Genomic DNA, 72,089 nt, shown 5'->3' with positions numbered 1-72,089 from the left:
CCTTTGCCGTACAAGGTAGCTCATTCACAGGTTCTGGGGATTAGGACATGGGTGTCTTTGGGGGCTATTATTCTGCCTGTCATATCCTTCATATCTCACAGGGCTGTTGAAAGGATGGATGGGAGAGGGTGTGTGTGTGGGCACATAGTGGGAGCATCATAATATGAGTTTTTTCCCTACTTGAAGGTATGATCCTGAGGAAGAGCTTGATTCCTGGTGGAGGTCCCCTTAGAAAACACAGTCAGGTGGACCAGAAGTGGCCCTGATCCTATTCCAGCCATCCTGTGGCAGGCACTATCAGTACTCCCTCACTCTGCCACATCCTTCAGCTGCTTCTTCCCAGAGGTTCCCTGCAGTTTCTGTGGGTAGTTCCTGGTTACGCTGTTGGTTTCATACTGCTGGCACAGGCGTCTGTCTGCCTGAGGTCTTTCTCTGACTGCAGCGGTGGCCTCAGCTTTCAGTGGCACAGACGGGAATGTTGTAGGGCTGATGACTCCAGGAGTAATTCTTTTTTTTTTTTTGAAACCGAGTCTCACTCTTTCATCAGGCTGGAGTGTAGTGGTGTGATCTCAGCTCACTGCAACCTCCGCCTCCTGGGTTCATGTGATTCTCCTGCCTCAGCCTCCCAAGTAACTGGGATTACAGGCATGTGCCACCACGCCTAGCTAATTTTTGTATTTTTAGTAGAGACGGGGTTTCACCGTGTTGGCCAGGATGGGCTTGATCTCTTGACCTCGTGATCCATGCGCCTTGGCCTCCCAGAGTGCTGGGATCACAGGTGTGAGCCTCACCGCGCCCGGCCAATCCCAGGAGTAATTCTTAACCAGGAAGGTTTGGGTATTGATGGGTGTTATCAGTGGCCTGTGGCTGCTGCAACAAATTATCACAAACTGTGTGGCTTAAAAATTTATTTTCTCAGTTCTCAAGGCCAAAAGTCTGAAATTAAGGTGTTGGTAGGGTCATGTGATTCCAGGAAGGCTCTAAGGAGAATCCTTCCATGCCTCTTCCAGCTCCTGGTGGCTCCTGGCATTCCTTGTCTTGTGGTTGCATCACTGTACTCTTTACCTCTAACTTGACATGGCCTTTTCCTTTTCCTTTTTTATGTCTCTCTCTACCCCCTCTTTTTTTTTTTGAGACAAATTCTCACTCTGTTGCCCAGGCAGGAGTGGAGTGCAGTGGCATGATCTTGGCTCACTGCAGCCTCTGCCTCCTAGGTTCAAAAGATTCTCCTGCCTCAGCCACCTGAGTAGCTGGGATTACAGGTATGTGCCACCATGCCAGCTAATTTCTGTATTTTTAGTAGAGACAGACACAGGGATTTCACCATGTTGGCCAGGCTGGTCTCAAACTCCTGACCTCAAGTAATCTACCACCCTTGGATTGGCCTCCCAAAGTGTTGGGATGACAGGTGTGAGCCACTGCGCCTGGCCCTGTATGTATCTCTTATAAGAACACTTGTCATTGGATTTAGGGCCCAGCTGGGTAATCCAGGTTGATCTCATCTCAAGATCTTTTGAGTTTGTTGACAAAGACCCTTTTTCCTAATAAGGGCCCATCCACAAGTTCTAGGGGTTAGGACATAGACATGTCTCTTTGGGAGCCACCATTCAACCCTGTATGGTGAATAAACACTTGGATTTTTTGCCCCTTGGGAGCACTTCTCAGGTGTGCTCCACATAGTTTCCCATAGAGTTCCAAGTAAGATTGAGCCCCACCCGCCCACAGCAACAGACCCTCTCATAACTGCAGGCTTTGTCGACTTTCTTCACTCCCCATCACTTCTCCTTCACTGCTTCCTGGGATCATTTTCCAAACAGACTAATGCCCCCAGTCCTTGTCTCCAGATCTGCTTTTGGGGGAACCCAAATTAAAAAATACTCCCTTGCTTCTAAGGCCCTTGAAAATGGCAGAAAGTCACATGTCAGCTGGTTCCCAGATGTGACTTTGCTTGGGGCCACTTGCATTGTTGCATTACTGGCTGATCTTTCTCTCAGGTACTCTGGCCAGTCTCCTGGTCTCCCTGGCCTGTCTCTTTCCCCATCACATTGCTCTTGTGATTCTACAGCTTCATCTCTATCTCCTGGAGACCCCAGGCGACATGCAGGCTCAGCAGAGGGGAAGTAATTGCAAAGGCAGCTGTTGCCTTAGATAGTGGAGAAAGTATCACAGTCAGCATGTGGCTTAATTGAATTAAAGGAAAAAAGTCCTGCTTCTATCTCCTCAGTAACTCATTGCCCTTGACGGGATGCAGATAGAGCTCATCCCAGATGCATGAGTCAAGGACAAGGGGATTGCTGGGCTGCAGGCCTGGCTTTAGGAAGCTCCTGCCCTAGAGAGGGTAGGAGCAGAGTGTGTGGACCACTGTCCAGAGCTCGAAGACCTGTGTGGGCCATGGGCCAAGGAGTGAAGAAAGGAGGGTGATTAGGGTCAAGGAGACAAGGGCTTTAGCTTTGGGATGGAGAGCATGACCCAACAACTTGGGGAAGGTCAAACAGAAAATCCTGTGCTCAGGGCTAGCAGGCAGAGAGAGCTGAGAAAGAGGGTCAGAGGTGATGGGGAGGTGCTCTCACTTCCTTCAGGTGCTCCAATCCCTCTGACCATCTGATTGTTCAAAGACCAGGACAGTGATTGGATCACAGGGACCTGTGGGCAGGGCCACTGTGGGCTGTGCAGTTGCATACGCACGTGTAGACTCTCCTTCCTGGGGAGGTGCTCTCAGGCCGGCATCCCCTTCCTGCTGCTGCATTGCTACTGGAGCTTTAAGGGAGGTAGAGCCCATAACAGTGGTGAGTTGAAGCTCTGTGCTCCCACCTTGGGTCTTTTGAGTTCTGTACTGTGTGGACCAGGCATGGGCCCAGCTCATCACAGAAGAATGTGGTGTTTCCTGCTTGGTGACGCCTCTATGATGAAGACTGCCTAAGGAATCCTGCAGAGAGCTAGGAATCGAGCATTGTGGGGTGTCCAAATGTAATAGCATCAAGATTTTACTTCTGTTCTTAACATAAGGGTGACCCTGATGCTCCTTCCCTATCAGAAGCCTGGGAGGAGCTAGGGGAACTGTAGAGATTGGTCCAGAGTGGGTGAGGGGAAATAGGTGTGTTGGGGACAGAAGGGGCTTCAGGACTAGTGAGGTCCCAGGAGACTGTCAAGCACCAGGCGTGTCTTTTACTTGGGAAATAAACTCACCAAAGACTGATCTTGTGGTTACTTGAGGTTACTTATGGTCCCTGTGTCACAGAATAAGGAAAAATAACTGGATTTTTGGTCCAACAGGAGAGAACTTTTCCCCTCCTATTTGTGCTTCAAGTATATAGACTCTCAATCATGTGAGTGCTTTGCACCTGTACCTTCTAGGTTGTCTTCCATTTGCCTCTGCAAGAAGCCCCTTCGTCTGTCATACCCAGAAGGCTTGTGTTTCACTGAGAGGCTTTCTGTGTATGGCTGGAGAGGTGAAGAAGGAGTCAGATTCAATACAATCTTGACCATCAGGTTAAGGAAGTTAGGAGCAATGGGCTTTGTTCAGGAGCCCCCTAGGATTCATGGAAGGTTAGTAAGCTGAGGGAGCACACAGTACGTAGAAGAGTCACATGTGCAAATATAGTAAGACTTGGTTTGGGGCAGGGACCTAGCGTTTCTGCAGCTGAATGTTTGATCTAAACGCCTTTATGTGTGCTAGTCTCTCTGCCTGGGATGCTTGTCCCAGCTCAAATACCTCTTCACAGAGAGGTCTTCCTAGAGCCCCTTCCCATCTAAATTAAGTTTCCTCTGTTACACTGTCTCATAGCTTCCTCTAGATTTTTTTTTTCTTTCCTTTTTTTTTTGTTTTTTGAGATGTCCTCTTGCTCTGTCGCCCCAGGCTGGAATGTAGTGACGCAATCTTGGCTCACTGCAACCTCCACCTCCAGAGTTGAAGCGATTCTCCTGCCTCAGCCTCCCGAGTAGCTGAGATTATAGGCACGTGTCATCACGCCCGGCTAATTTTTGTAGTTTTAGTAGTGACAGGGTTTCACCGTGTTGTCCAGGCTGGTCTCAAATTCCTGACCTCAAATGATCTGCCCGCCTTGACCGCCCAAAGTGCTGGGATTACAGCATTTACTACAATTTGGAAAGTTTTAATTTGTCTTAATCAGACCTTAAATTCTTTCGGGGCAGGATCCATGTTTTACTCATTTCTGTACTGGACTGAGTTAATCAGGCAAGAAAGGCTATTTGAGACTATTGCAGTAGGGGAGGGAGATTGAATTTACCTCCCCTGAAACAAAAGCCAGGAGGGTTTTTAAGCTCTCGAGTGAGCTAGTGGGAAAGTCCTGGAGGACGTTTGTGTTTGCTAATATTGGTGCTTACCAGAGTTAGGCACGTTCCCTCCTACAGAGACTGAGAGATTATGGTGCTATCTTTCTTGATGATTGCATTTCAAAGGGATAACTGCCAGATCCCTGAGAAAGACATTCCTAGGTTGTAAAAATTGGCAAGGAACTGGGAGAGTTCCCAGTTCCTTGGGAGGAGTTCCTGGGAGAGGGGGCAGTGTTTTTATAAACAAAAAACAAAACAAAACAAAAAACTATGTAGACTGCAAATCTTTTAAAGTAAATGTTTTAAAGAAAATGGCACCTATAATCTCAGCCGTTTGGGAGGTGGAGGCAGGTGGATCACCTGAGGTCAGGAGTTTGAGATCAACTTGGCCAACACGGTGAAACCCAAGCTTTACTAAAAAATACAAAACTTAGCCGGGCATGATGGTGTGCACCTGCAATCCCAGCTACTTGGGAGGCTGAGGTGGGAGAATCACTTGAACCCAGGAGGCAGAGGACAGAGGTTGCTGTGAGCGAGCTGAGATCGCAACACTGCACTCCAGCCTAGGCAACAGAGACTGTGTCTCAAAAAAAAAAAAAAAAAAAAAAAAAAAAAAAAAAAAAAAAAAAAAGGTAAATGCTCTAAGAAAATGGATGCCAGGGCCTCAAAGTCAGAAAGAAACCTGTTTAAAGTTCAGTGAAACTGAGGGGAAGTTAAGGCCATCTTGGTCAATGACCTCCCCTCCCATGCTACATTCCTCCCCTGCAGGACCTGGCAAAGATTCAGCAAATAACATTTGTGTTTAATATAAATTTATCTTAAACATTTGTGTCTTTGTTTGGTTGATACTCATTTTCCTCTCTAGACTGTGAGCTCCATGAGGTCATGGATTATGCTGTCTTGTTCCTTAGTGTAAACACAGCAGTGTCTGCTGCCTTCTAACAGGTATTCAATAAATGCTTATGGAAAGAATGAATAAATGAATGGATAGATGAAGACATGGAAGCATCAGGGATGACTTCTGGCTTCTCAGGATGGGTGAAAGAAGGTAATTAGCAGGCCAGCGATGCCTGATGTGTGGGGCTGAGCGCAGAGCAGTCATCACTTGATCCTGGGCTGTTAGTGGGGCATGGAGGCTCCCTGCTGCATTCTCAAGGAGTAGGGGGCTCTCAGGTTTTGGTTTTGTGATAGAGATGATTAAAGGAGGCTGCTGGAGCCTGGGGAGATGGCTCGTGCAGATTATACACCTCTTACCTGCCCTCTGTTTGATTTCTAACAAGCCATAACCATCCTGGGGGAAATGACAATGTTTGCTCTTTTGAGTTTATTTAGAGGATGGAGCTGAAACGAGGTGAGGACCCTCTTCCGGGCTACCCCACGGGCAGATGGATGCTGGTGTATGTAATTACTTTCAGGGTCAAAGCAGCGCAATCAACTCTTTTGTCAGCAGCATTCATTGAATAGTTTCATCGAGCGCCTGAGGGTGATTTGTTCCAGCACTAGAGTAATTGTCCAATCAACCATAGGCTCCCTCAGGGGAAGGTGGTTTGAAGGAAGCATCCTGAAAGTTTGTGATTAAGACTGGACAGCTTCCTTAATTAACTCAACAAACATTCACTGAGCACCTACTGTGTGTTGGGCCCTGTGCCAGGCCTTGCAGAAGGTGGGGGAGGGTTCTGGCTCTAAAGAACTTACGGATTGTTAAAGAGGATAATCTCATGTCTTCCCAGATGCCTCAGTGAGGATCTCAGAGAGGAAAGGCTTGTTCCTGAAGGTGGAGGCTATGGATGGAGCAGGGCCTGGGAAGATGATGGGTAGGAGTGAGGGTAGGTATTGGGAGTTGGTATTGATGGACATTCAAAAGTCAGTTCTCAGGCTGGATGTGGTGGCTCACACTTGTAGTCCCAGCACTTCGGGAGACCAAGATGGGTGATTTGCTCGAGCTTACGAGTTCAAGATCAGCCTGGGCAACATGGTGAAACCCATCTCTAGCAAAAATACAAAAAAAATCAGCTGGGCATGGTGGTGCATGTCTGTAGTCTCAGCTACTTGGGAGGCTGAGGTGGGAGGATCACTTGAGCCTGGGAGGCAGAGGTTGCAGTGAGCCGAGATCACACCACTGCACTCCAACTTGGGTGTCAGAGTGAGACCGGTCTCAAAAAAAAAAAAAAAAAAAAAGTCAATTCTCCATGGAAAACTAAAAAACTGACCCACCTAATTGTTTCAGAAAAGGACCTCTTGGGATTAGATTCAGCAGGGGAAATGGTAACAAAAGGAGTTATGGAGAAAAGGGGGCATCAGATCACAGGGGCTTGTAGGCTCAAGCAAAGAATTGGAGGTTTTTTCCTAAGGACTATAGGAAGCCCATGGAAGATTTTAAGTTGGGGAGTAACAGGATCAGAGCAGTGCGTGCCCAGCACAAAGTAAGCTTTCATTAAGTGCTGTTGTTGCTCTTAGTATTTGCAATCCTTCTGGACTGTGGCATGGAGAAAAGATCCATGGTGGATCTGGGACAACGGGGAGGAGGCTCCTGCAATGGAAGCCAGAGATTGTTTGCCTCAGTGTTTACAGGAATGGAGAAAGTGACTGATTGCAGGAGAGATTATGAAGGTCAAATTGGCAGGACTTGATAAATGGCTGGAGATGGTAGGGAGCAGGGGAGAGAAAAGGAAAAAGCAAGGATGAGATCCAGGTTTCTGACTTGGGAGAAGTGAGTGGGTAGTGGATCTGTCTCTGGGGTTGGAGCAGGTGTGTGTGTGGGGCTGATGGGGAGATCACTTTTTCATATTGAATTAAAGAGCTAGTGGGGTGTCCAGTGTGCTGTTGGGTATATAAGGCTGGAACTCTGAACCCATCACATACTTAACTTAATTTGTGTTCTCCCAAATGCTAAGACAAGAATCCAAGTGAAAGGTATTTATTTGGGAAGCAGAGGTTGTAGGGGAGGAAAAGTTGTGGTTTTTTTTTTTTTTTTCCCCCGTGTAGCCTTCTGGCTGGGGTCCTGCAAATTAGACTGACAAAAGACAGATTAACAGGAAAAAAAAAAAAACCAAGTTTATTAACACATGCAGTGTACATATACATGAGAGAACTCAGTGATGAGTAAATCAAAGCGATGGTTAGAGCTTGGGCTCATATACCATCTTAACAAAGAACAATAATTTGGTAGAGAAGTGACAAGACAAAAGAAAATGACTTTGAACTTCTTGGGGCAGCAAATTGTGGGAAGGTAAATATGTGGGAAAATTAGTGGTAGGAAAGGGCTGGTTAGCAAGGTTTTTTTGTGTAGATTGCTTTGTTGTCTCATTTCTGGTGATGAGGTTGTTATCCCTTTCCCGATATGAGTTGGGGAAACACCTTCACAAGAAGAATTTAAGTTCTGCTTTCAGGCAGATAAGGAAGGGCAGAGAGCTTGCCCTGTGTCTCCTTTTTCTCAATTGCCTTCAGCTCAAAATAATCCTTATGCCAGAGTGGCATATTTTGGGATAGTATACTCTGAACCCCTTCAAGGTCACACAGGTTGGGAAGTGAAACAAGGAAGACAAGATGCCAGCAAAGTGTGTCATTGAGTCATCAATCATGATGGTTTAATCCTGTGAGGGAACTTGAGGAAATGGTGCAAGACTTATGCCTCAGACTGATCCTACATAAGAGGTGAAGGAGCTGGGGTATTCATATGCCAGCTCCCTTAGTCATTGGTTGAAGGTGGCTCCTGAGAGTGTTCTTTACCTGGCGTATCTGACCTATCATGCACTGGCAGGGCAGCTTCCTGTGATTCCTGGAACAAGAGCCCTCAGGCATAGAGATATAGATGCTGACAGGTGGAATTCCCTGGAGCACAATAAAACATCTCAGGAGTGTGGGCAGGACATTGTGAGTGTTGCCTACAAAGTTTAATAATGGAATTTATATAACACGTAAATTTCTATTCCAAGCTATTTCAACACTAGTCCTCTACTTAATTTTATGTAAAATTGGCAGTGTTAACTGCAACCTTCAAATAAAACCTAGTTGCAATTGGAGCAAATTATGTTCACAGAGCAGGGGGTAGGATGCAACTGTAACCAACCTGTGAGCTAACATTTCTACATTTCACCTTCTTCAGATTCATTTGTTAGAGGCAAACACTTATTGAGCATCTAGTGTGTTCCAGGCTTCATGCTAGGTACTTTACACATATGATCTTATTTAGTTTTATAATAACGAACCCTATGAGATAGGTTTGGTTAGACCCATTTTGTAGATGAAGAGGGTCTCAGTGATTTGCTCTTGTTGAAACAGTTTGTGATGAGCAGAGCCAAGTTCAGCCCATTTTCATTTCTCTATCTTTTGCTGCCTCTTGGCAGGTAGAAATTACAAGCGCAATCTGTGCCCAAGCATTTAGCATACATTTGCATTCAATATTTATTGAAGTTCCCAGGTCCATCCAGTACTTACTGTCAGGGCTTAATAAGTTCTAAATAATAATGATTTTTCCCTGGATGAATATAGATGCTTCTGTCAGCTGAGGCTGATTTCCACCTAATTTGCAGGGAATTTGTGCTGCACAATGATGAGCTAAATATTTATGCAAGGAGGATGTATGTACAAATCACATTTCCATAAGAAACACAAGGCAAATGAGAGTTCCCACAAAAAAGTTTATTGATGGGAAAAAATGCTTTAGAGAATGAAACATTAGCCAGGATTAACCAGCATTATCCAAGAGTTAGCCATATTTAGGCAATTTAGCTTTTATTCCAGAGAAGTATCTTTATAAAGAGTCGCCAAAGATTATTGGAGGAGGAGTTGTTTTTGCTCCTTGGCATTTAGGGGGAAAACGTGGGAATATGGAATTGCTGTTTCTTTGAATGACCAAGCCATCTTGCTGAATGACCATGGCAAGTTGCTGCCTCCCTCTGAGCCTGTTTCTCAAGTTGTTATTTACTGCATAGAATTGGATGTTCTTTAAGGCCCTCCTCTCTCCATCTTGTAATTATGTGTGCCACAACTCATTGTGTCTCTCAGTCTTTTGATCTACATTGAAGAGCAGGCACTTAACTTCAGACTATCAGCCTTCCTACTGAAGAATGGAGCCAACATTTAGGCTTCCTACTGTATGCCAGGCACCTTCCAGGCACTTTATGTAAATCAACTCATTACTCCTTACAGCAGATCTATAGCATAGGTTTTATTTCTAGTTTATAGTTAACTGCATACACTTAATTTAAGATCTCCATGGCAGGGCGTGGTGGCTCATGCCTGTAATCCCAACAATTTAGGGAGCCAAGGTGGGCAGATCATGAGGTCAGGAGCTGGAGACCAGCCTGGCCAACATGGTAAAACCCCATCTTTACTAAAAACACAAAAATTAGCCAGGTATGGTGGCAGGCGCCTGTAACTCCAGCTACTCAGGAGGCTGAGGTAGGAGAATCCCTTGAAACTGGAAGGCAGAGGTTGCAGTGAGCCGAGATTGTGCCACTGTACTCCAGCCTGGGCGACAGAGCAAAATTCCATCTCAGAAAAAAAAAATCTTCATGGAGCAGGGCTGTTGTATGAATTCCATGAGCAACCCTCCAGCTCTTTGGCCTGGATTTGATGGACTGGTCATTCTAGGCTTCTAAGGGCTTTCTCAGATGGCTATGCTTACTGCCTTCCTGGAAAAGGAAGAAGTTCTGGATGTGGCCTTGGCTTTTTCCCCACCCTGGCTCCACTGAGTCTTAGTCTGATCCTATCCAAGCCCTGGCCCTGCCTGGCTTCTGCCTGTGCATATGACGCATGGCTAGAGATGCAGGTGTAAGTTCCGGCCATACCCAGCCTCTGCTTGGAATTCAGCTTTGCTGCCACCAAGACCCACAGCCAGACTTTTAGGCTCACTGAGGTTGTGCCATGGCTTTGAAGAGCTATAGAAAATTGTAAAAAACTTAGAGGTATAAGGCTGGGTATGGTGGCTCACACCTGTAATCCCAGCAGTTTGGGATGCCAAGGCGAGAGGATCACTTGAGCCCAGGAGTTCAAGACCAGCCTGGGTAACAGGGAGACCCTGGTCTCTACAAAAAAATTTAAAAAATTAGCCAGGTGAGGTGGTGCATGCCTGTAGTCTCAGCTACTCAGGAGGCTGAGGTGGGAGGATCACTTGAGCCCAGGAGTTTGAGGCTGCAGTGGGCTATGATTTTGACACTGTACTCCATCCTGGGTGATAGAGCTTGCCTCTAGTAAATAAATGAATATATAAATTTAGAGGTGTGGTTTCACAGGAGACTCCAGAAACAAAAACCTTCAACTCCCCTCCCCCATCTTTCTATCTCAAATAACAGCTTTATTGAGATATAATTCACATAAAATGAAATTCACCTTGTAAGAGAATACAATTCAGTGGTTTTTAGAATAGTCAGAGTTGCACAACCATCACTGCTGTCTAATTTGAGAACATTTTCATCACCCCCCAGGAAATCCCGTATCCATTAGCAGTCACTCCTCATACATCCCTGGAAGCCACTAATTTACTTTCTAACTCTGTGAATGTGCCTTTTCTGAACTTTTACAGAAATGAAATCATATGTGGCCTTTTGTGACTGGCTTCTTTCACCTAGCATAATGTTTTCAAGGTTCGTCCATTTTGTAACATGCATTAGTATTTCATTCATTTTATTCATTTATTCATGGATGAATAATAGTCCATTGTGTGGGTATGCCACATTTTATTCATCAGTTGAGTTGATGTTGATGGACGTTTGGGTTGTGCCCACTTTTTGGCTATTTGGAATACTACTGCTGTGAGTATATGTTTTTGTGGAGCCATGTATTTTCAGTTCTCTTAGGTACAGACCTAGGAGGAGAATTGCTGGGTCATATGTTAACCCTATATTTAACACTTGGAGGAACTACCAGACTGTTTTCCAAAGTGGCTGCACCATTTTCCAATCCCACCTCCAAAAACTCTTATGGCTTATGCTGGCCAAAATGGGTTTGCAGATGCTGACAATTTATTGGAGCTTCAAGCCCAATTTGGTCCAAAGTCTCAGAGGAACACTCAATTTGAATTACAGGATTGGATTTAACATTGCTCAAAAAGGCCTTCTATTGGGAGGCCAAGGCAGGCGGATCACAAGATGAGGAGATTGAGACCATCCTGGCTAACATGGTGAAACCCCGTCTGTACTAAAAATACAAAAAACTAGCCAGGCATGGTGGTGGGTACCTGTAGTCCCAGCTGCTCGGGAGGCTGAGGCAGGAGAATGGTGTGAACCTGGGAGGTGGAGCTTGCAGTGAGGCGAGATCGTACAGCTGCACTCTAAGCTTGGGCGACAGAGAGAGACTCCGTCTCAAAAAAATAAAAAATAAAAAAGGCAAGCCTTCTAATGTCTATGGTCCTGAACCCTAAATATCCTGTAGTAAAATTCAAAATATAGTACAGTCTTGGATTTGAGTTGTTGAGTAAGCTGTGGTCTAGCACAGGAAGAACAGTTTAGAATAGTGCTTATCTTGCTTTGAGTTCCCTTAGAAGGAGTTCCTGAAATAGGGATTGAGTACAAGTAACTTGAGTACAAGTAATATCCTTGCACTTGAGTACAAGTAATATCCTTGGCATGTCATCCCAAGAAACACTGGTCCAGGAGTAGGGGAAGTGAGACAGGGAAGGGAAGGAAACCAGCAAAGGACATGTTATCCTACAGGTTACCACTGTGGGTGACTAGAGCTCAATTTGGGCAACTGGGATCCGGTATAGAACCTGCCTTAGAGTTATCCCAATTTATAGACAAGGAAGCTGGGGCATCTATTCATCAATTCCTGGTCTATCTATGGGTCGAAGGCCGCATCTGGGAGTGTCTACTTCCTGGCACTTCTGATTTTTCCTGCACACTGGCCGTGCACCTGTAGCCACAGGTGGAGAGTTGGAATGTTTGCCCTAAGTGACCTTTAGTGTATGGAGGTAGGTGCTGAGGGACTGCAGGCAGGGAACTAGCAGCATCACTCAAGGGCCAATCCACAGTGGTGCTTAAGTGTGGCCCACCAGTGGCCATCTTCACCAGCATTAAAAAGGTCTGATCAGCTGGGCGTGGTGGCTCATGCATATAATCCCAGCACTTTAGGAGGCCAAGGCTGGTGGATCACCTGAGGTTGGGAGTTCGAGACCAGCCTGACCAACATGGAGAAACCCCGTCTCTACTAAAAATATAAAATTAGCTGAGCGTGGTGGCGCATGCCTGTAATCCCAGCTACTTGGGAGGCTGAGGCGGGAGAGAATCTCTTGAACCAGAGAGTCAGAGGTTGTGGTAAGCTGAGATCACACCATTGCACTCCAGCCTGGGCAAAAGAGTGAAACTGAGTCTCAAAAAAAAAAAAAAAAAAGAAAAAGTCTGATCAAATTCATGTAAGGCCAAGCAGTGGCTCATGCCTGTCATCCCAGCACTTTAGGAGGCTGAGACAGGAGGATTGTTTGAGGCCAGGAATTTGAGACCAGCTGGGGCAACATAGGGAGATCCCTGTCTCTACAAAAATAAAAATATTAGCTGGGCATGATACACACCAGTAGTCCCAGCTACTTGGGAGGCTGAGGTGGGAGGATTCCTTGAGCTCAGGAGGTCGAGGCTGCAGTAAGCCATGATTGGTCCCACTGCACTCCAGCCTGGGTGACAGAGTGAGATCCATTCTCTAAAAAACATGTTAAGGTTGTCTCTGTTGACTTAAAGGAATCAAAAGTAGGACGAATAAAATCTTTTTCTAAACCCCTCCCTGCAGTAGAAAGCACAAAGCTTCTGGAACATGGGGAATAACTGATTTTATACACACACACACACACACACACACACACATATATACACACATATATATACACACACAAACACATGCACATATATATATATATATTAATTGAAGTTAGAGGCGGTTCTTTAAGAAAAAAAATGGGGCAATTGAAAGGCACTTGCTGGAGTAATCGGAGTTCAGAGGCAGGAATAGAAATGGAAATTAAAATCTGCCTTGGGACAACTTCGAGGGACAAACAAGGGCCAGGAATTGTGCCAGTTCCCCACGGATCAAAACCGCCGGGCTCTGCACAGCCCTGAGCGCATGTCTGTCTTTAGGCCGTGGAAGAAAGGCTGGTGGAGCAGCAGTTTTCAAACCCCATTGGAGAGCAGAGCCAGCTGGGGCATGGGAGGAAGAGAGTGGTCGGGGGGTCTCACCCCGGAATCCCCAAGGGTGGGGCCTGGGAAGCTGCATTTTAAGCACCCTGAGTCAAGTGACTATGAATCAGATTTGGCGACCTCTGGGAGGAGATGGTAATACTGCAGATAAATATCTGGACATTTTTGGAAAAAGAAGGAAAATATGCCCCTTACCGGGTTCCCTTCTTGGCCTTCCTGGGTGTCCTACTTAGGTGTCGCTGGCACGTGCTTTATGGCCAGTCCAGGCTCTTTCGTCCCTCCCCAGGCTAAGATATCCAGCGGGAATGTCTGTTGGGCCTGAGATTTCATCTTTGGAAGTGATGAGTGTCTCAGAGTTGCGTGGTCCGCTGTGGAAGGCGTCATCTCAAAGAAGCAAATAAGCAAACCTTCACATAGACAGTCTAGGAAGGTAAGAGGGATGCAAGCAGAGTTGCTGTAACGGGTCTCTCTAAACCCATGAAAGGACATTTAATCTTTGTCTCACTCCCGTTGGACTTTCTTTTTTTCTTTGAGATGGAGTTTCGCTCTGTCACCTAGGCTGGAGTACATGATCTTGGCTCACTGCAACCTCTACCTCCTGAGTTCAAGCGATTCTCCTGCCTCAGCCTCCTGAGTAGCTGGGACTAGAGACGTGCATTACCACATCTGGCTAATTTCTGTATTTTAGTAGAGATGAGATTTCACCACGTTGGCCAGGCTGGTCTTGAACTCCTGACCTCAGGTGATGCACATGCCTCGGCCTCCCAAAGTACTGGGATTACAGGCATGAGTCACTGTGCCTGGCCAAACTTTTCTTAGTGTTATATGTCACGGGTGAGGCTGGCTGGGGCTGGCATCACAGGCGGTAAAATAATTTACCAAGACAGCCATAGGTAAGAAAGGCAGATTTGCTAGAGAAAGTACAAAGATACGTTGCGAGGGTGCGATGGGCAGTACTGCAGAGAAGGGGCTGTCTGCCAAGAGGCAGGGGCTGGAGGGAAGTTTTAAGGGGTACTACCAGACGGGCTATGTGCAGATAAGGTGTGCAGATAAGGTGATGCTTCTGGGGCTACGTGCGGAATGAGGATTTGGGAACAGGATGTTGTGGCAGTGGATTGTCTGTGAGTAGCTGTCTCTCAGAATGATCATTCCCCTGAAACCTGCAGCCCCTTCTGCACTGCTGCTTACTTATCTTATTAGGATCCCACATTATGGATTAAATTGTGTCCTCCCCAAATATATGCTGAAATCCTAATTCCCCATCCCTAATAATGTGACCTGATTTGGAGATAAGGTCCTCCAGTTAAAATGAGGTCTTGAGGGTGGGCTCCAATCCAAGATGACTGGTGCTCTTATAAACAGGGGAAATTTGGAGACAGACACACAGCCTGGGGGAGGCCAAGAGAATAGGAAAATGTCCATTTCCAAGCCAACGAAGGAGGCCTGGGACAGCTCCTTCCCTGCTGGCCCTGAGAAGGAACCAATCCTGCCTGACACCTTGATTTTGGACTTCTAACTTCCAGAACTGTGAAATGGTGAATTTCTGTAGTTTGAGCCACCCAGTCCATGGTACTCTGTTACAGCAACCCTGGCAAAGTAAAGACAGTGAGTTTCCTTACCATTGAGGCCTACTTCTCAAATTTCCCTCCATCTATTTTTTTCTCTCCATCTTCACAGCCTTTACTATATTCGAAACCACCACCACCTCCCCAGCTCCTGTCCTAGCTCTGCCTTTGCCTTTCTGCTTTTACTCTGTCCCTCCTGTCATTTTTCTCTGCCCAGCCACCAGCCCCATGTTTTATAAACACACACCTCGTCGTGTCCCTCCCATGCTTGAAACACTTACGTGGCTCCCTGCTGTTTTGAGGACAAAGACTTGAATCCTCAGTTACCAGGCCCCGTGTGGCTGAGCCTTGCGCATCCCTCAGCTTTCTTCCTAGGTTCTCTCATGCTATTCTTTCAGTTTCAAATGATCCTCTCTTCCATCTCCAGAATCTCTGCCTAGAGCCCTTCTCCTCACCCTCTGTGTTAGGTGGTTCTTGGGTTGCTATAAATAAATACCGGAGGCTGGGTAATTTATAAAAAAAAAAAGAGGTTTAATTGGCTCACAGTTTTGTAGGCTGTAGATGGTGCTGGCATCTGCTCAGCTTCTAGGGAGACCTCAGAGAACTTTTACTCACAGCAGAGGGTGAAGCGGGAGCAGGCACATTACATGGCAAAAGTAGGAGCAAGAGATTGCGTGTATGTGGCAGGGTTGTGGGGGGGTACCACACACTTTTAAATGACCAGATCTCATGACAACTCACTATGGAGAGGACAGCATCAAGCCCCCATGACCCAGACACCTCCACCAGGCCCCACCTCCAACACTGGGGTTTACATTTCAGCATGCGATTTGGGTAGGACATCCAAACGATATCACCCTCCCCTTCTCCTAGGTGACTCCGCTTCTAGGAAGCCTCAATTAAAGCAGTTCTTGCGGGGTGATCAGGCTGGATTTTTTTTTCTGTCCTAAGCTAACACACCCTGTGCTACTCCATGGTCGCAGCTACACATTGGGAATGAATAATTTGTGTCATGACTGATTTAATGTCTTTCTAGAATGCAGACTCTACCAGGGTAGGGATTTTTGTTCTGTTTGTTCAATTCTGTATCCCCAAGACCTGGAACGGTGGCTGGCCTAGAGTAGGTGCTTAGTAAATATTTCTTGCATAAACAAATGAATAATGTGTTCTGACAAAAAGTAAATAAAATAATCCCCCTCAAAGCCCCTGTTTGAAATGCTTGGTCCCAGGTGCCATAAAGAAATAACACTTGAACTTCAATTTAATTTTCTCAGCAAGGCAATTTTTACTTTCTGCAGAAAGGGTACACTCGCCAGCAGTTTTGCCATGAGAGTACACTGAAGAAAGGAGACAGGGTTATTTATAACCTGACGTGTCCATGCTACTGCTGTGCCTGGTTTCCACTGGCTAGAATGGGACCTCACATTCTGTATGTTTCTCGATTAGCTAGCGACTTGGAACTTTCTAAAAGAGGCAAAGGCAGAAGAGAACAAAGGAAGGAGGAAGTAACCTGTGGAATGCTGAGAAAGGTAAAAACACCTCCAAATAAGGAAGAGGAACAGGCTATGACCTAATGCTTGCTTGGACTAGTAATAAGCGTGACAGGGCAACTACTTAGGCTAAATTGTGGGAGCTAAGAACACAAAGTACGTTGATTTCTTTATTATGGCTAGCAGATACCTAATAATGTGCGCACAGGTCTTTGAGTAAATTTTGCTTCTAAGAGAAGTTATTTATTTTAATTAGACAGGGAGGAAAGTCTCTTTGAAGAGGAACCTATACTTTAACTTTTCACACCCTCAAAAAACAAAGGATTAAGAAGAGCATGGACCTGGTCTGCCTTGTTCATTTCTATTTCTCCAGCCCTGAGAGCAGTGCCTGCTAAAATAGATTGTCATTGAGTGTTAATAGAGGGAGAAGAGGGAAGGGAGGGGAGGGGAGGGGGGAGACCAGCTGGATGGGATGGAATCTCCTCAGACTGAACTTCCCAGGGTGCAGTCCCTCCCTCTCAGGGAGCTCCACTGGGGAGACCCTCGCACCAAGAGACCAGTGAGACACAGTCTGGCTTAACCGTGAAACTTGAAAGAACAGTATCCTGGGTAGGAAGGAAAAGAAGGGATGGTTGAAAAGTGTGGTGAGAAGAGCTTAGGGGCAATTGAGGGTCTGAAGAGAAGGGTGCTGAGGGGACATTTTTTCAGGTATCCCTAGGTCCTGCTGGCTGGAGGGTGGTGTGAGAACCTGGCCAGGAGAACAGATAGCTCACCCAAAGCCCACTCCCAGCCTGGGGGCACCATGCACGCAGAGCCCTTGGGTTGTGTGCCCAGTAGACTTTTCTTATAGGATAAAATATTAATATCATATGTATGTATGATGCTCCCAGTTTAAAAAAACAAACCCTTCTTTCCCAAGGAATTTGGCTCTTACAGTTTCCTGTATTAGAAAATTAGAACATATTCCCAAGGTCCCAGGCTGGCCCCCTTATTCAGAGACCCCAGGGCTCTCCCGTCTGAGGGACTTGAAGGAGGAATCCCTCCTCTGAACCTCTCTATGGCCCAGCTCCCTGCATTTTGGGGCACTTCAGCACATTGTCAGGCTGTTTGTGTTTGGATTGCAAAGCAGTCAGATCTGTTTTCAAGGAGAGGAAGGAGAAAAAATATTCCACCCCACCCCACCAGAGCCTTCTTGGGAAACATCCACAGGCATGGCTCGGTCTCCAGATTGGAGCTGGAGCTGAGAAACAGCCGGATGACGGATGCTGGCAAGAAACCACCGGTTCTCAGGCCCCGCCTGATGCAGTTCCTCCAGCAAAGATTCTTTGGCATCGTGGACTATGTGTCTGCTTCTCTGGACGTCTGCAGTGTCTTCTCACTCCCTCTCCCCTAGTAACAAGGCTTGATTCAGGTATCTTTGAATTAGGAACTCCTCAAGCACAACATCAATAAGATAAAATAAGAAGGAAAGTGTAAATAAGAAAATGGAAAGATTTACTATATTAAAATGTTCACTGTGGTATAACAGAAATGTGATGGGATAATTTATTGAGATGACTTTGTGCTCTGTTGATGCCGCTATGCTAGAATCAGAAAGATTGAGTACAATCTCCTTTGGTTTCTGATGATTTTCTTCCGGTCCACCCTGTGTCCAAGGATGTATCCTCTTGCCTACAGTGGGCGTAGAGAACTGCACTCTATATCTGAGGTGAGCCTGCAGTGAAGGAGCAAATGCCCTTTTTTGTCCTTGTTCCCAGGCTCCATTAGCCTTTTGCTATAGGCTCACAGTGATCACCCTTCTGTGCCTCGGTTTCTTCATCTGTGAAACAGGCACAATAATATTCTCATGGTGCTATTGTGAGGATTAGGTGAGTTAATACAGGTAAAGCACTGAAAACACTATCTGGCACGTTGGCACCTAGTAAGTACTCAATAAATGTTGGGTATTATTACTTATTATTTTTCTTTTTTTCTTTTTCTTTCTTTTTTTTTTTTTTTAGAGACAGGGGTCTATGCTATGTTGCCCAGGCTAGGCTCAAGCAATCTCCTGCCTCCCAAAGTGCTGGGATTACAGATGTATGTGAGCCACTGTGCCTGGCCATTATTAATTATTATTATCACAAGTGTATAGAGTCAGAGAGGGAGAGAAATGTTAAGGATATGTGTCAGTTATCCAGAGAAGCAGAATCAGTACATATACTCTGTGTGTGTGTGTGTGTGTGTGTGTGTATATGAAGAAATTTAATTCAAGGAATTGACACACATGATTGTAAGGCCTGGCAAGTCTGAAATCTGTAGGGCAGGCTGGAAGACTGGAAACTCTTGGGCAGAAGCTGATGTTGCAGAATTTCTTTCTCTAGGAAACCTGAATTTTGCTCTTAAGACCTTTCAATTGATTGTATGAGATCCACCCACCTTATGTAGGACAATCTCCTTTCTTTAAAGCCAACTGATTGTAGATGTTAACCACCTGCACAAAATCTCTCCCCAGCAACCCTTAGATTAGTGTCTGATTGACTAATGGTACTATTACCTGGCCATGTTGACACACAAAGCTGGCTCTTAGGATTCTAATCTGGTTAACTTGTCCCTATGCAAACAGACTACACTGCCTCATGGGCCTGATCCCTCCTGGGAAGTTTCCTTCCTCTTCTCTCACCCCTGCTTCTCCTCCTCCCATTTTTTTCTTCTTCTTTTTCTTTTTCTTTTTCTTTTTTTGAGACAGAGTCTCGCTGTGTTGCCTAGGCTGGAGTGCGGTGGCATGATCTCGGCTCACTGCAACCTCTGCCTCCTGGGTTTAAGCGATTTTTCTGCCTCAGCCTCCTAAGTAACTGTGCCTATAGGTGCATGCCACAACACCCAGGTAATTTTTGTATTTTTAGTAGACATGGGGTGTCACCAAGTTGGACAGGCTGCTGGTCTGGAACTCCTGGCCTCGTTATTTGCCCGTCTTGGCCTCCCAAAGTGCTGGGATTACACGTGTGAGCCACCGCGCCCGGCCTCTTTTTCTTTTCTTTTTTTCTTTTCTTTCTCTCTTTTTTTTTTTTTTTTTTTTTTTTAATGACAGAGTCTCACTCTGTCACCCAGGCTGGAGAGCAGTGACATGATCTTGGCCCACTGCAATCTCTGCCTCCCAGGTTCAAGTGATGCTTGTTCCTCAGCCTCTTGAGTAACTGGGAATACAGGCATGCACCACCACACCCAGCTAATCTTTGTATTTTAGTAGAGACAGGGTTTCACCATGTTGGCCAGGCTGGTCTTGAGCTCCCAACCTCAGGTGATCCACCCACCTCGGCCTTCTAAAGTGCTGGGATTTAGGCATGAGTCACTGCGCCTGGCCTCTTCCTCCCTTTTCAATGCTGTCTCTTCTCTTAAGGTCACTTACCTCCCTTGCAGTCCTGACCTCTGATGTGACTCTTCTCTTTCTTCCTTATTTCCTCTGTCTTTTGGGTTCTTGGGGTGACAGGGGAAAAAGTCCAAAGAGGGAGCCTGGACTCACAAAGGCAACTTGCTTCTCCTTCGTTGAGAGTTGACCCTGGCTATTAAAGAAAGAGGAAGATCAGACATTACTCACTGCCAGGGTGACCCACCCAGCTTTCAGAAACTCATGAAGCTGACAGCTTGTCTATCTCCTTCCCAATCTTTAATTATATGAACAGCCCGCCTTTCCTTGTCCCGTGCTCCATCCATTTTTTCTTGGCTTTTTTTTTTTTTTTTTTTTTTTTTTTTTTTTTTTTTTTGAGACAAGAATTCTGTTCTTGTCACTCAGGCTGGAGTGCAATGGCACAATCTTCGCTCACTGCAACCTCGGCATCCTGGGTTCAAGCAATTCTACCTCAGCTTCCTGAGTAGCTGGGATTACAGGCATGTGTCACCACACCTGGCTAATTTTATATTTTTAGTAGAGACAGGGTTTCACCATGTTGATCAGGCTGGTCTTGAACTCCTGACCTCAGGCAATCCACCCATCTTGGCCTCCCAAAATGCTGGGATTACAGGTGTGAGCCACCACACCTGGCCTTTTCTTGGCTTTGATCACAATCGATGGGGGAGAGAGCTTCCTATTCCCATGGCTGGTGATTGTCTATCAGCCAGGAGTTTTGCTTGGAAGATGAGGTGTGGTACACATGCAATTCTCAATCAGTTATAAAGTGTGTCTTCCACCCACACCCCCTTCCTGCCGTGGGCTCATGACTCTTCTGCTGCAAATTTCTTATTATGCACAACTTTGTCACCGTCTCCCTCTGGTTGTAAAATTTTATTTTAAAACAGTGTTTGTTGTGAAATATTTACAGATAAAATTATATCCTGTCTGGAATTTGCTTCAAAATAATGCAGGAAAGGTAGGTGGGTGGGGTATCATTAAAACTAGATCTGCCATAAATCAATCTTAATCAAAATAACATTAATATTATAATTGTTGAAGCTGGATGATGAGTATATGGGGATCATTATACTATTCTGTGTACTATTGAATATGTTAAAAAATTTCCATAGTGAAAAATTTACAGAGAAGAAAATACTATGAAGTCCTTAAGTAATGTTTCCAATAGAGTTCTTCAAAAATATACTCAAGATGTTTGATGAAATATAGGATTTAATGTTTTCTTAACTCTTCAAGACCTGAGACAACAGGATGTTGTTAGGATTGGCAAGCTCTGTACAGGCCAAATAGTAAATGTTTTTAGCTTTATGGGTCATATAGTCTTTCCTGATTGGAGTGCAAAAGCAGCCATTGGCAATATGTAAATGAATGTGGATGGCAATGTTCCAATAAAACTTTATTTATGAGCACTGAAATTTGAATTTCATATTTTCACATGTCATATTATGAGATCGACTTCTTTATTTGAAAAGAGGCATTAAAAATATAAAAAAAACCCACTGAATTTGCGGAAGTTACAAAAACAAATGGCAGGCCGGGTTTGGCTTTTGTGTCATGGTTTGCCGACCCCTGTCATGGATGGTAGTTTAACAAACTGGAGATGGCCAGCAAGTTAATTTGGTCTTCCAGGATTGATTTGTTTCTTTGAAGAACCTGAAAAATAAAACTTCGCCTGTCATCTCTGTGTATGTTTAAAAAAAAAAAACAAAATAAAACCCAAACTCAAGCCAACTACAGCATGCTAATTGAAAAGAATAAAATAATTAAGATGTGAACAAAGTACAAGAGTGAAAGATGCCTTTCCTCATTGCACATCCCCTATCCCACCACCCAGAGGTAACAATCAGGGTCCCAGTCCTCCAGGGACCCTGAAACACACTTCTCAACCTTCTTTTTCTTCCCAAGAAGGCCAGACATACATCAGTGCAACTGCAAGGACCAAGAAGAGAACAAGATATGCTGAATTCTTCCTGTAGTATAAAGAATTATACACTTTATATTTTGAGAATTGGTCCACCCATTGGCAGGCGAGCTCTTGGTCCTGTCTGATAAACCAAGTGAAAAGGAATTGTTCTACGTCTGAGCTGACGTGTGTCAGTGTTGCTCTAAAAAATAGGTGACTCTTTTGCCGTGCAGAAGCTCTTTATCAGAGTAAACAGGCAACCTACAGAATGGGCAAAAATTTTTGCAATCTATCCATCTGACAAAGGGTTAATATCCAGAATCTACAAGAAAGTTAAATTTACAAAAAAAAAAAAAAAAAAAAAAAAAACAACAACCACATCAAAAAGTGGGCAAAGGATATGAACAGACACTTCTCAAAAGAAGACATTTATGTGACCAACAAACATATGAAAAAAGCTCATCATCACTGGTCATTAGAGAAATGCAAATCAAAACCACAGTGAGATAACCATCTCATGCCAGTTAGAATGGTGATCATTAAAAAGTCAGGAAACAACATGCTGGGGAGGATGTGGAGAAACAGGAACGTTTTTACACTGTTAGTGGGAGTGTAAGTTAGTTCAACCATTGTGGAAGACAGTGTGGCGACTCCTCAAGGATCTGGAACCAGAAATACTGTTTGACCCAGCAATCTCATTACTGGGAATATACCCAAAGGATTATAAATCATTCCACTATAAAGACACACGCACACACGTTTGTTGCGGCACTTCACAGTAGCAAAGACTTGGAACCAATCCAAATGCCTATCAGTGACAGACTGGATAAAGAAAATGTGGCACATATACACCATGGAATATTATGTAGCCATAAAAACGGATGAATTCAAGCAAACACCGCATGTTCTCACTCATAAGTGGGAATTGAACAATGAGAACACATGGACACGGGAACATCACACCGGGGCCTGTCGGGGGTTGGGGGACTAGGAGAGGGATAGTATTAGGAGAAATACCTAATGTAGACGACAGGTTGATGGGTGCAGCAAACCACCATAGCATGTACATACCTATGTAACCTGCACGTTCTACACATGTATCCCAGAACTTAAAAAGTATATATGTGTGTGTGTGTGTGTGTGTGTATATACATACACACACACACACATATATATAAATAGGTGAATCATGATACCTGTTAGCAGGGTTCCAATAGGGAGCCCAGACCTTAGGCAAGGCTTTCTCCCTGCCTCAACTTCCCTAATCTCTCTGGTCCCATCTGGATCCCCAGCCATGGGCAGCTAAGTTTTCTGGTTGAGTTGTGGGCCTGATATTTCTAAGTTTTTGCTTTTTATCTCCTTCTGTTTCTATTAAAAAAAATTATGAGAGTGGTCACTAATTTGACTCTCAGCTTCTTTTCTATTTTTTCCCGTAGGGAATGAAACCAGGCTATTTTTGTTCAGAAGATGGTAAAATACATTGAAAGCAGAGAGCAAAAAAGCACGAGAGAGAATGCGCCCACTGCTTCCACTGGGATCCTCACCTCCTGTTCTTGAGTTTTCCATGGGAGGCACTTAGGTACTCGGAACAAAGCCTAAGTGGTGTGTGTGTGTGTGCGCGCGCATGTGTGTGTGTGCATGTGTGTGTGTGCTGCATTTCCCTTTTAGAACCATGGAGGAGCCTCAGGGATTAGCTGGTCCAAACCACTCACCTCATAGATGGGGAAACTATGAGAGGTAGAAGAGACTCAGAGAGGTAGAAGGCCATAAGTGGGGGAGGAGTGGCTGATGGCTAAGAGGTGAGGGCGGCCAGGTCAAGATGGTCCTTGAATGCCCAGCTTGAGACTTGGCCTCTTCTAGGGTTGGTGAAAGGCTCCTGAGAGGTTCAGGCAGGGCATTGGTGGTCCAGACATGCTTCAGAGGGATCGTATTGTTCTGTAGATGAGGGACTGTGGGGTGTGAGGCTAGAGCTGGGCAGCCTGCAGGGAGGTGAAGAAGGATGGTGTTTGGTGATGGGGGGTGGTCATGGAGGGAGAGGAGCTACTGGCTTGGGAGAGAGGCAGAGCCAAGGCGGGGCTTTTGCCCAGATTGGGAGATGTGCACCTTTGAGGATGGGCGTGAAGGAATCTTGGAGAGAGAAAGACTGAAGATAGGAAACGATCGCTCAGACAGAGCAAGATCTTGGAGGTGGGGGCCCGGGGCCAGGTGAGAGAGTAGGGGAGGACAGAGGGGGTAAGGGGTGGCCTTGACAGCTGGGGAATCCAGCCTGCAGGTTTGTGCCCAGCCACAGAGACTGACCTGTGATGCCTCTGCTCTCAGCTGAGGTTCTGGTGCCAGGAGTCCCTGGCCCTAGAGGACATTGGTTACTAAGAGGACAAGCCAGATGGATGAGCACTAGACCTTAGGGTCCCCGCTGTCCTCTGCATTCCATGCCCTCAGGACCCTTGGCAGGAAGTGGTATCCAGGTGGTGCCACCTACTGTTTAATGATGGTTTATGTGACAAAGTAGAGAAGTTCATGACTGTCAGCCACGGTGGCTCACGCCTGTAATCCCAGCACTTTGGGAGGCCAAGGTGGGTGGATCACCTGAGGCTGGGAGTTTGACACCAGCCTGACTAACATGGAGAAACCCCATCTCTACTAAAAAAAATACAAAATTAGCCGGTGTGGTGGTGCATGCTTGTAATCCTAGCTACTTGGGAGGCTGAGGCAGGAGAATTGCTTGAACGTGGGAGGTGGAGGTTGCGGTGACTTGAGAATCACCACAATGAAAAATTGCCCACTGGACATCTGGACATCCCCTATCTTTGTCCCTGCCTTTATTTCTTGGGGCAGGTTTTTTCATAATATCAAACAGCACTCTACCCATATTTATTTCAGCTCCTTTCCGATTTCTGACAATTAGTTTCTTGGCCATTAAGCTGGACAGAAGCAGGAATACTGTAATGTGCTTATTTATATCTCATTGGTTACATAAGTTCCCTTGTAAGTAAGTTCTTTGATCCCCGGAAGTGTCAGTGCAGAAGATTAAATTGACTCATCTATTTTTTTTAGTCCTTCGTCCTGAAGGTCAGCCTTGAAGCAAATTGCATCTTTGTCATTACTGAGCTAAGGGCCCTTTTACCATTCGCCTCATTCTTGAGGATGAGGACCTTAGGCTCATAGAGTTACCGTACTGGAGTCAATTTGCGAGAAGTCGGGGCAGTGTGGGGAGGGCCTTCCAGGCTGAGCGGGAGCATGGGTGAAGGCATGGAGGTTCTCTATAGCCTGGCTCTTTAGGAGAGCTGGATCCTTTAGCCAAGGGGCTGAGACATGGTAGGGGTGAGGGTGATGGGTGTCAGTCACAGGAGGATTTTAAGTACAGACATGGCATGCTTAGGCTTTATCCAAGGAAGACCATTTTGGCTGCACAGTGGAGGGTGCGTGGAGCAAGGAGGGCGGGGAGGCAAGGGTCCACTTGAGAGCGACCAGTCTCTGCAACCCCCTAAGAGAGCTTCGTAAGATCAGCTTCATAATTTCAGAGCCCAGTGCAAAATGAAAAGGTAGAACATCTTGTTAAAAAAAATAAGTGTAATGAAATAGGACTCAGCCACATTAAGGAATGAAGTACTGATGCACGCCACAATGCGGATGAACCTCCAAAATGTGATGCTAAGTGAAAGAAGCCACACCACAGGCCACATATTGTATGAGTCCATTTATGTGAAATATCTAGAATAGGCAAACCTATAGAGACAGAAAGCAGGTTAGTGGTTCCTGGGTACAGGGTTTCCTTATGGGGTGATTAAAAAGTTTTGGAACTAGATAGGGGTGGTAGATCCTGGATCCTGCAGCCTAACAGAGTCACAGCAGGAATTCCACAGTTTATTCAATTGCTGTGACCTGCAGCAATATCAGTGATGACGATTTCCAGGCTCACCTGGACGAGGGTGACTGCTTGAGCTTCCAGAATGCAGTTCATTGCCAGCTGCATTAGAAGGGTCACCCCAGCCTTGGCCACAGAGTGAAACTGTCTGTACAAAAGAATAAAAAAAGCCAGGCATGGTGGCATAGGTCCCGAGTAGTCCTAGCAACTAGGGAGGCTGGTGGGGTAGGGAAGGGGGAGGGCGGGGGAGGGAGGAAAGACATCTTGAGCCCAGGAGTTCAAGGTTGCAGTGGGCTGTGATGGAGCCACTGTACTCCAACCTGGGTGACACAGACCCTGTTTGTTAAAAAATGTCACCCCTCAGAGGCTGCTCCTACTGCTCAGACCACCAGGAGACACCTCCCACCCTGCATTCCTGCACACCTGGACAATTCTTCACCAGTGCCCTGTATGAAACCTGGGGGCCAGGGGCAGTCCACTTGAATCAGAACACCTTGACCCTAGGGAAATCTTAGCCCTTGAACTAGTGTAGTCCCACAGCCTATGCTCCTGGTTATCACTGACCACTGCCCCCAGGGCACCTCCTGGAGTGATCTCTAAGAATGTGGTTCCTGGAGCCCTTTGTGCTGTGGCTGGGATTTGCTTTGGCTGCTCTGTGAGCAGGCCACCAAGTGAGGCTTCCTGAAGCCAGACTGCAAACCCCACTTTAACCCTTATCTGTTGCATGTTATTGTGCCTATCTTTGGGCTTATCTGGAACCCGCTTTCCTCATTTCCCAAGGAGCAATGACACAAATAACACAGTAGGCTAGGAGCAACTAAGGTGGAAAAGAAGAGATGGGAACATCTGCTGGGTTGTCTGTGCCAGACACGTTACTAGTGGTTTATTATCTACGTTAATTCTTATATCAGCCCTGCAAGAGTAGCGAACGGCCCCATTTGCAGCCGACTGAGATCCAGAAAGGTTAATTAATTGGCCCAAGTTTGCACAGCTAGGACTCTGCTGACTGGGAGTTGAATCCTGGTTTTTTGATTTCAAAGTATCTGACTCTTTATATCAGTTTCCTATTACTGCTCTAATAAATTATCACAAGTACCTTAAAAACACAAATGTATTCAATTTATCTTGCAGTCCTAGAGAAGAGAAGTCCCATGTCGGTCTCACTGGGCTAAGATCAGAGTGTTGACATGGTGCAACTTTTCTGGAAGCTCTACGGGGGAATCCATCATCTTGCCCTTTCCAGCTTCTAGAGGCTGCCTGCATTCCTTGGCTTGTGGCAAAGTGCTTCTCCTGCTGCGCCTCTCTGGTTCTCTAACTACAGTCAGGAAAGGCATCTCTGCTTATGAGGACTCACATGATTAGACTGGATGAGCCAAATAGACCAGGGGAATGTCACCCATCTAAGAGTCCTCCACCTTAATCATTCCTACAAAGTCCCTTTTGCCTTGTAAGGTACCATATTCACAGGTGCTGGGGATAAGGAGGTGGACATCAACGTGTATGTGTTAGAGGAGAGGGGAATTTCCTCTGACTACCGTGCGCTTCTAGAATGATGGATTCCTGACTCAACAGATGCAGAGCCATATTCTTCCAAAAGCCTTGGTTTCCTCACGTGGTTCAGAAGTTCTCTCACACTTTTTAGAAGAGCTATGTTTCTGCTCGTGTATGTGTGTGAAGATCTGTTAATTTATAGTAGTAGCTTGGACATTTGGGATGAATGTCATGAATTCTGTGCCAAGAATTATGTGTCATCAGGCACTCTCATTGCATTTCAGCCAGTCTGCAAAGAGAGAGATTGCTAAGTGTTATATAAGACAAGAGGACCACAAGGACAGATTTTAAGCAGAATTATTTTGTCCAACCCTCTGATTTGGAGCATTATAGAATTTGAGAAGTGCATGAAAACATCTCCTCTAAGCACCCCAATGATCTTTCAGCCCGACTAAAATACTGTGAGTGAAGGGAGCATACTACTTATTATAGCAGTTTACTCCAAGGTCATATATTTCACTGCTTGGAACATTTTTATTTTCCTGTGGTTGAAACATGCCTCTCTTTGCTTTTTACCCACAGGTCCTGGTTCTGTCCTCTGGGGCATATTGGTTACCTTTCTGCAGGGAGGTGAAAACAGAGATCTTTAATCCGTATGTCTCTTCCTCTTCAAGCCAAATGTCCCTTGTGATTTTGAAGGTTTTTTCGCAGTCAGTTCATCTTCCTTAGCACAATGAATTTATTCGTATCCCTGTTAAAACGTGGTGACCAGGCGTCTTTCCCCCAGTTTGTGCCCCTTCCTCTTCCCTCCACCCACCCTCCCTCTCAGGGCACTGCCTCTCTCCTTGAGACCGTCTTGCACAGAAGGGCTCCTTCTGATTCTTGACTCCCATGACAGGACTTGTGGGTCTTCCAGGAACATAAAACCTAGCCCTAGGGGCACGCTGAGGTTGCTGACCCTCTCTGAAGGGGAATGGGTGGGGTCTGCTTTGGACTGAATTGTGTCTCTCCAACCTCCTCAAATTCATATGTTGAAGTCCCAACTCCCAGTACTTCAGAGTGTGACTGTATTTAGAGATAGGACTTTGAAAGGGGTACTGAAGACAAACTGAGGTCATAGGGGTAGACCCTAATCCAATATGAGTGGTGTCCTTCTAGAGGAGATGAGAACACAGATGTGTACATGCACCCTGTGAAGATGCAGGGAGAAGATGGCCATTTTTAGGCCAAGGAGAGAGGGCTCAACAAAACCAACCCTGCCAACATTTTGATCCTACACTTCTAGTTTCTGAAATCATGAGAAAATAGTCTGGGTGCAGTGGCTCATGTCTGTAATCCCAGCACTTTGGGAAGCCGAAGCAGGCAGATCATTTGAGGCCAGGAGCTTGAGACCAGCCTGGCCAACATGATGAAACCCCATCTCTACTAAAATACAAAAAGTTATCTGGGCATGGTGGTGTGTACCTGTAGTCCCAGCTACTTGGAAGGCTGTGGCAGGAGAATTGCTTGAAACTGGGAGGCAGAGGTTGCAGTGAGCCAAGATCATACCTTTGTACCCTAGCCTGGACGAAAGAGTGAGACTCAGTCTCAAAAATAAATAAATAAATAAATAAATAAAATCATGAGAAAATAAATTTCTGTTGAAACTACCCGGTCTGGGGCAGCCCCTGCAAACTCATATCGGGTTTTAGTCATCAGAACCACCCCAGTTGGCCTCCCCTCCTTTCCAGAGGCGTTACACATCACTAGCCAAAAATAGGGAAGATTACTTCAGGAAAAAAACCCCAAATATGATTAAGTTCCCAGCAGGCCACCCACTGGATAACTTAGGGCAGAGCGTTGGCAGCATTTCTGCTTCTCCAGGAAGTCAGATCCTAATTTTCTTTTCTGGTTTATGGATTCCCTCTGGACCATGGGGGCCATTCATTGTCCCTGGGTGCCCAAGTGGAGCTCTGACTCACTTCCTTATTTCTAATGGAGGGAAAGTGGATTTAATAAGGCTAGGAGGAGGGACACCCCAGTAAACAACATGGATTTAGCCACACTCTAGGAAGGCTTCTAGATGCACTTGGGCAAGGTGATGGTTCCCAGACAGCACTCCACATCAGCACTGGACAGCAGCTTGAGGAGCTGGATGGGGTCTGGGCTCCAGAATGCAGCTGGAATGTGACAGCTGAGGAGGATTTTGGAGCATGGCACCTGGAAGTTCGTACCCCAGCAGAGTGGCCACATATCCACGCGTGCCTTCATGGGGATCCTTTCTGTGAGGTGCAGGGTTTTGAAGGTCATTATGAACTGGGTGCTTGAGCTATGTTAAAAGCAAGACAAAGTTCATCCCCTTCTGTGGGTTCAGCCCAGATGGCATCTCAAACCTGGAGTTGATTCTAGAAGTTGAGAAAGGCCGGTGCAGAAAGAAATACAGTCCTCTGATTGGCTGAGCAGGTCACTGGGAGCAACCAGACAGAAGGGCAGGAGGCAGGAGTCTGCAGGGGAGGGTCCCAGGATGGATGGACCCTTATCATGGGCAGCTGGCTTTCTCCTGTGTTCAGTGCTATAGGCCAAAAGCGGTTGTCTTGGTTGCAGAGCCCATTTTCTTATAAGAGCAAAGGGTAGATGTGTTAATGTATGTTTGTTTCACACGTAGGAGAAAGGAGGAAAATGAGGGATTCAAACAGTAGGTGGTGGGGACTTTTGACCCAATTGAGGCAGGGTGATTTACAGGAAGGAGGGAGGGTTGGGAACAGGCAAGTAACAGAGTGTTTCTATCCCTTTCCCCTCTCAGGCTCAATCACAGCTCACTGGGGCCAGCCGTGAGCACGTATGTGTTGGGTTCTGAGATTGTGTAATCTCTGGGCTGAGATCCTGTAGGTGTTGAGGTCACCTGAACTGATGATGTTGATGATGAAGCTTGTGGCTGCTGGTGTTGTAATCCTTAGGGATCATTCTGTGGCATGGTGTGAGGCCAGCAATTAAGGCCTCATATTATGTGCTGTCTTGACATTTGGTGAAATTGAGAGGTCCTAAAATAGCCTAAATGTAGGTTTCTTTTCCCACTTGCTCCCATGCATAAGGTCTGCAACCAAATAGCCCTTCTCATCGAGAGGACCGCATGTAATTCCTGCTTATCCCTGAGTAGCAGGTTTCAGTTTTGTGCCAGCCTGTGGAGTTATTCAAACAAGCCAACTACACCCTCCCATGAGAACGAGGGTTCATCCCATTCTCTTAATGCTATAAAGCCTACCTCCCACAGACCCTGGCTTTTCCCTTTGTTCCTGAGTACAATCCCTGTGTGGCCCTCTGTGGTTATGGTATCCTCCTTAACCCTGGCTGTGAATGTATGTGATCTATACACTACTTTTGAGTGTATCCGTCCACTGTTGGATGTTGTGCACTTGGCTATCTGCATAACCCTAGGGTGGGAATCCTTCTCTCAACACTGAGGTGAGAGGAGGTGATTAAAACAGATATTCTTCCTAGCCCTGCCTAACAGTGTCATTTTAGGCTCTGTGGAGAGTGGAACTGTTGTTCTTAGTTTAATTCGGTTAAGCCCTTTGAGTTGCTCAGACCAAGTTTCCACTGGGCTGGCCAGGAGGGCAACACTCAGGATCAAGCCTTGGGTGTCTTCATACTCTAACATCTGAGGTCATTCTTTGCTACTTCTTTTGATCCAGGGTAGCAGGTATAGTGCCTCATGAGTCCTGCTGCACCTCACAAGACCTATTCTCTTCTTGGAGGCACTGATAAAATGAGACCTCCGATGGCTGTCTTGGTTTGCCAGCATTCCCATGGTTCAGGTGCTTCCTTTCTTGATGAATGAATGAATAAGTGAATGAATGAATGATTCTGTATAATAAGAAAGGCCAGGCACAGTGGCTTACGCCTGTAATCCAAGCACTTTGGGAGGCTGAGATCACTTTGGGATCACCTGAGGCCAGGAGTGTGAGGCCAGCCTGGCTGACATGGCAAAACCCCATCTCTACTAAAAAAAGAAAAACAAAAAAAAAGTTAGCTGGATATGGTGGCTAATCTGCAATCCCAGCTACTTGGGAGGCTGAGGCATGAGAATCGCTAGAACCCAGGAGGTGGAGGTTGCAGTGAGCTGCGATTGCACCACTCACTCCAGCCTGGGTGACAGAGCCAGACTTGGTCTCAAAAAAATTAAAAAAAAAAAAACGATTCTGTATAATAATGAAGTTTGGCTTGATGTTCCCTAGAGGTGTGTATTAGTTAGGGTAAAATGCACAGCTGCTATAACAAAAGACTCCCAAATACCATAGCTTAAAGAACAAAGAAGTCAATTGTCTCCCACGTAATAGTCAGAGGTGGGATGTTCCAGGTCAGGAGGTAGTTCTGCTCCACATGGATGTTCAGGATCCCAGTCTTATTAATGACTCTGCCATGTTTATGTGGCTTCCAAGGTCACTCGTATTACTGCCATCTGTCAGTAGAAGGAGAAAAATGTGCAAATTCAGGGCCGTAAGGACCATACATGTCTTTGTAAACAAGTGAGACAGAAATGGCACGCGTTGTGTCCACTCATACCCCAACCCTGGCCTGCAGAGAAGCTGGGACTGCAGTTCCTGGCAAAACAGCCATGTCCCAATCACAGCTACTATGGAGTAAGAGGAGTTGGACTTGGGTGGACAGCTAGCCGTTTCCGCCAGTAGGAGCAACTTGATGGGGATAAAGGGACATAGGGCTGGGACTCAGAGGATATCAGTTCAAGTCCTGGCTTCCCCTCTTGCTACCTATGTGTTCTTGGGCAAGCTCCTCCCCTCTGAGCTGTACTGTCTCTATCTTGATTCCAATGTCATCTGTGGATCAAGACGACAGCCCCGCAAACCTCACTGAGTTGTTTCAAGGATCAAAATGACGTGCCACGTAAGCTCAACTTTGCTGGCATGCATAACATATGCTGATGTCCTTGGCCTCTTCTGGCTTTATCCTTCTGTGCCCTGTGGGCAGAGGATTCTTTGCCTTGATATCCCAGTTGCCTGTGAGGCTCATCTTCACAAATCAGCTGTTTATTAGGAGCCAGTGAGTCAATGGGGATTGGCGTGGGCAGTAACCCCAAGTGCTCAACAACTCCTTGTCTACGGCCAGGAGATCACTCTGGGGTGCCTGCCTCCACTTTCTGGGGTGCCTGCCTCCACTTGCAGCTTTAGGAACTACGTTCCTTTTCTGCTGAGAAAATTGAAAGCATTCAGAAAGAAAGATGTGAACATATGTAATGGAAGAATAAAAGGAGTCAGACAGACAAGCATTAGAGCTGGGGTTTTCAATCTTGGGTTCACTGGCCTTTGTAGAGGCCTATGTATGGACACTGGGGTGGTGATCCCCTTGAAAGAGCAATGCAAAATTTTGCGAGAATGGTGCACATGGCCTGAAAAATTTTCCTTCAGGGGAGAAGTTCCCTGAAGTTACCAGAATCTCTAAGGAGTCCTTGGCTCAGGAGGGCTAAGAAGCCTGTGAATGGATAGACCGTCTCAACCAGCACCCTGTAAAAAGGACAGTGACCAACTGGTATGTGTTTAGAGAAGACACTCCAGAAGCTGAGGGGACAGAAAGCAACTTTTATGAGAAGGACTTGCAGAGAGAAATTTGGCCGTTCACTTTGGATGGGAGAGGCTGGGACATAAGGGCAGGACATAGACATGGCCATCAGATTTCTGTAGGGCAGGGTAGCAGGGCCATGGGTGCTCTGCCCACATCCGTCCGCACTCTTCATTCCTGAACATGCTGATGGTTTCCTATGACAAGTTCTTGCAACTCTGGCTGAGAGCTTTCTCTGGCTGCAGAAGCTCACTGGTGCATGGGCCAGATTGAAATACTAAGGATTTTATACCCCTGAGAGCAGTACTTAACCAATGAGGGATATAAATGGGTGGGTAAAACCTCAGCTTCCTCACCCCTTGGGTGGGATAACTCTAAGGTATGGTCTATGTCAGCACTGAACAATAGAAATATGTGAGCCATAAGTGTGAGTCATACATGCTTTTAAATTAAAAAGAAACAGCTGGGTGCAGTGGCTTACGCCTGTAATCCCAGCACTTTAAGAGGCTGAGGCAGGTGGATCACTTTAGGTCAGGAGTTCAAGTCTAGCTTGGCCAACATGGTGAAACTCCGTCTCAAATAAAAATACAAAAATTAGCCAGGCGTGGTGGCGGGTGCCTGTAATCCCAACTACTTGGGAGGCTGAGGCACAAGAATTGCTTGAACCTGGGGGGCAGAGGTTGCAGTGAGCTGAGATCGAGCTGCTGCACTCTAGGCTGGCGATAGAGAAAGACTCGGTACCAAAAAAAAAAAAAAAAAAAGAAAGTAATTTTAACACTATATTTAACCCAATATATTAAAAATAGTCCTTTCATAATCATACGTAATATAAAAATCATTACTGAGATATCTTACACTTTTTAAAAATAGCAAGTCCTCAAAATCTGGTGTGTATTTTGCACTTAGTCTACATCTCAATTTGGACTAGTCACATTTCAAATACCCAGTAGCCCCATGTGGCTGGTGGTTGCTGAGTTGGCTAGCAGAATTCTATATCATCTCCCAGAGGTTTCCCAGAAGGATTGAGCTACAATTGCCCACAGTGTTAACCTTTTCATTAACATACCCCATGTTGGCTTCTATTGCTAACCTGTCTTAGTTCCTCCTCCTCAACAGGGGTTCCTAAAAGCACCTCCAAAATAAATGTCTACTTTTGGGCATCTCTTCCTGAGATAGGCAGTCATGAGAACAGAGGTGCTCCAGAGAGTAGTACTAGAACCCACAGATAAAAGTACCAGGAGAGAGATAGGGACATCACTGCAGCTATTGATTAATTAGTTCATTCGTTCAAAAATATGTGTTGAGCTCTTGCTGTGTGCCATACAGTATGTTGGGCATTGTGCAAAAGGGGAGTGGGTACAAAAGTCCCCATCACAAGGGTTGTCTAGGCAGATGCAGAATGACTGCTTGGTAGGACAGCTCCACAGGACTTCATGAATTAGACTAGGATTTTGATCACGTGCTGTTTGGCATCCTTTCCAGCCCATCAACGCTGCCTTTCATGATTCATCTGAGCCTTGGGGAAGCTTCTCACGTTGTTAATTGCCTGTATCCCATGGCACGCTGCTCCCTAAAGCTGCAAATCAAGGTTTTTGTGACATTTCTTCTCTAGCAGTGACTTGTGATTAGGTTGTTGTTCCTAAAAAAGGTCCATCCCTCATCATCTTTGCAATTTCCCCTTGATTTTCTTGTTTGGCAAATTGCAGTTCTCCAGATAAAGACTGGTTTGGAGTCTACTCACTTTCCCCCTTCATTACTCAGCCGGAAAACACACCTAAAACTCCTGTTGCTGGGACTTCAGAGACCATCTGGTTCAATGCCTGCATTTCAGAGATGGAGAAACTGAGGGCCGGGAAGGGGAAATTGCTTGCTCAAAGTCACATGGTAAAATAATGGTACTGCTGAGATAAAAAGGAAGTGCCTGGGGTCTCTATCCCCAGTTATCTCTATCCCCATCTCTTGGCCTCAACCTGTCCTGGCCCATGGGGCTGGCCCAGCACAGGCCAATGTTGTGAGTATACACACATCACTGGATGGGATGTGGAACCTGCTCCAGGAAGGAAATGTTTCTTCCCGTGATGGGAGAGAATGTTCTTGGTCCTGAATTGTCCTGAGGCTTTTGGAGGTGGCCACACAGTGGTTAGGGTGAGTCAGAATATCACCTCCTCTCCTGACTCTAGCTGGGTGTCCTGGCTGCTCAGAGTATCAATTTACACTTCTTCAAAGTGGGAATGGTGACCATAATAACCATGTTACCTCAGTTTGCTTTGGTGATAAAGGACAAATAAGTCCTGTCTCAGCCCACAGGGTTGGGTCTCTGTTGAACTTGACTGCCTCTCATTCCAAGCTGTGCATTGGTTTCCGTACCCAAGCCTCTCCGACTTTTTCTCAGTCCTTCAAACATGCTGTGCTTTCCCTGCCACTGGGCCTTTGTCTATATTGTTTCATCTGCCAACAACACTCTGCACCACCTTCTCTCTCTGTCTCTCTCTCTCTCTCTCTCTCTTTTTTTGTTTTTTTTTTTGAGGTGAGGGTCTTGCTGTGTTGCACAGGCTGAACTTGAACTCCTGGGCTCAAGCAATTCTTCTGTCACAGCCTCCTGTATAGCTGGGATGACAGGTGCACACATCTGGCTGTCTTCTCTTTAACTGCTCATCTACTTACTCCTTGCTCATCCTTCAGATCTTAGCTCAAGAGTGACTTCCTCAGAGAGGTCTTCCTGGACTGCTCGGATGAGTTAAGGCTCCCTGTCATATTATATCACCGCACATCTCTCTTTAGAGCATCTGTTGCAGTATTTAGTGACACCCTCATTGGTGCGATTAGGTGATTTTTGTCTGCCTCATACACAAGACACGAGGATAGAATGACTGTTGTATTCGTGGCACTAAGCACAAGACCTAGGAGACAGTAGCTGCACAATAAATATTTTCTGAGGTTTGAATGTTGAAAGCCTTTTTGCAAAACAACTGTTCACCTAATCCTTCTAGTCACCTAGTAATAGAAGTATTATTATCACACCTTGCGGCAGAGATGGTATTACTAATCAGATGTTCCATATGTGGTCTAGGCTTCTTGGCTCCCTGTTTGTTCTTGCTAACAGCATGCAATTTCTTCTCTTTCCTTTTCTATTTTCTTTTCTTTTCTTTCTTTCTTTCATCAGAAGTAGGCAGCACCAAGTGCCTACTTCTGGCTAATAAAATCTGAGTAGGACTCATGAGTGTCACTTCTCAGATAGTTACAATTCCAGTCTAACGCAGTTCTTCCCTTGCCATGTGAATATGGAAGCCTTACATTCCAGGTGTTGCCGCTACAAGGTAGAGGAGACTCTGGTTGCCTGTGTGACTCTGTAGAGCACTGCCTTTCACAGGCTCACTTTGGTTATTTATCATGAGCAATAAATCAATACTTGCAGTAAAAGGCATCGATTTTTGAGCTTGTTTGTTACATAGCATAGCATTTAGTTTATCCTGACTGATACACTTCCAAGAAAACTGAGCCCCAGAGAGATGAAGTGGCACACTCAAAGTCACATGGAGTTAGAGTCAGAACTGGGATTCTGCTTCTGTTGGTCTCAGGTGGTGGACAATGGTAACAATTCATTGAAAACCATAAACTGCTGTGTGAAAGATAAGATTTTCAAGGTGTTCTTCCAAAGGTGTCTGGTCTAGGGGCTCCATGCTCCACACTTTGTTGGATGGGGAGCAGTAGTGGAAATGAGGCTGTAGAGAGGCTACCATGGACCTGCTGGTCTGGAGGAGCTTGTATTACCCTCCAAGTCTGAGCTTCTTGCCTCATAAGGACCACAGGGGTAACTGGTGGCTATGGCCAGCTCTTCTGCCAATGTTGGCCTGTTTCTCCTGCAATGGAATTGTTCTGTCATGAATACCACAGAATCTGATTTTTTGGGGGTCAGCTAGTCCAACTCTCTACTGGACGTTATGTCCCCTGGACCACATACCAGGCCAGTGGTCATTCAGGCTTTGTGGAAAGCACATTCTGCACTTCCAAATCAGACTGGAGGTGAGTCAGCTACCTAAACTAGACCTCAGACTTCCAGCCTCTGCCTCTTCTGCATCTCCAACTCACGCCCAGCTCTCAGAGCAGAGAGACTGGCCCACCAAAGGCTTCTTAAAAGAAATGAAGTGTGGCCGGGCATGGTGGCTCACGCCTGTAATCCCAGCACTTTGGGAGGCTAAGAAGGATGGATCACAAGGTCAGGAGATCGAGACCAGCCTGGCCAGCATGGTGAAACCCTGTCTCTACTAAAAATACAAAAAATTAGCCGGGCATGGTGGGGTGCATCTGTATTTCCAGCTACTTAGGAGGCTAAGGTAGGAGAATTGCTTGAACCCAGCAGGCAGAGGTTGCAGTGAGCTGAGATCACACCATTGCACTCCAACCTGGGTGACAGAGTGTGACTCTGTCTTTAAAAAAAAAAAAAAAGGGAAGTGCATTCCAGGCAGAAGAAATATTATAGCTTGAGCAGAGGCATGGAGATTTCAGCAGGGACAAAAATTAAGAAGGAGTATTTTTAACATCTTCCCTGATTCTATGGGGAAGAATTCTGGTCTACTTGGTCAGTTCCTGGGTTTACTTTTGTTATTTAGAATCCAGGTAGAAATGGAGAGAAGCACTAAGATGTGAGAAGATTAAGTTGATCTACCCAATGAAGAACGAATATGAGAAGAGATGAAGGGGGTGAGAAATAGAAGAACCTCATGATCCGGCGTTGAGAGTGGGTGAAGGAGAGAGGGAGTTTTGGGTAAATGCTGTGTGTGGAATATTGAAAGCAGCAGTGATAGGAAAAGTTTTAAAGATGTTTGTGGCTGTGTGTTCAGAATGTACTTCTCCCTTTGACATTTCTTTGAACGACTGAGTGATATTTCAAGTATTTTGAATTACTTTTGGGTGTTGGCTCTTTCTTACAATATAACGCTGTCTGAAGCCTGGCCCACATGGTCCACATCCACATTTGGGTTAGATGATGTTTGGCATTAGGCTTGGGAGGAGTTAGTGTCAGGATCATTAGGGGTGATCAGGGTAGAGAATGATGATATGTGAGGCTGTTGAGGAGGATGAGTGTCTTTGGAGCAGTGTGGGATCTACTCATGGTCCCTAGGTCACCAGGTCCTGATGCTGTGTTCCATTGTGAGTGTAGGGAGTAATAGTAATAACAATTGCCCATATTTATTATACACTTATGTTGTGCTAAATCCTATTAACCTCAGAGAAGGCACCAGGTTCAAGAAACTGAAGAAGAGACCCAGAGCCAGCAATTGAGGCATGGGGTTTTATTAGGGGGTTCCTAACTGGGGAGAGAGTCCAGTGGCAGTGGGTTGGAGAGGAGACTGCCTTACATACACACATGGTGCAGTGATGGTGGGCTGGACAAGATCTCCACCTTACATACAGCCCAGTGGTGGTGGGCTGGATGACATAACCGCACAGCCCATGATGTCAGGCTGGGCAAGGAAACTGCAATGGCTTGCAAACAGCATGCAGTTTATATTGCATTTTCTCTCAGTCCTTATTTCTGTGATCAGAAAGACAATGCTCTTTATTCTAAGGAGTTAGGGGAAAACACCTTTTTTTGTGTGTGTGTACATAGTAGATGTATATATTTATGGATTACATGAGAAGTTTTGATACAGGCCTGCAATGCATAATTATATCAGGGAAAATGGGGCATCCATCCCCTCAAGCATTTATCCTTTGTGTTACAAACAATCCAATTATACTGTTTTAGTTATTTAAACATGTACAATTAAATTATTTTGGACTATAGTCACCCTATCGTGCTAGCAAATACTAGGTCTTGTTCTTTTTTTGTTTGGAGATAGTCTCTCTGTGCTGTACAGGCTGGAGTGAAGTGGCATGATCTTGGCTCACTGCAACCTCCGCCTCCTGGGTTCAAGTGATTCTTGTAGCTGGGATTACAGGCATGTGCCATCATGCTCTGCTGATTTTTTTTTCATATTTTTAGTAGAGACAGGGTCTCACCATGTTGCCCAGGCTGGTCTCCAACTCCCGGATTGAAGCAATTTGCCCTCTTTGGCCTCCCAAAGTGCTGGGGTTACAGGTGTGAGCCACCATGTCTGGCCTTATTCATTTTTTTCTAACTATTTTTTTTTTTTTACTCATTAACAATTCCCACTCCCCACCTCCCCACTCTTCCACTTCCCTACCCCTCAAGTGGTTTTTATCAAAAAATCAGGCAATATATTAGCATTTTCACTTAACGCTCTTCCCTTAATGACCTCTACCTGGCAAACTTCATTTATCCCAAAACTCAGGGCCTCAATCCCTGTACAGCCTGTGTTCCATAGGACAGACCAGGGGCTCAGATGTTTATCACAGTCAAGGGATGAATCTCTGGGTTGACCACTCCTGAATTTCCTAGCTTGGAACACACATTCAGGTGCATCTGCCATACAGGGTCGTCCTAATGCATGCTTAATGTTCTCAGGTGCATTTTCCCTATAACTTGCTATGTGTATGGCAGGTTCCTAAGAGCTTTACCTATACGATCTCAATAATTCTCACAATAATATAATGAAGTAGGTATTACCATCTTCATTTTATAGATGAAGGAGTTGAGGCAGAGGGTTTCAGTGATATGCCGAAGTTAGTTCCTTGGAATTGGTGGAGCCTGTATTTGAATTCAGGTAGTTAGTAACATAAGGATCAAAGCTATTGTTTTTAAAGAGAACAATGACTTTGGAAATCTTCGTAAGATTTTTCTTATCCTTTTCTTTCTCTCCCCCTCTTCTCTCTTTTGTGAGGGATTTACCATAGCATTATGTGAATTTATTGGATTTATAATATGGTTTACAGAGGCAACAGTTTTAGTTAAAGAAAATTGGTTTCCTTTTCAAGATGTCATGATTCTCATTTTCTCTCAGCATCTTAGGCTTTTTCAAGCTCCCCTTAGCTCACAAGTCATTCAGGAGCATGCTTCACAATTAGAATGCTAGAAGCCCTCACACGCCAATTGGAGTTTTGTTATTTGTTCCAAAGGACACTTAAACCCAGGAGTTGCCTGTGACAGGAGAGGAATGAGTGAGAGCTAGAGGGGATAGAAAAAGAAGGCAGTGTGAAGCTGTTGGACATCTCCACAGATGAGGGGCTCCATTCATCCATCCATAAACCATGCACTCACCTGTTATCTACCCTTCCAAAGGTACAGACATCCTCACCCATCCCTGTATCCATCCATCCAACTCCTTGTATATCCTTTTTCCGTTTTTTCTGTCTTCCTTCCTTCCCTCCCTCTGTTGCTCATTCCTTCCCTTTTTCTTTTTCCTCTCCTTTTTTCTCTCTCCCTCCCTCTCTTTCTTCCTTGTTTTCATTGATTCATTGAATGACTAAATCATTCTTTTAATAAACATATATTGAGCACACACTCTATTCCAGGCACTGTGCTACACAGAGGCTGAGGATACAGAGATGAGTAAGTGATAGTTACTGTCTGTAAGGGGCCTCTAATCTAGCAGGGAAGACAGAAATGAGAGTGGACACATCATAGTAGTGAACTACAAGTGCTATGAGAATGCTGGGAACCAAGAAACAAGGGAAGCCCAAGGAAGGGAGGTTGAAAATGTAAAATTAGTCTCCAGCTTAGGGTTTGGGTTCTTTCTCTAGCACCTCAATGGAGTGGTGCCCATCCTATTTCTCAGGGATCAGCCTGGAATGGCTGACTTACTACAATTTGTTAAACATCTTCTGTATGCCTAGAATTGTCCTAGAGAGTTAACAAACACCTCTATCTAGTATTACCTGCAACCCTAAAGAAGTGAGGTTCTCAGAAGTTAAATATTTTTTCTCCAAGATTACACAGAAAATGAGAAGCAAAATAGGAACATATAAAGTGGAAAGAAAGGTTGGGAACTGGCACAAGTTTTGCCTTTGATGTGAGTTAGGTTCTGGGAGAACTGACCTGGAGCAGATGGGGACCCAGGAAGTTCAGTCCAGTGGGATAAGCACACATGTCCAAAGTGTATCAACCAGCTATTGGTGCATAGCAAACCACTCCCCAAATTCCCAGTCACATAGCTAAGGGTTACTGGATGTTGGGAGATGTTGGTTGGGCTTTGAACTGTGGATCTGGCTGGGCTACACTTCTCAACGTGGATCTGCTCAGATCTGCTCCACATGGGTTCATCCTGGATCCTAGGCTAGAGGGGCAGTTGTCATCTGGGGCCTGTTCTTCTCACTGTAGGTCACCAGAATGCAAGAGTGCACAGCCCAACTCTACAAGCACATGTCAAGCCTCTTCTTGTGTTAGGTCTGCTAACATCCCATTGGACAAAGAAAGTCCTGAGGCTAAGCCTGAAGTCAAGGGTCAGGGCAAGTACACTCCATCCATCATGAGGCCAGAGCAAAGTATGTCTTTCCCAAGGAGAAGGGTGGCAAAGAGTGAGTATTCTTAAACCACCATCTGAAATATCCACAAGAGGTGGCAGCAATTCTCAGAGTCCACACAAAGGCTGAGGATGAGGTAGAATACAAAATCGAATTCTCAATTAGAATTCTAATCTGAGGTAGAATATAAAAATGAATTCTCAAAGTCCACACAAAGGCTGAGGATGAGGTAGAAAACAGAAGGTGTCCCAGCAACAGGTGTCTATCAGCAGTCTGGACAGGTGGCCGGCATCAGGAAAGTCAGACTCCAGGAGCTAGGCCTAGGCCACTAGGTTTTTGAGATATGGGTTCAGTCCTGTCCATACGGAACTGGAGTCCAGGAACAGAAAGGAATCAGTCTCCTCACATAACCTGTTAGGGACTGAGGTAGAAAATGAAGAGTTGGCCTTTCCCCTGCTAGATGTGCCTAGAGCTCCCACCTTGGTATCAGTTTAGCTCTCAGAGCTTGGGCCAGGGGTCGGGGCCAGACTGGAGCTGCCTGCCATTGCTGATGCTTTTGGCTGAGCCTGGCTTTGGGACAGGGGCAGGGATGGGCTCATAAAGAGGTGGGCCTGTGGCCAGAAGCAGGCTGGATGGACAAGACATGTGAGTATGGAGGTCTTACATTCCAGGTGGACCACTGGAGAGAGAGCTAGGGCCAAGAGGGGTGATGCAAGAGAATGTAGGGGCCGGATCCTGAAGGACCTGGAATACCGTGCTCGGGTGTGTACTGTCTCTAGTGGTCGCTGATGCTCACTGAGGATCTGAAGCTGAGAAGAGATGTCATTGGTTGTGCTTTAGGAGCTTGCTACTCAAGGTGTGGTCCAGAGACAGTGGCATCAGCAACAACCTGTTGCTTGTTAGAACTGCAGTGTCTCGAGTCATACCCCCAGGCATACTGAATCAGAACTAATGGGATCCTCAGGTGATTCCCATGTACATTTACTCCTTTCAGCCAAACTGAAAGGTAGGAGAGCACTGACCTCCCAACTACCAAGTCTGCCCAAGACTTCTGACCCCAACTGCAAGGAGGTAGGGTCCAACTACGAAGTTAGAGGAAAGAGTCCTCCTAAGACCAACCTCACTTCTGACACCAACTGTAAGTTCAGGAGGCTTCCTAAAACCACGCTAAGGTTTCAGTAATTCTCTAGAAGGACTTGCAGACCTCACTGAAAGCCATTATAATCATGGATGTGGTTTATTGCAGGAAAAGGATACATTAAAATCAGCCAAAGGAAGAGATGCATAGGATGGAGTCTGAAAGGGCTCCAAATGTGTAGCTTTCATTGCCCTCAGGATGTGCTAGTTTCTCAGCATTGAGGTGTGACAATGGATGGTGTACTGTGCCAACCTGGGAAGCTCACCTGCCCTTTGGTGTCCAGAGTTTTTATTGGAGCATCATTATATAGGCATGACTGGTTGATGGCCCACAAGGGTGAACTCAATCCCCAGCACCTCCCTAGAGAGGCCCACCGTGAGCCACCTTGGTAGCATAAACAAGGTGTGGTCAGAGGGGCCACCATGAATAACACAGTCCAATCACTTAGGACATTTCAAGGGTTTAGAGGTTACCCCCTAGGAGCCTGGAAAAAGGTCAGACCTCTCATTGGGAATGGCTAAGTTCTTTACTACATAACATTAATGCTTCCTTCTTGTATGCCTCTTCCCCTTAATAAGTTCAGAACAGAACTGCATATTTTAGGCTCTCCATCTCTGATTATTGAATTTCTTCCCTCCTTCCCCTATTTCTTCCCCTCCAAAGCAGGGCTTCTAGCCTTTTTCTTCTGCATAAGCCCCCAAGCAATCATCAGTTTGATGAGGCCTCTGAACTTCAGCTCTGTATAAAGACTTTAAATGTATAAAAAGACATAGAATTCCAAACGAAATCAATTATATTGAAATAAAGTTATCCAAATGTTAAGAAATTTGTGATATTGTAATAAATGTGCTTTTTGTTAGCACTTTAAATAGCAAGCTAGCAGAAGGTTTAATAATTACTGTGATTTCAAAGTAGTGTTAAATGTAGATATTTAAAAATACCTGATTTATGTAGCAACTGTTAGGTGATATGAAAATATCCATGAATTTTATTGGTGAAAGCCCCAGATTCTGCTACTGCTACTGTGGTTTGTTGCCTACATTCATAATGCAAGAAAATGCTAAATTTCAGACCATAAGTGAAAAAAAGAGGTAACTTCTTTTCCTGTTCAAGTTCATAGATCACTGAATTCTATCCATAGACCTGTGCACCCCAGGTTAAGAAACCCTACTTCAAAGTCTTGAATGACGTGTGCTTATTTTTGATTGGACACTGAATGAAAATTTGATTTGTTTTGAGAAATTTTTGAGAAGTTTGAAAGAGTCATTGAGATAATTGGAAGCACCCTGGAGTTGCACAAAATTTGAACCAGGACTTGATACGCTGGTGTCTGATGGACTTTATGGATAAGTGTTAGTGGAGAGATTGATGACCTGTAATCCCTTCATCTGAAAAATTTACATTATGTGATACGGCTCAAAGGTGGGCTTGGCTTTTCCAATGATCAAAAATGGCATTTTAAATTTATTCAACCCAAAAGCACTGGCCTAATGCCAGGGTGAGGATGGAAGAAAAATAAATGAAAGTTAAGAAAAGCTGAAAGAAAACCAACTGTGCACAGCCTTTGGGAAATCCATTTGCAGCCACCAAGAGTCAGCGAGTCCATCTGGAGAAAGCCAACATTTCCACACTATTCAGGACAGAAAAAAAATGGATGAGACCCAAGAGCAAGACTAATGTTTGAAGAAATGGCATTTTCAGCATGACCTACAAAGATTTTGATTATGTTAATTACTTTTGGAATAATTTTCACTGGCACTGTAAAACCTTCCACTCACAGAAGGGTTTTCCTTCTCTGTTCTCTTTTAGGGATATGAAGGCAGACATTGACTGTTGGGTGCATGCCAGTGCTGTCACAGTGGAGTGTTCCCTGAGAGGGCAGGGGCTGGGAATCCTTTCATATTTCTATGTAACTCACAGGCAACAGGCTCTTGGAATGGGTCCCCTTTGGGGTCAGACCCAGTAGGGATAAAAGCCTTCTGGTGGGGTTCAGAAACACTCTTACTAGAAGTTTTTATTTTTGAGACAGAGTCTCACTCTGTCACCCAGACTGGAGTGCAATGGTGTGATTTTGGCTCACTGCAACCTCTGCCTCCCAGGTTCAAGTGATTTTCCTGCCTCAGCCTCCCAAGTAGCTGGGATTACAGGCACGTGCCACCATGCCCAGTTAATTTTTTGTATTTTTAGTTGAGACGGGGTTTCACCATGTTAGCCAGGATGATCTCGATCTCCCAACCTCATGATCCACCCACCTCAGCCTCCCAAAGTGCTGGGATTACAGGCATGAACCACCAGGCTCAGCCTTTTTTTTTTTTTTTTTATGGTGGGGTCTTGTTCTGTCACCCAGGCTGGAGTGCAGTGGCACAATCATAGCTCACTGCAGCCTCAAATTCCTGGGCTCAAGCAATCTTCTCACCTCAGCCTCCCAAGTAGCTGGGACTACAGGGGTGTTTCACTGATATGGTTTGGATCTGTGTCCCCACCCAAATCTCATGTCGAAATGTAATGAGTGTTGGAAGTGGAGCCTGGTGGGAGGTGATTGGATTATAGAAGTGGATTTCCCCTTTGATGCTGTTCTTGTGATAGTGAGTTCTTGTGAGAGCTGGTCATTTAAAAGTGTGTGGCACCTCCCCTTTCTCTCTTGCTCCTGCTCCAGCCACGTAAGAAGTGCCTGCTTTCCATTCACCTTCTGCCACGATTGTACGTTTCCTGAGGCCTCTGCAGAAGCCCAGCAGCTGCCAGCATCATGCTTTCTGTACAGCCTATGGAACCGTGAGTCAATTAAACCTCTTTTCTTTATAAATTGCCCAGGCTCAGGCATTTCTTTATAGCAGGGCAAGAATACACTAATACAGCCACCATGGACTAATACAGCTTCTTATCAGAAGTTTGAGAACGTGAAGGTAAGAGGGAACATTCTGCCGTCCTGGACTCTGGCAGACTTGCTGCTTCAAAGTCCACCTGACTGTGGCAAGTTAACATCTGTGTCACAGGAAACTTCCTGAGAACCCAAGGAATAGCAGCTAGGAGCCCTTTGGGGCATCAAGCAGACACACACTGCCCTGGTTATAGGGCTGAGCCCACCACCTGGTATAGGGCTGAGCCCTGGTATAGGGCTGGGCTCTCCCTGAGCCCAGGGAGAGATGTTCTTGGTATTGGATGGGGCACTGAAGGAAGTGTGTTCCCCTTTGAAAGTTGGGTTATACCTTAAATACAGCATGTTCAAGATGAAACTCAGAATCGCTCCCTCTTCCTTACTCTTCTCCAAGGGAGTAGTGAAGCCAGAATCTTAGCTGTGATCTTCCTCCTTAATCCCCATATCCATTCCATCAGCAAATCCTACCTATTGTCTTTGAAACCTGTCCACTGCTTTCACTCCATGTCTACTACCATCACTCTTGTCCCAGCCATCATCATCTTTCTCCAAGAGTCTAAGACTAGACAAAGGGCTTCTCATTAGTTTCCATGACTCATTCTGCCCCATTTAACTAATTTTCCTGTTTAGCTTTCATGAGGAAAGGAGAGAAAATGCATTTTTTGGTATCCATTATATTTCAATTCTTTAATTCATTCAATAAATATTTGTGAGTACTACATGCAACAAGCTCTGTTTTAGGTCTGGCAAACTGGGACATGTAATCTTCCTGTCTCTCGTGCTGTTGAGTGTTATCTTGGAACCATCTCCAATTTCAGAGTCTCTGTTCTCCGTAAGTGATAATCATTGGGATTTTTTTTAGACAGATAATCTACATCAAAGCTTAACCATTTTATTTTTCATGGGTGATAAAAATTTCAAACAGAAAGAGAAGTTTGGAAAGCAAAAAGACCAAGGACTTGCCACCCAATATGAACAGATGAGCACATTTAATCCTATTTGCGTGAAATCTTTCTCAAAAGATAAGTAGATGCTTCTCTTATTGCTGAAGTCCCCTTTGTGCTTCTCCTGATCCCATTCTCCCATTCTTCCAGCTGGCCACTCCCCTCAGGTTGATATATTCTTCCTGCATATGCTTTAATATCTAAATTACATATGGATGTATTTATAACCTCTCTCTTTGAATTTGTGAATTTAAAAAATTAACATAAGTGATGTCATGCTATAAATATTCTGCAACTTGCTTTATAAAATTCAAACATTATACTTTAGAAATTAATCCATGCTGATAATATAGATCAGGTATATCCATTTTAATGGCTGTATAGTATTCCAGCTTATGAACACATCACAATTTGCCTCTGCATTTCTCTCTCTTTCTCTCTCTTTTTTTTTTTTTTTTTGCTGTTGATAGATAAGTAGGTCTTGAATTTATTTTGCAAACAAGAGCTCTTCTATCTATCTTTTCATTTAGGAGGCCAAAATCAGAGTCAGCTTGACTTCAAGGACTCTGTTTTCTTAGTCTCCAGGTCTCTGTGTTTCTCCGTTGAGGGCTATTTAAGTTGGTACTATTTTTGATGACAGATGATGCTGCGGTAAATATTTTTATTCTTCTCTCCCTGAGCACATACATGGGATATTTGTATATTTTCAATCTTTACCAGATACTGACAAATCACTGTTCAAAGAGGTTAGCTTGTGATATGGTAGGAAAGCTCTAGAATTGAGAACCAGGAGACTTGGCTATAGTCCAATTCCGGTACCAACTCCCAGTGTGACTGCAAGCTTTCCCTCCCTTCTCCAACTTTAAGATGAAGATCTGGACCAGAAAATCTCTACATTTCCTTCCTCCTGAGCTAGTGAAAGAAATGTTTTGTAGAAAGGTCTTCTGCCCTGAGAGTGAAAAATCTCCCCAAGGTGGGGTTGCTGTAAACCCTGGAGAAGGGTTTATTGCATAAGGCAGTTGCACTTTTTGAGTTCCTACCAAGCGTTGGGCATGGTTGTTTTGCACTTACCTGACTCAGGAGATTAACCTGTCTTCCCAGGACCACAGAGCTGAGAAGTATCACAACTTGGACTTGAACCCTGGTCTGAGGGATTCTAAAACCCTAGTTCTATTATCATACAAGTTGTTTCTGCTTTGCCACAGGGCAAGTTATTTTCCAACACCCCTATCTGGACTGTTGCAATGGCATTATCCTTGGGAGTCTCAGTGGGTAGACACTGTAGATACCAAGGAGACTCTGCTCTGTGCAGAGACTGAAGCCCAGACCCTGCCCAGAAATTCAGAGCTGAGCCTTTAGACATAAGGAGCTAGGCTAAGAGAGAGCCCTCTTTTGGAGGGAAGATAAGGAACAAATGAGGCTGACACAGAGGCTGAGGACATTGCAAAGAATGAACTGTGAAGGCATTTATTCTCCCACTACAGCTAATGAACCAGTGAGGAAATGGCATCAATAAGAAGCAAATTAAACATCAGCTCTAGTTAATTTGTAAGCACAGCTGCCTGCCTTCCTGTGTTCAATTTCAGACTCACATTATGAATTGCCTCTCTGGAGAAACTTAACTCCCTCCCCCCTGCAAAAAGGCCTTGAGCCAATAAACCAACTTTTAATGGAGTGGCATCTTTCAATCAAAGGACAGCAACTTATCTCTGGGTCCTAGCTCTGTGGCGACACAAACTCTCTGAGCTGCCCAATCTCATTCAAGGTTAATAATTAAGGTATAATTGAAATGAAATTAATTGCAATAAATGTGTAATTAGCACAGCCATTGATTAAGGGCATTTGAAACACGGTCTGTGCATAAGACATTGATTGCCATGCTTTCTTTGATAAATGTAATTGCAATGATATCTTTTGTTACTCTAGAAGGTCTTTTCTTGTGTAATGAATTTCTACAGGAAGGACTGGCCTTGAAGCCATCAGGCTTCCTGAAAATCAGAGATATAAAGAGAATATTCCAGGCCCCAGTCCTGTTGAGCATGAGCTTTTTTGCCGAGATTTCCAGTATGATTTGTTTCAAGGTGGCTCCCTAGCCTATACGGCACCTTAGTGCAAGAGGAAAGAAGACATCCTTTCTGTTGGGAAGACCCAGCCCAAGCCAGGATACACAGCTTGGTAAGTAGAATACTGACTGGACTTGAACTCTCACTGTTCAATTTAGCTGGTACCTTCGTGCAGTGAACAACTTTTACAGCTATATGTAGCAGACTTGGTATCCTTTTCCATGTAGGAGGAGTCAGGAAGGCAAAGCCAGACCTTTTGGTTTGAACTTGCCCCAAGAGCAAAGCCTACAGGTCTTGATTCCCCTCCCAGCTTTCCCTAGCTACTTGACTGATTGGATGCTATGCTGAAATTGACATTTGGAGTTCTGGTACTTCAGAAGTAGCCACATGGGAAAGAGAGTGAGACTGGGCTAAGTGTGGCCTGGTGGAGTGTGGCGTAATTTGGCACAGGATTGAGCAGTGGGCAGTCCATGGTCTTAACCACACTATCAGAGGGGGCACAGTGACCTCAGGTCAATCAGGCTGGTATTCACATGCAGGGGTCAGATGTGGCAGGTGGGCAGGACTTGCCAGAGGAGTTGGTGGGCAGCAGTGCTGGAGGTCACTCGGGTGCTATATATTGTAACCCCCGCTAAGTTACAAGGTGGGACAAGTGCTTCGAAGGTGTGCTGGGCACCTTCTGTTTGCCCCTCTAGATCTATGCTGTACTGTCCCCTTCTCTGTGTCCTGGAGGTGATCACTGTGGATTGTGTCAAACAGCCATTCTGTCCTCTGCCTTCAGGTTGTACTGGGCAATGGAGGCCAGGCAGAAAAATAAATACAACTGGTGTATTTATTCCCCCAGATCACTGGAGGTTTACTGAAGGCCTCAGTTCATCTTGCAAAATTCATTCTCGATACTGGTCATCTCCCCCAGGAAAGTCTTCTTCTTCCTGGCCTTAGCTCCTTATGGCCGGCAGTCAAGTTGCGCCCCAACAGAGGAGGGAGCAGAACCATGCTGGGCCCTCTGAGGTCCACACAAGGAGCCATTTCTTCATCCTCATCAGCAGATTTAGAATAAAGTTTGTGCCTCACACATGCTATTGTTTCCATGGTTACTGTAAAGGCATTCTAAATGTAGATGATTCTATAATAAGCTGGAATGACTCTTTTGGGGAAAAAAAGTTTTTGACCCTCTTCTTACGATGAATGACTCAATGACCCAATGGGTGTGGTGACTGCACATGTCACTATGGAATGACGCATTTGGGCTGTGGGTAGTATTTAGATGCCTTCAGAGTGCCCCTTGCCACCATCTAAGGCAAAGCTCTTGTCTTGCAAATGGAAAAACTGAGGCCCAAAGACGGGAAGTGACTTTCCCTGAGTTCCATAGAGAGCTGAAGCCTGAACCAGGACTAGCTGCAGTTCACCAGGACAGGGTGTCCCTGGGGAAGGAGCCCCGAACTTAACATGAGAACGACATGAATATGCACCTTGCCTTTTGGAGCCTTACTTTTTTCAACCTGTGATATTATTTGTATTAGTTGGTATAACTCATGCTGGTTGCTGTAACAAAAAACTCCAACATCTCAGTGGCTTTTCAAGAGTAGAAGTTTTGTTTCTTGCTCATGGCATAGTGCAATTGGGCATTTGATGGATGACCTTCTGTGCTGGGACTCAGGCTCCTTGCAATTTTTTTTTTTTTGAGACTGAGTCTCACTGTGTCGCCAGGCTAGAGTGCAGTGGTGTGATCTTGGCTCACTGCAATCTCCGCATCCTGGGTTCAACTGATTCTCCTGCCTCAGCCTCTCGAGTAGCTGGGACTACAAGTGTACGCCACCATACCCAGCTACTTTTTGTATTTTTAGTAGAGACAGGGTTTCACCATCTTGACCAGGATGGTCTTGATCTCTTGACCTCATGATCTGTCCACCTCAGCCTCCCAAAATGGCAACTGTACCATCTCTAAAGATCTTGAAGTCATTCGGTAGATCATCTTGCATTTGAAGAGCAGATGATGGCCGGCCTCCTTCTGTTAGGAGGCTACCTCTGATGACAAGGCTGGTGGATCCATAGGAGGGAACATGGAAAAAGTTGTCCTCCAGCCAGGAATATCTGCTTGGATTGCTATATTTGGGGATCTATTTATTACCTGCCAAACATAGCCTACTCTGACGAGGCTGAAGGTCACTGAAACAGTGCAAGAAGTTGGTTTTTCTCTTAAGGACCTATCCAAGCCTTCCAGTTCTACATGGCTCTGTCACCAGCTGCCACGTTGCAGCTCTCATTTTAGGGAGGACACAAGTTACAGGGGAAAGATGAGACATTTTGAAATCATGCAGACCTGCATTTTATCTTTGTCTCCATTCCTTGTTAGCCATGGGATCTTGGGCAAGTTATTCACCTTCTCAGAGTATCCCTTTCTTTATTAAAAATGGGAGTAATTAATAAAGCTGTGAAGTTAAATGGGCTAATGCAGAGCAATGTCTGTTCATAGTAGATGTTCAATAAATACACTCTTTATTACCTTCTTAGTCTGATCCAGAAATGTCTTTAGGACCTGGAACCTCCTGGCCCTTCAAAACAGTGACAACTTATTCCTCCATACCAAGCCTCATTTTCTGCATCTTCATCTCTTTTTATCCTTGTCCTGATAGCTGTGTGTGGAGTCTATTCCATAAGAGAAGCTCCACCTTCTTAGAATTTTCCTACCACTCCAAGCTCTGCACCCATCCTACAATGCTACCAACTCTAACAGGCCTGAGTGGGAAAGGCTGGTAAATATCACTTAGGACCCACAGGGCTGAACCATGCAGTTTTTTGGAGGCCATTAGGAGACTGGATTTTACTCTAAATGCAACAGAAAAACCACTGAAGAATGACACATGGAAGAAGAATGACACAGTTTACATTTTAAAAGAGATGCCTTTCACCTTCTTGCTGTATAGAGAATGAATTGTAGAGGTATGAGAATAGAAGCAGGAAGATCTCTTGGGGTGAGGCAGTAGCTGGGAATGAGAGAGGTAGACAGATTTAAGAACTGTTTAAGAGTAGAAATCAATAAGACTCAGTATCTGAGAAGCTCTCCCAGAACATAAGGATCTGAAAGTAATGAGAGGGAAGATGAAGGAGATGAAGAGGAAACAACACAGACTCAAAACCTAGAACATTGTTCCAGCAGCAATACTAGCAGTGGTGGCAGCTGCAGCAGAAGCAGCATCTAACAGTGTAGTTGCAGAAAGCTTAACTGAGCTAAAGAAAGACTTGAACCTGCAGATGGAAAGCCTTACCATGAATTTAACATAAAGAAACCATCCCCTCATCACCACCTGGGAAAATTTTACATTTCAAGGCTGAAGAAATAATCCTACAAGTACACATGAAAGTAAACATTTAAAAAATAAGAAAGATCCAACTGCGTTAACAGCAAATTTCTCTGCAACACTGAATACGGAAGAAAATAGGACATCAAAGCTTTGAAGGAAAAGTTATCCAAAAATTCTATGGCCAAACAAGAGGTCATTGGTATTGGAAGACAATTTAAAAACATTCTCGGCTGAGCGCGGTGGCTCATGCCTGTAATTCTAGCACTTTGGGAGGCCAAGGTGGGCAGATCATGAGGCCGGGAGATCGAGACCATCCTGGCCAACATGGTGAAACCCTGTCTCTACTAAAAATAAAAAAATTAGCTGGGCGTGGCGTTGCGTGCCTGCAAACCCAGCTACTTGGGAGGCTGAGGCAGGAGAATTGCTTCAACCCAGCAGTAGGACGTTGCAGGGAGCTGAGATCGCGCCACTGAACTCCAGTCTGGTGACAGATTTAGACTCCATCTCAAAAATATCTCAGATATGCAGAGACAGGGACTATACCACTTGTGTGTGTATATATATGTGTGTGTGTGTGTGTATATATATATATATATATATATATATATTTTTCTTTCTGAAACGTGCACAGGAAAGTGCATTTCAACATATCAGGATTTGAAAAAAACACTTTAAGAATGGGAAATTGAGTATTTCAGTGGTGAGCAGTAAGAGTGTAAGTAGTTTGAACCTGGAATAAATCTAAATGTATTGTTAAATGGAAAGCAACTGTCATAAATAATCCTAGAAAATAAAAATAATAATAGCTAGTGTTTAGTGAGCACTTTCTATATGGTAGGTGCTAAAAGCTTTACCCACATTAACTCATGTATTTCTCATAGCTTTATGAGGTGGGTAGTTTTAGAACCCCTATTTTAAAAAACAAGGAAGCTGAATGGAGGGAGGTTAAGTAATATCCCTAAGGCTACACACACATGAACCTAGGAAACATGACTAATTATACTTCTTACCATACATACAGGAGAGAGGGCATAATAAATATAAATATGGGGCAAATCTTGCAAGCCTATGAAAATAAAAATTTGTTTAGGAGGATGTTCAGGTGGAAGTTCAAGCAAGTTACCCTCCTACAATAAACATAATACTCTTGAAAGACAAAAAGCTTTTTTAAAGTTTGTATTGTTTGACCCAGCAGTTCTACTTCTATAAACATATCCTAAGAAATAATCAGTAATATACCCAAGGTATATGTATGAGGATATTCATTGCAGTGGTATTTATTATGAAAAATTTAAAAGCAACAGAAATGACCAACAATTTATACTTAGTTGAATTCAGTAAATTTTGATATTGAACATCCATATGATGAAAAATATGCAGTCATTCAAACTGTATTGTAGAGGGAGACCTGGAGACATGTATTAGGATATAGATTCAGCTACTATTAAGAAGACCCAATTTATAATGAAGCAAAGAAAATGGGAGTTTCTTCCTCATTCGTAGTTTGGAGATGGTCAGCCCAGGGCTTGTAGTACCTCTGCTCCATGAGGTCACTCAGGGCCCCATTCTCTTTATATTTTGTTCCTCTGCCTTCTATCTTGTTAACAGTCTATTTTGTCATATCAGCCCTCTGTCTCGTTATCAGTCTGTTTTGTTATCAGTCTATCTATCTTGCTATCAGTCTTCTGTCCTGTTATCTTGTAGAACATGATCCAAGACAGTCCACACTTTGTCTTCACTCCCTTTAGCTGGAAATAGCAAGAGTGGGCAATGGACAGCATATCCCTTTCCTTCAGTGCAGTACTCCCATCCCTTCCACTGGCTAGAACTTGGTCGCATGGCTACATCTAGATGGAAAGGAGGCTGTGAAGTAGGGTTTTTAAAAAGAATTGTGGACAATCATAAAACATTTTGATGGGTTCTGTTACTAAATAGCAAATGAGCACAAATAGCAGTCTTTGATTCAGCACAGAAACATTTTTACAACATACTTAGAAAAAACAGGACCAGTTTTACATGTCTGTGTGCACTCATAAATAGAATTCCTTTTCTATAAAAACAGTGGTTATCTTTGAGAGTTGGGATTGTGGATGACTCCAATTTCTTCTTGCTTTTATTGTGAAAAAAATTCCCATTTTTTTTTTACAAATTAACACTTTCCCCCCAGTAATAAGAAAAACCTCACCATTTGTATATTAAAAAGAAGTAATTTAGGAGAGAAAGCAGTGCTTCTTGTGTGCTGGCAGCCATCTATCTTTCTTCTCGGATGTTCCTCTGCTGGGCCTCTTTTGTTGGTGGATCTTTTGGTTCTCATACAAAGTAATAACATCGTCAGGTCTGTGGCTCAGATGTGAAAGCCCAGTGGGGGCTGTGAGTGAGTTTATTTTAGTTTGATGCAAGGCAGTTTTCCAGTAGGAAGAAAAGCCTCAGACGTGGATGCCAGTTCAAGGGGATTGTAGCAGGACGAGCGTCAGACAAAACTCCTCAGACACCGAGTTACAGAAGGAAGGGGTTTATTCAGCTGGGGGCGTCGGCAAGACTTCAATCTCAAGAGCCGAGCTCCCTGAGTAGGCAATTCCTGTCCCTTTTAAGGGCTCACAACTCAAAGGGAGTGCATGTGAGAGGGTTGTGACTGATTGAGCAAGCAGGGGGAACGTGACTGGGGGCTACATGCACTGGTAATTAGATTGGAACAAAACAAGATAGGGACTTTCACAGCGCATTTCTATACAATGTCTGTAATCTATAGACAACAGAACCAATTAGGTCAGGGGTCGATGTTTAACTACCAGGCCCAGGGTGTGGTGCCAGGCTGTCTGCCTGTGGATTTCACTTCTGCCTTTTAGTGTTTACTACTTCTTTCTTTGGAGGCAGAAATTGGGCATAAGACAATATGAGGGGTGGTCTCCTCCCTTAGGATAATTAAGAGTAGGTCTCCAGTTCTCTCAGGAAGGAGAGGTTCTTGCTCCAAGATGGGGAAAGAAGGGCTATTCAACAAAGAATGGGGGCCAGAGGACAGCGCAGGAGACAGGAAATAGGAAGTACTCAAAGAGGCCATGATTCTCATACAGCTTGGATGAGTGGAGAACACCAGGGTTCTTGGTCCTCACGCTGATTTAGATAAAATGACATGGACACCCGTGGAGTGGTTTTAAGGAGCAGAGAATTTAATAGGCAAGAAAGAAAAGAAGAGATGGCAGAAGGAAGAGGCTCCTGCGTACAGAGATGGGGAGTTGGTGGTGGGGGATCCAAAGCCAGAAAAGGAGGTACCCACCTGCCACGGAAACCAGCCAGGTATATATGCAGAGTCTGGAGGAGGCGGTGTCTGATTTGCATAGGGCTCAAGGCATTGGTTTGACTAGGCATGTTGTTCATGTAGCCTGAGAAAAAGCTGGCCCTTCCACCCTAGCCTTTCAATATGCAAATTCCTGGCACCATGTTCTACACACGTGGGGCTATGTGGGGGCAGCCATGTTGCCAGGAACATGTGAGGCAAAGGCAAGAAGGCCGCTGGAGTGGCCATGTTGGGTGGACCCAGTTTCTAATGGCCTACATTTACATATCAAAGGTTGCCAGACCGACTCTAAGAGCCGGGACTTTACAAGAAACTTTTCCAGAGATGCTTTAAAAAATGAAAACTTCCCAAGGACTCCTTTTCCTCTCTATCTGCCTAAAATCATTTCTTAATAACTCCTACAACAATTCTAGGTCCTTCTGCTTCTTGGAGCTTGAGACGGTGAGGGTTTAGGCAAGCCCTGCTTCTCCCTCGGGCCTGGCTTCTTACCTGATATTCCCCAGAGTGGGGCAGTTTCACTCCTTCTCAAAGCTTTGATGGACTGGTTGGTAGTGAGGCCTTTGGTCTCAAGAGGGAGGTAGAACAGGGGAGTGGCAGCAGCACGACCAGGTGAGGGCTTCCCTCATGCTAGGTGGGGGCTTCCCACATGTCAGGTGAAGGCCTCCCGCCAGCCGGCTGAGGGCTTCCCACATGCCACATGAGTACTTCCTGTGTGCCAGGTATCCTTCAGTTCAGTGATGGCCCAGGGTCCAGAATTGCACTTTTCTAACTGTGTGATTGTAGATGGTACTTACTGGCTCTGTGCTTGAGTTTTCTGTGAAGTGGGACAGTACAACCTCTACCTCACAGGATGGGAGGGAGGATAATTGAGCTAAGGCCTGTGAAGTGAACAGCATGGTACCTGGTGCAGACAAAGGCACTGTATTCGTTTGCTGTGGCTGCCTAACAAAGTACCACAAACTGGTGGCTTAAACAACAGAAATGTGTTTTCACAGTACCGGGTGCTAGAAGTCTGAGATCAAGGTATTGGCAGGGTTGGTTCCTTCTGAGAGCCATGCTGGGAAAATCTGTCTAAGCCTCTCTCCTCTGCTTGTAGATGGCCATCTTTTCCCAGCATTTACACCATTTTCTTCTTTTTTTTTTTTTGAGACGGAGTCTGGCTGTGTCACCCAGGCTGTAGTGCAGTGGTGCAATCTCAGCTCACTGCAGCTTCCGCCTCCCAGGTTCAAGTGATTCTCCTGCCCTAGCCTCCTGAGTAGCTGGGATTACAGGCACGTGCCACCACACCTGGCTAATTTTTGTATTTTTAGTGGAGATGGGGTTTCACCATGTTGGACAGGCTGGTCTCGAACTCCTGACCTCAGGTGATCTGCCCGCCTCGGCCTCCCAAAGTGCTGGAATTACAGGCGTGAGCCACCGTGCCCAGCCCATTTTCCTTTTATGTGTCTCCGTACCTAAATTTCCCTTTTTAAAAAATGGCACCAGTCATACTGGGTTAGGGCCCACCCTCATGGCCCCATTTTAACTTGATTACCCCTGCAAAGACCCTGTCTACAAATATAGTCACATTCTGAGGGGGGTCCATCTTCAACATCAGCTCCAAGTTCTGCTGCTGCTGACCCATGAAATAGCAAATCTCTGAGTAGGAAATTTCGGTGGGGGGTACACATTTCAACCCATAAAAATCCCCTATAATATCTACAGCAGAATGCTAGAAATATTGGTCGCTATTATTCCCAGGGATTGTCATGAGCTTTGACGTCCATGCTGACCCAGCCAGCTCAAGTTGTCATGGAGCTGAGTTCTTGAAAGGGAACAGCAGCATCTTTCTTGCCCAGGCCACATTAGTAACATTGCTGTCTGTCTCCCAGGGCTCCATCCCAGACAGCTCAATGTGTCAATAGTCTCTGGAGCGCTGGTCAGCTTCCATTCCATAGGGCTACCCCTGTTCATCTCTGCCTTCCTGCTGAGAGCTGGAAAAATGCATTTATTGTATCCATTTATTTAGCAGTGACTTCTGTTATGCTTACTATGCGTTAGGCATTATTCTAAGTGCTTTACAAATACTAACTCATTTAATCCTCCTAACAACCCTACGAGGCAGGAATTAATATTAACTCCCAGATGAGGAAACTGAGGCATAGAGAAGTTAAATAACTTGTCTGAGGTTTTATGAGCAGCTAGTGGTACAGCTGGGATTTGAACCCAGGCAGAGTTTTGTTCTGAACAATTACACTAAGAAGGGGAAGTAATGAGGGAGGAACACAGCTTTGCTGCCAGAGAAATGTTAGTTTGAATTCCAACCAATGAGCAGAACTAGAAATTTCCATCACAGCCTGTTTCACTTGAAGTTTTTCGAAGAAGAATAGGCTTATTCCCCAGTTCTCTTGGTTGTGTTTCATTATGTTGTTCGAATCCTCAGCTGATGGCTGGAGTGGACATGTGACTTCAGGGTGCCTCTGTCTGTTGGCTGGGACCCGTGACTGGTGTGGCTAATTGGATTTCTCACTCAGGAATTTGGCTAACAGACTTAATGAGGATGGGGAGCTGAAACCTTTTGGTCAAGAGGCCTTGGTGGGCTGGACTGGTTGTCTTAAGACGTGTGCACATGAGTTAGAAGGCAGAAGAGGATAGTGTGGGGGAAGGAGGACTGCCTTCACAGGTGAGGAGAATGGAGCCGGGCATAGGAGATATAGAGATGCCTCATGCTAGAGTAGAGGTTGTCCCTGGGAGAGAGAAACACACACACACACACACGCATATGCACACACACATGTACATACGTGTACACGCATGCACATGCACACATGAGCACACATGTACACACGTACACTCACATGCACACACACCTGCATGCGTACACACATGCAGACGCACGCACACGTGCGCACATGCAGATGCATGCACACACACACACATGCACACACGAGCACACACATGTACATACATGTACACAGGCGTGCACACATGCATACACACACGCACATGCATGCACACACATGTGCACTGCCAGTGCTCCTTCTTTTCACTGGGCAGGTGCCCCATCCCTCAGGCTGCTGTGAATGTTGACCACTAATGCCTTATAGTTGTCCTTTGTCCATAGAAATCCTTGGCCTGATGGCATTCAGGCCAGGTTGGTGGGTTCCCCTCCCCTAGCAAGCCGCTGCCAGTGACTGGCTGACATGGGGCACAAAAGACCAGCCTCCTTATCTCAAGAGGGGACCAACTCTGTGGTGCCATTTGTACCTGAGCTCCCTGTGGCATCAGGATGAAGTTGTTCTCCACCCGGGATGACATCCTAGCTTGGCTTCTTTCCCTTTCCTTGTCCTGTTTCCCTCCCTCCCTTCCTCCTGAGAGCCTCCATGAGTAAATTACTTGCAGAAGAATCCCCATCTCAGGGCAAGAAACAGACAGGTGCTGTCCACTTTCAGGCTCCTATGATTTGGTCTTCTTGTGTTTCCTATCTTAGGATTCTGGGTCATCTGTTTTCTTTACAACACCACCTTTTTGCTTGAGTTAGCATGAGGTCTCTGTTTCTCGCAGCTAAACAACTTGCACGAACTTGGTAAAGTTACTCAACCATTCTCAGCCTCTCTCCATCTGGAAAATGCTGCCTATTCTCCTGACTTCAGCACTTGCTTTGATGACTTAGTAAGAGAATACATGGGACAGCTTCCAGCATTGTGATTGGCTTGGAGTAGACACTCTATTAATGAGTTCCAGTTTCTTTCACAATATTATCTTCCTATTTGTCTTCCTGCCTTGCTCAAGTCTATTCAGGCTGGGGAAGCATAAAAAGAAAACATGCCAGTGGGCTGTATGATTTTCAAAGCACCATGGAAATGCGGGTGTTCAAAGATGTATGCGTTTGGAGTCCCAAAGACCTAAGTTCAGCTCTCTAGCCTGTTGTTGCTCAAATTATAATGAACATGCGAATCACCTGGGGAGCTTGTTAACATGTGGACTCTGATGTAGAAGGTCTGGGTGGAGCCCGAGGTGCTGCCTTTGTAACATGGCTCCAGGTGATGCTGATGCTGCTGGTCTATGAAATAGCAAATCTTTGAGTAGCAAAACTCTAGGCTCTCTTTTTTGATTGCAGACTCACTTTTTCCCTCTCCAAAAAACCTACCTGAATGGCAGACACTTCCCTTTCCATTCCACTTTGTGCATCCTTTGAGATGTGGTTCCTGCCATAAGAAGCTCTCAGTGTTTGAGATGGCTGCGAGGGCCACTGTAGAGTTAACTGTAGGCATGTGGGAGTCTGGGGAGGAACACTTGCTGCCAGCTCTCCTACCAGCTCTCCTGCTCCCCTCCAGCACTGCCGGTTAATTCCCTGAGAGCTGCAAACATTTATCAGAGAAGTGTCACTTTTCACCAGGCCAGGGGCCCTAGACTGGAATTTTTAGGGGTTCATTTGCAGCTTTTGTACCTAAAAGTACCTCCATCCTTACTATGCAGAGGACATCAGGGAGGTCTCCTTGGAGGAGATGGGCCATTGGCTATTGGTCTGTCACTCTGCATGGGTATTTCCTGATTCCTATCCATCTACTCCTTTGAGCAAGGACCACATACCTAGGCTCCCAGAGCTGCTACTCACCTGCAATCTTATCTCCTGTTGCCTGGGCTCTGGCCCAAGTACACTGCCTTCTGGATAAGACCATCCACACCTGAGTTCATTGTGTTCCTTTGGCCATGGCCTTGGGCCTCCCAGCTCTCTACAGATTAGAGGTCCTATCCTGCCTCTTACAGATCCAGGGCTTGTTTTGATGTTGTGACTATAATGAGAAAGGTTCAGGCAGTTCCAGATATGAGAAAAATATTGTGTTATTTTCATAACATTTAATGAATTTTCTCCTTTCATTATAATCCTGGCCAAGTCCCTACAAACATTCCCCTTTCCAAACTGAGATTGGTTTTCCTTGTTCATTGCTGCCAGCAGCTGGAATAGGGTTCCTCCATCTGCTGTTTTCTCCTTTGCCATTCTCCTTTCTTTGACCATCTTCTCCCCTAGGGGCTTGGAGAGTGGCGATATTGTCTCAGAAAGACCACTGTTGGCCTGAGAAGTCGGGGAGGTCTCCTGGTCTGCTGGTGCATCTGAGAGTTTTCACTTACAGCTTAGAAGTAACTGGGCAGAGAACAAGCCCCTTGATTGACTAATCCTTTCTTTAACATGCACTGAGGATCCGGGTGTTCTAGGCACGGCTCTAGGAACTGGGGATACGGCAGCAAGCAGACATGATTCTTGCCCTGACAGTACAGCTGGGTGGGTTACACTTTCTCTATCAATGGAAGTCCTGCGCACGCGCGCATGCACACACACACACAGACACACACACACACACCAGCCTTCAACCTCGTTTGTGGTCGGTCTAACAGATTTCACTGTTCGAGCAGCAGTAAGTGGAGGAGGGATGCATCGCAGGCCTGACTGGAGTTTTTAGGGGTTTGATTGCATCTTTGGTGACTTAAAGTACCCCCCTCCTTCCTATGGAAGCTGTTTGGGGGTGGTGACCCGGACTAGGAGTTAGCCAGGAGGTGGGGGATAGAGCGCTGAAGAATATTCCTGGAGGAGGAACTTTGCTGCCCTCACTATGGCTGGGGTACTGCCTATAAAGGGGATAGGGCAGTGGGCAGGGAGGTGGGCAGCAGAGGCACAGCATGCAGGGCTGTGGAAAGAAAAGATTTTGGACTTTGTCTTAAGGTCAACAGGAAGCCCATGAAGGGTTTGTAGCACAGACTGACACAATCTGATCAGTGTTTTTGAAACATTTCCCTGGCTTCTGTGTGCAGAAAAGGCTGTTTGTAAAAGGCAAGAAAGGATGTGGAGGACCAGTTAGGAGACTGTGTGGACACCCAGGTGACAGTGAAGGCAGAGAAGAGGCCACAGAACCACAGACAGATTTTAGAATTAGTAGGATTTAGTAGTTGATTAGACGTTGGGGGAAAGAGAGAGGGGACATGTAAAAGATTCTGATCTGAACAACCAGACAACCAGCATGAAGATAATTTTTTATTTTATTTTTCTGAGAGATAGAGTCTCACTTTGTTGCCCAGGTTGGAGGGCAGTGGCACAATCTCAGCTCACTGCAACCTCCACCTCCCAGGTTCAAGAGGTTCTCCTGTTTTAGCTTCCCAAGTAGCTGGGATTACAGGAACGTACCACCACGCCTGGCTAATTTTTAAATATTTTTAGTAGAGATGGGGTTTCACCATATTGGCCAGGCTGGTCTGGAACTTCTGACCTCAGGTGATCTGCCTGCCTTGGCCTCCCAAAGTGCTGGGATTACAGGCATGAGTCACTGCGCCCGGCCAGATGATACTGTTTACATACAGAGAAAATGCCAAAGAAGGAGAAAGGAATTTTGGGGGTAGGAACTGAAGGAGAAGTGCTTGAGTTTGTTTTGGAGTGCCTGTAAGACACACAGATGGACAACTGGCTGTATGAGTCTAAAATTCAGGAAGGAGATTGCTCTAGACAAGTGCTGTTGGACAGAACTTCATGTAATGATGGAAATGTTCTGTATCTGCTGTCCAGTGTGACCACTGAGCACTTGAAATGAGTGAGGACAGTGAGATTGTGAAACTGAACTTTAAATTTCATTTAATTTTAATTGGTTTAAATTTAAATGTAAATAGCCACATAATGACTAGAGGTTCTGTAAGGGACAGGGCAGCACCACAGGGGCAGGCTCCTGGCTACCGTATTAGACTGCATAGCTGTCTTTCCCTGCGACTCTTCTTAAAAAGAATTTTCCTGACTATTCTTTCCTGTTTTATTTTTTCCCTGACTTTTTTATTGTGGTAAAATATACATGACATAAAATGTATCATGTTAACTATTTTTAAGAGTACAATTCAGTGGCATTAAGTACATTTACAATGTTGTTTAACCATCGCCATTATTTCCGGAACCTTTTCATCATCCTAAACGGAAACTCTGTACCCATTAAACAATAGCCCCCCCTCCCACCAGCCCTTGGCAACCACCATTCTACTTCCTGTCTCCAAATTTGCCTATTCTAGCCACCTCATGTGAAAGGAATCATACAATGTTTGTCCTTTTGCATCTGACTTATTTCACTTAGCATAATATTTTAAAGATTCATCCATGCACATATCAGAATTTCATTCTCTTTATGGCTAAATAATATTTGATTTTAAGTATGTAATGCATTATTCTTTTTAAGATGGAATTTAGTTAAGTTATACTGTAGGTTCATTGGTATGTGATGGAGGCTCGAAATACATGTCTCATATAATACAGGGTCTCAACCCTGGACCCCCAGGGTACCCATAGCCTGTTAGGAACTGGGCCGCATAGCAGGAGGTGAGCAGTAGGTGCACATGCGAGGCTTCTATATTTACAGCCACTCTCCATTGCTCACATTACCACCTGAGCTCTGTCTCCTGTCAGATCAGTGGCAGCATTAAGTTCTTATAGGAGTGTGAGTCCTATTGTGAACTGTGCAAGTGAGGGATCTAGGTTGTATGCTCCTTATGAGAATCTAATGCCTGATGATCTGTCACTGTCTCCTGTCACCCCCAGATGGGACTGTCTAGTTGCAGGAAAACAAGCTCCAGGCTCCCACTGATTCTACATTATGGTGAGTTGTATAATTATATCATTATATATTACAATGTAATAATCATAAAAATTGTATGGACATGGTGGTTTATGCCTGTAATCCCAGCACTTAGGGAGGCTGAGTTTGGTGGATCTCTTGAGGCCAGGAGTTCGAGACCACCCTGGCTGACATGGTGAATCCCACCCCATCCCTACTAAAAGTGAAAAAGTTAGCCAGGCGCGGTGGTGTGTGCCTGTAATCCCAGCTACCTAGGTGACTGAGGCATGAGAATCTTTGAACTTGGGAGACGGAGGTTGCAGTGAGCTAAGATTGTGCCACTGCACTGTCAGCCTGGGTGTCAGCAGAGTCAGTCAGAGCAAGACTCTGTCTAAAAAAAAAAAAAAAAAAAAAACACACACACACACACAAAAGGAAGTGCACAATACATGTAATGTGCTTGAATCTCCCCAAAACAATATCCCCACCCCTGCATCCATGGAAAATTTTTTTTCCATGAAACCAGTCCCTGGTGCCAAAAAGGTTGGGGACTGCTGCTATATAAGACAGTGATTTTGCTCTTACATGAAAGTCAAAGTGGTAGGGCAATTCTTTCTATCTTGCTGTTCTGCCGTCTTCAGGATATTGTTTTCATCTGGGTGATCCAAGTGGCCTCACTATGTATCAGTGGGAAAAGAGGAAGAGAAGGGCTTTCCCAGATGATGGACACATTTAGTTGGCTCATATCCCATTGGCCAGAACTTAGTCACATGATCATTCCTAGTTGCAAGGGAGCCTGGGAAAAGCAGCCGTTTTTCTGGGAAAGTTGGGATTCTACTACTTAAAAGGAGGAGATAATGAATATTGGAGGGAAACTAGTATCTCTGCCCTAGATGGTATGTATTTACACCCCAGTGTGAACAATTAAGAACCACATAACATTTGCTGAACACTTACTATGTACCTTCTGTCACCTCTCTTCCTTCATCTATAACACTTTATTTTTATCGATCACATATATATTTTTTGAGACAGAGTCTCACTCTGTTGCCCAGGCTGGAGTGCGGTGGTGTGATCTCAGCTCACTGTAGCCTCCACCTCCTGGGTTCAAGTGGTTCTCCTACCTCAGCCCCCTGAGTAGCTGGAACTACAGGTGCTTGCCACCACAACCAGCCAATTTTTGTAGTTTTAGTAGAGATGGGGTTTCACCATGTTGGCTAGGATGGTCTCGATCTTCTGACCTCGTGATCTGCCTGCCTCAGCCTCCCAAAGTGCTGGGATTACAGGCATGAGCCACCGCGCCCAGCCTATTGATCATATTTTTATTCTTAATTCGCTTAGAACTTTTAATACAATTATTCTTCAATTAATTGATTTATTAGCTTTGAACAATGTATTGTGACCCCTGCCATCCCCATTAAGAAAAACTAGGAATTCAGTGTGCTTACACAAATACCTGCCTTCTTTCCCTTTTTACCACCTGACTTTTATTACTTATATTATCATTTTTATACTGTTATGCCCTGTGGCATTTCTGTTTTGTTCTGTATCTCTCCATGGTTCTTTAGCCTTTGTTCTACCTTTAAGCATTTTAAGGGCTCACCATAAGTTGTATTAACATAACTTTTTCGTTCAACTCTTGGCAGATTTAAAATTCTCCCCGGGTAATTTCTTCAAGAAATGCTAATGGGAATGATATTCCCTTGCATGTTAAACAATACTAACTATCTTTAAACTTAACTGACATTTTGCTAGGTTATAAATCTTTGATCACCTTTTCTTTTCCTGAAGACTTTGTAGATATTGCCTACTGTGTTCTAGTTTTAAAAATTGTTATGGAAAAGTCAGAGGCTAAACCAAATTTTTTGAACCTACAGATTACTTGGTATTAAAAATTTTTGTGTGTGTATGTCTATTGAAATTTTTTTTCCTAAAAATGTTTAGTCCAGTACCTTTATTAATTTATGTCTCAGTATAGATTCATCTATTTTACTTTCTTCCTGGGACACAGTATGTTCTTCTAAGCTATAGATTTAAGCTTTTTGTTATTTAGGAAAGTTTTCTTAAATAGTATCTTTGAAAAATTTTAAATTCTATTTTATCTTTTTCAGGGACACCGATTATGTGTTTGTTGAATCTCCTTTGTCTCTCTTCCATATCCATCATTTTATCTCTGATATCTTTAAATTCTTTATTTACTTTTCATTTTGCTCAATTTTCTCAAGGCTGACAATTCACTGACTGTGTTTTCAGTATGTCTCTTTCTTTTCTTTCTCCCAAAACAACTTTTATTTCTGCAATTATTTTTTCATCTTCCCAAGCTCTGGAGATAATTTTTCATCTCTGCCTGTAGTCTTATTACTTTTTCTGTGAGCCCTTGTCTCTCTGCTTTAATCTCTTGATTCATGGAGATACCTTTTTTCTCTATGTTCCCCGAGTCTACAGGAAACTATTTGGTTACCTTTTATCTGCTTGGTGTTACACATTTTTTAGTATGCATTCTTCAGCCTACTATTTTATATTCCTGTCCCTCTTGTTTCTGTCAGTGTTTTCATACATTATTGCAATTTCCTTTGTGATAATTCCTCAGAGCAGTGTAGATTAGATGCTATTTTTGGAAAAACTATATGGAACAGGAGTCAGAGGTATGCCATGAGGCAGGCTAGAAAGATCTCCTTCTGGCCCACAGTGTGATCCCAAATGAGACAGGGTTGGATGTTTGAACATACATGTATGTGTGTATGTGTGTGTGTGTATGTGTGTGTCTTAGCTTTTACTTCCCTTCAGAAATGATAGGAATGTTTATTACCCAGAATTTCTCTCTCCTGGTTCTTGTGAAATTGTTGGCTTATTTCCTTATTCAGACTTGCTTGTTCTGCCCTTTCCTGGTGTTGATCAGGTTTTAGGAAACTCTTCAAAGACATTCTGCTCATTGCAATCTTACTAGTTCAAACAGGAGGTCACTGGTTTTCCCCAAGGTATGCATGCCATTTTGGAGAGTGCTGGGTTCTGCTAGATCTGCCTGAGATTGTCTGTGGCAGTGAAGTAGGAGACTGACTGGACCTCTTTTCTGGTCATAACCCTGCTGACCAAAACAGGATCTGATCTGGACAGGATAAAGTGAAGAAACTGACAGAAACCAGCGGATGGTGAGGAGGGCAATCCGTGGCCACCCTCATTGCTCATCAGCATGGGACAGCATACTAATGAGCAGCATCATCACGGTTTACAAATGCCATGGCAACAACCTAGTAGTTACCACCCCTTTCCATGGCAGTGACTCAGAAGTTACTGCCCTTTCCTAGAAAGTTCTAAATAACCCACCCCTCAATTTGCATGTAACTGAAAGTAGGAATAAATGAGTATAAATACAGTTGTCAAGAGCCCATACATTGCCAACTCTGGGAGCACTGCCTAGTGTTAGCCCTGCTCTACAAGGAACAGTACTGTTCAATAAAATATTGCTGTAAAACACTACCAGCTCACCCTTGAATTCTTTACTGGGTGAAGCCAAGGACCTTCTCAAGCTAAGCCCCAAGTTTGGGGCTCACCTGCGCTTCATCAGCAGGTGCCTTTTCTTCCCTGGTCCAGTTGTTGACTGTGTTTGACCAACTTCCATATGCTGAGGATGGGGTTTGGGGGCCATTATTACATTATTGTTAATACTATTTATAGCTACAGCTCTCTTTTTATAAAGCAAATAAGTTAAGGTGCTTCTTAATTTAACAAGAATGAAATATCTGCTATTGTTCTCCCTTTTCCATGTTTCTGGTAAGTTTCAGAGAAGAAAAAGAAATAGATTTGCTTACTAATTTTAAAACCAGAAAAATGTGGTTTTCTAATCCATTTCCTTTTCAATTGGTTTATGAATCTCCTTAAATGACAAGGCAATGGTTGAACCCAAGCGGAAGACTGATTTCCTGATCTGCTCAACTCTGTTCCATAACTGGTGAATCATTGTACCATTTGCAACCATAAGGTACTTTGTGATAAAATCTTTTTGACATTTTAAACATTATGTCTAAGTTTGGAAGCCACTTAAATGCAAGTAGTGACACTAATTTGACTCTTTATTAAAGCAACTTCTTTCTTTTTCTTTCTTTCTTTTTTTTTTTTTGAGACAGTCTCATTCTGTCTCCCAGGCTGGAGTGTAGTGGCATGATCTCAGCTCACTGCAGCCTCCGCCTCCTGGGTTCAAGTAATTCTCATGCCTCTGTTTCCCAAGTAGCTGGGATTACAGGTGTTTGCCAGATGCCTGGCTAATTCTTGTACTTTTTGTAGAGACGGGGTTTCATTATGTTGTCCAGACTGATCCCAAACCCCTGGCCTCAAATGATCTCCCTGCCTTGGCCTCCCAAAGTGCTGGGATTACAGGTGTGAGCCACCACTCCAGGCAGTAGTGTCTTACTTCTTAAGTATGACTGAACATAAGCTGGAGACTGAGTCAGCAAATTTTGACAGAGTTGCGTATTTTTAATTTTTAACAATTTGAGAAATTAAGAAACTGAAAGTGTATTTCTTGCTCTGATCATTAGGATACATTTGATGTTTAACAGCTAACCTAGTTTAGTAATTTTTTTCTAGGGGACATTTTAAGGGCAAAAGAGATGGGAGCCACAGGAAAGGTTTAGTACCATTGGCCAAAGAAGTGAAGATGCTGGGGACTTGTTTGATGTGGAAAAGAGGACAGCATCTTTTAGAGGGCCTGGCCCCTCAGGTGGAGGAGAGGTGCTCCTGAAAGATGGTAGTGAGTCCTATCTGGGTACCGCATGCTGTACAGAATACCATATACAGCAAGGAGAGGCCCTTGCCTGAAAACTGATGATGAATACAGACAATGCTCCAATCCCTGTGGAAAATGATTGCACTCAGCTCCCTAAATTCTGTGTTTTTCCATATTTATATATGCTGTTACTCAGTGAATACCTGATTAAGGAATGCAGCTGCCAAATGAATACATTTGTTGCTCATCAAATGGCACCATAAAGCCAGCGATGATGGGGCTTATTAAAAACCTTCTTTCACTCTGTGAAAAATCCCCCTCATGTCCCAGCCGGTCTCAATATCACAGCTAATGAAATGGGTAACCAATACACAAAGAGATGTATTCAAGAGCAAATTAACTGCCTCAGGAATATGCATCATAAAGATTGTAGCCTGGAAAATAAATAGTGTATTGGGCAAATTGGCCTCGTGTTTAAGTGTTGATGGGTTGGAAATATTGCTATGGCTTCTTGATAGAAGCAGGCAGTATGGGATTCTGGAAGGCAGACATTAGCACTGAAAAATCAGGCTGGGGAGCTTCTAATTTGCTAGAATTGGAAAAGGGGTGAGAAGGAGTGAACAAACATTTATGGAGCCAATCTGAAGTACCCGGCCTGGTGCTGGCCCTTTATGTACATTGCTGCCTAGTCTTTACATACACTCATGAAAGCAGAACCCTATATTTTTGGCCTCACCTGCCTGTGACAACATAATGAGATTATTACCCAAAGATACTTCATTTTCTATGTATATCCGTATATTAGCACATGAAGTTGCATCAGTTTCTTTCCTTTCCTTTTTCCTTTTCCCTTTCCTTTCCTTTCCTTCTCCTCCCCCTTTCCTTTCCTCCCCTCCCCTCCCCTCCTCTCTCTCTTTCTTTCCCTTCCTTCCTTCCTCCCTCCCTCCCTCCCTCCCTCCCTCCCTCCCTCCCTCCTTCTCTCTTCTTTCTTCTTTCTTTCTTTCTTTCTTTCTTTCTTTCTTTCTTTCTTCTTTCTTTCTTCTTTCTTTCTTTCCTTCCTCCTTCCTTCCTTCCTTCCTTCCTTCCTTCCTTCCTTCCTTCCTTCCTTCCTTCCTTCCTTCCTTCCTTCCTTCCTTCCTTCCTTCCTTCTTTCTTTCTTTCTTTCTTTCTTTCTTTCTTTCTTTCTTTCTTCTTTCTTCTTTCTTCTTTCTTTCTTTCTTTCTTTCTTTTTTCTTTCTTTTCGACAGAGTTTTTGCTCTTGTAGCCCAGGTTGGAGTGCAGTGGTGTAATCTTGGCTCACTGCAAACTCCACCTCACGGGTTTCAGTGATCCTCATGCCTCAGCCTCCAGAGTAGATGGGATTACAGGCATGCACCACCATGCCCAGCTAATTTTTGTATTTTTAGTAGAGACAGCATTTGGCCATGTTGGCCAGGGTGGTCTCGAACTCCTAACCTCAAGTGATCTGCCCATGTCAGCCTCCCAAAGTGCTAGGATTACAGGTGTGAGCCACTGCACCTGGCCTCATCAGTTTCTTTAAAAAGAGTAAATCCCTCGTAAAGCACCCCCAGACATTTCTGAGTTGCCTTGAACCCTTGCTCATGATCTTCCCCTAAAAGAAAAAGGTATCCTCTTTGTTTCTTCTGCTCCAGATTCTCTTCCTGCTATGTCACTGCCTACTTTGCCTCTGTTCTTCTCTGGTCACCTTCTGGACCAGATTGGCTAATGGCCAATCCCAGCGCTGCGGCCCCTGCTGTAACACCCAAGGTTAGGTCTTAGTGCTGTTTCTTTCCCTCCTCATCACAGTCTTCAGACACAGGAAAACACAGACACACACAGCCTGGTGACAGGGAAGTTGTGTGGGTGTAGAGTCTGGTGGATTTGGACCAAGTGAACTCAGATAAATCACATGACTCTTCCGAGTCCCTGTTGCCACCCCTGTCCCCTGAGAGTGAAGCTGATATTGTCTCCCTCCAAGGCATGTTGAGAAGAATTGATGAAATAAGGTAAGTTTTTCCTGAGTTCTGATCTACTCCATGATTTTCACAGGCCTGCCTTCTTTCTAAAAGCAGCATCACAGGGGTTCTTTGAAAGGAAGGTCATCATGGCTGTGGGCCTGGCCTCACTGCAAAGGGGATGATTAATCTGATTTAATGTGCAGCAAGACCCCAAAGAGAGAGCAATCAGCAGCCCCAGGTGCTAAAGCGCATAGCCCCTGCAATAGCTCAGGTAGCATTCGTTAGCCTGATTATTGTTATGATTACTTTTTAAAGGAAAGCTAGTGAATTGTTTAGATTTCTTCCCTGACCCGTTCCAGCCAAATTGGCAGTACATTTCCATTTAAGTTAAATGAACTTAAAAGGGTTGTGCTTCCCAGATGGTTACTGGTGCATGTCTCAGATTGGGCATCCCTACAAGCAGACCCTAAGACAAGGGTGTGAATGTAAGTGGTTGACTGGGGAGGTTATTGGAGACAGGGACAGTAGGAGAGAGGGGAAGTGGGATGGGGAAGGGAAAGTATAGAGTACTTTACTGAGAAGCTTACTAATATTGGCAACTGGGGAACTTCTGGTAGACATCATAAAACACATATCATGATTATCCCCCTTGAGGGGTGAGGGAGCTGGGGTATTTATCTACCAACTCTGGTTAGTCATTGGTTGAGGGCTGTTTCTGGGGACATTGACTCTCCAATGCCTCTAGCCCGCATGCAGGAGACACTCAGGGGAGAGTGGTAGGTGCTCATAGTAGGAAACTATCTCCTTGCACGGGAATGTTGAGTGCCCAGGTGATGTGGGTCAGGCACCAGTGGTATCTGTATGAACTTTTAAAAATCTGAGTTTCACAGCACTTAATACATTTACAATGACGTGTTTCTTCATTTGTGTTTCTCTTTAGACTGTGAGCTCTCTGAGGGCAGGGTCATGTCTTATTTTCATCCTTGCTCTCCAGCACAAACCTGGCCCAGAAGAACCACTCAGCAAACACCTGTTGAGTGTATAGATGAATGATTGAGGGGATAAATGACCAAGACTTGAGCATAAATAGGACAGGGATTACAAACTCAAATGCTCACAAGGGCTAGAGAGTGATTTAAATGAATAACATGGGTCAAAAAGAAGAAAAATAGGAAGGTGGGGGTTGTGGGGACCTGGAGGACACATATCTTATCTCTGGGGACAGTGCCTACTCACCTCTGGGTGAGCGTCACCTTGTGGGAATCCGATTCGGGGTAGCTGGGCCTCCTGAAATATATATATATATATATATATTTTTAAAGAAAAGCCCATGGCTTTATATTTTTATGTGAAATTTTTTGGTTTTTAAACATGACTTAAAATAAGGAACTGCATTAAAACAGGAAACATGTTTAAACATTCCTTATTTAAGTCAATTTTGAAAACAAACAGATTCCTTAAACACATCTGGGTGATATAACTCATTACCAGGCATATGTGGTCACCTGGTTACACAAAGTGAGAGACAGCACAGAGTAAGTACTTCCAGAGGAAGTATGGGATTCTCAGGTTCCCAAAGGTCCCTAAAAGATGTTTCCTTGAATGCTCATGGGTGACCAGCATAGAGAATAATCTTGTAGCTTCACGTAGTTCCTTAGCTAGGAGACTTGGGTTTTAGTGCTGTTTGACTTGGGGAAAGCTCCTCTATTCCCACATCTGTAAAGTAGGTACGTTAAGACCTGATCTCTTTTGTGATGAGGATTAACACATTGATGAGTGAGGCAGTCCTTTAGAAACCCTAAGTCCAAGCTGGGTTGGTGACCTTCCCAGAACTCTCTGTGCTCTGGGAGAAAGCTGTTTTCTTGGCTTAGGGTTCTTCTAGGTTCTCCCTGCATCTGTGCCTGAAACTCTCTGGCTCTGCTGTGGTTGTCAGGCTCCCAGCTGATGACCTTTGTCAAAATCTGCCTGTATGTGCCAGGTGCCTGGCAGCTAGTCGGGCAGTGTGGTCAGCTGTGACTTCAGCTCCACCTGTGAGATGATACCTTCTGGACCATTCAGCCTGGGTTCACAGACTGGTGTTCTTCAGTCAGAGAGGCAAATACAAAATCAATTTCTGCTTTCGAAGAGCTCACAGCCCAGAAAAGATAGGACCCCACACCACCACCACCACACACTGCTAGGGATCAGTGATATTCCTTAATTTACCAAGCCCCATTCCTTTTCCTCATGGACATGCAGCTAGACTACATTTTGCAGACTTGTTTGCAATGAGATGAGATCATGTGACTGAGTTCTGACCAGTGAAATGTGGGCAGAAGCAATTTAGACCAATTCCCAATGTGGACCATAAAAAGTCACCCATGCAATTCTCAACATTCTATTCTTTCATCATCTGCTGTCAAAATGGAGAGAACTTCAAGTACTTAGAGGAGAGTGGAACCACAAGATGGAAAGGACTTGGGTCCCTGAATGACTGTATGGAGTAGAAATGTCCACTTCCCCAACCGACCTGTGTTGTACTGTAATGTGAGAAACAAACTTCCTTGTGTTAATGCCACTGAGACTTTGGGTGTTGTCTATAATATCAGTTAGCCTACTCTGACCAATTCACTGCCTGCAGAGAAGTGTTGTACAGAATGCCTTGGGAAACCCCTGGGTCTCCTTAGTGGAAGACTGTCTGTTGGATGATAGACTATACTCTGAGTTCATTGAGGAAGACGGTAGGCTCTCTCTCAGGGCAAGAGAAACACAGAGCTGGGGAGCTGGGTAGATTTACTTCCACATATATTAAATTAATCACAGTTACATGAATGTTGTGATGCTCCTTGAGATGAAAGAACTTCAGGCAGAAATAATGGTCCCAAATTGTGGATAACAGTTGCATTTTGTATCCTCCAGGAACCCCTACTGTGATGCATCTCAGTGGTGCAGGGGTTGACTCTGCTTCTTTGGAGATAGCTAAGGACCATGAGTAGCTTTTGGCAAATTGTTTTACTTTGAGAGTCATTTTTCTTGCTCACTATTTAAACAGTTGATAGTAGGAATGAAATTCTTAAGGCAGGCAAGATCACTGAGGTTGCAGCTATATCAGCAATTTCTGTCCTGCCCCTGGGGGCCTGGGACAGACAGTAGTTATTCTCCACCTGGTGCTGCAGAGGGAAAGGGGAAGTAGTTAAGTAGTTCAGTCCCATG

General features: G+C 44.8%; 1 non-coding gene across 1 annotated transcript; it reads right to left on the bottom strand.

Moving 5' to 3' along the window:
- Positions 1-46,449: 46,449 nt before the first annotated feature.
- Positions 46,450-46,576, bottom strand: LOC115893055. The gene has a single exon (XR_004053011.1).
- Between the last annotated feature and the right edge of the window lie 25,513 nt (positions 46,577-72,089).

Source organism: Rhinopithecus roxellana, chromosome 13 (assembly GCF_007565055.1).
Source record: "Rhinopithecus roxellana isolate Shanxi Qingling chromosome 13, ASM756505v1, whole genome shotgun sequence".
NCBI classification, from domain to species: Eukaryota; Metazoa; Chordata; class Mammalia; order Primates; family Cercopithecidae; genus Rhinopithecus; species Rhinopithecus roxellana.
This window is presented reverse-complemented; position numbering and strand designations above follow the sequence as displayed.